Source organism: Rutilus rutilus (genome assembly GCF_951802725.1).
Source record: "Rutilus rutilus genome assembly, chromosome: 11".
NCBI lineage: Eukaryota > Metazoa > Chordata > Actinopteri > Cypriniformes > Leuciscidae > Rutilus > Rutilus rutilus.
Window position 1 is genome coordinate 21,647,299 of NC_140216.1, and position 72,089 is coordinate 21,719,387.

Sequence of the window (72,089 nt, forward strand, 5' to 3'; positions counted from 1 at the left end):
TTAATGATTTTATATTGTAATCAATTCAGTTATTCTCCAAATTAGAAGCAAATTAATCTCAGTGGCATAATTTCAAAGACAGGGCTTAACCTAAACCAGGATTAGGCCTTAGTTCAATTATGAACTATATTTAAGTAGGTTTTATAAACATGCCCTAGAAAAAACATTACTAGTGTGCATCTTGAGACAAAACAATGATATTAAATAATATACATTTTGAGAATACAATATATATTTTAAGATATGTCTAAAATCACTCAAACATGTATTTTACCCTTGGACTAGCTTAAGCCTTGGATGTGAAACCAATGGAGTAAATTTTAAATATTTATTTAATTGAGGATAGGAGCAGAATGCAACTCAGTGCATATATTTATAATATTTAAGAGTGCTGGCCTACATAATTAGAATACGTAAAGTAGCACAGAGGCAACACTATGCATATACACTTTTATTTGCACAGACGTGTTTCTACGCATGCCATCACGCAGACCGTCGAACTTCATTAAAGATTATTTCTCGTAAGGTTCGAGTGGTGTCGTGTGTGTGTGTGAGAGGAATTAGAAACAAGCAGAATATGGTTGTTTGTAAAGCACAAGCATCATCATGCATCTGTTTAAACTAAGCTCAGACATAAATCTGAAATGATCTTAATCAATACAGAATCGCTGGAGGTAATCTATAACACAATATCACATAAATTAAACAAACTGTTATTTCCTATATGCGTAGCTTGCCAAGTTGATGCTTCATCTGCAATACAAACTGGTTTACTCTCGCACATCACGGGACCATACTGTAATCGCAGCTTTGCACTTAAAAAAAAAATTGCATTTCATCATATCACAAATGCAATTAATTGTTCAGCACTAAGCTAACACATATGTATATGTTACACTATATAGTGTCTGTATAGAATTAATAGTAGAATAAAGTAGAGAAATAATTACAAATAATATTCTGTAAACCAGCTGTTTCGTTGCAGTAATGAAACAAAACACATCAATATAAATGTCAGGATCCCAATGAACACTTAAATTAAAAAATAACAAACCAGTATATAATACATACATGCACGTAAGAGTGGCCAATGTGGCAAAAATATCATATAACGATTATTAAAAAAAAAAAAAAAAAATCACAATTAACGATTTTATCACAGTTCTTTTTTTGTTGGTTTTACCATTTTGCAAGTGACTGAGCATTACAGCCAAACTAATCTCCCTATTTTTAAACAAAACATTACAAGTAGGGTTGGGCAACGATTAATCGTGATTAAACGCATCCATAATACAAGTTTGTGTTTACATAATATGTGTGTGTACTGTGTATAATTATTTAGTCTATATAAATACACACATACTGTATGTATGTGTATATTTAAGAAAAAATTGGTATTTATTTATAAAATATTCATATATAATATAAATTATGTATAAATATACAGTATATACATGCAAATTTTTCTTAAATATACACATACATATGTGTGTATTTATATATACAAAATAATTATACGCAGTACACACACATATATTATGTAAACACAAACTTTTATTTCGGATGCGATTAATCGCAATTAATCGTTGCCCAACCCTAATTACAAGGTAACAAAAAAAAATAATTGCAAGCATTTAGACCAAAGTGGCAAACATAAAAATCTTTGTCAATATTTTCTTTGTTATTAAAAATTACAAACAAAGATACACATTACATATACACACCAAAATATTCAAATAAACAATGCTTTATATATATTATTACTTTTCACCTACAGTAGGTCTTAAACAGTAACATTAAAATATATATATAAATAAAATACCAAATTGATTTTACTGTATTTATAGATTGATTCGTATTAAAGCTACTATTAAAGTTCTCAGTCAACAGCAAATAGTTATTTTCTCCTCGTCGCCATTGACTTCCTTAGTAGTTAGTTTTTCCTACTATGCAATTCAATGGAGGTCAGCAACTTTATGGATAGACACATTATTCAAAATATCTTATTTTGTGTTCAGCAAAAGAGAGAAATTAATACAGGTTTGGAGCAAATTTAGAATGAGTAAAAAATGACAGAATTATCATTTTTGGATGAACTTTTCTTTTAATGATAAGCCGAAACATATTATAAGGCTACTCTGTCACTTTAAGACCTGCACGCGACGCGTCTAATATACACGCATGACTCGCACCCAGTTTTCTCTCAAATGTTTGCTTGCATAAACCAAATGTGTTTACGTAAATCTTTTATTGACAAGTATTGTCTTAATAAGACACAAAGACAACTTAGTCCATTAACCAAAGGCGCTGTTTAACAGGCTTTAAGTGTCTAACATACACTTCGGGTTTAATGCGCTCAGAAACACGCATGAACAGCGCATCAGCACACGAATGAAATATTTAACTGTGCAAATACAAATAATGCCCTTTACTGAATTGCAGTGTCCCGTGAGTGTAACTCCACCTCTGCATTAACATGTGATGTCAATGCACGTCGCGTTGTACAGTAGGCTATGTTTAGGCGGAAACGCCAGAAGTAAACTGATAAAACGTGTGCTGTTGCATGATAATATATTTCTTCAAAAGTAGATCGTGAACGTATTTTAATCATCTACGAACAAAACTCGTACAATCTGAATTCATTCCGATGAATGAATCTGAATATATTGTTAAAATGGACGCTAAACGTGATCGAAGAGCATTAGCACTACAAATGACGACCGGAATATTTACCTCACAGAAGAATACGCACTTTAGTCTGTCGCATTTCGTGTTATTTTTTATGAATCATGATATCTGGACATATCATGACCACAGGATTCGAGAATAACATTTTCAAACGAATCATATACCTTCAAAACACCTCATCTATACAACACACGACATATAGGATTATTTTAAAATACCTTTACATGCTATTTTGTTAAGATTAACGTTAGCTTTACAACACCACGATGAGCAAGCCTCATTAAATTAAAACACCACCTAACGCTTATTTCTCACAAATAAACATATACACGTCAACTAATATACACATACTTCAAATTATGTTAGATATATTATGAATAAGCAGTAATAACATACTGATTAATAAGATTATATAGACGACACATGAGAGCAAGATCTTACCGTTAGAGAAATGGGAACACAATAACTTCCTATCAACCGGAAATGTTCTCTCTGACAACAGTCGCAGCTCCCCCAGTGGCTGGGATCTGGGAATGAATAAACATTTACCCTCCTTGCATACATAGCATAACTTTTACTTTATTAGATTAACATAACTGACCATTTATTCACCAGGGGCCTGATGTATAAACGTTGCGTACGCACAAAATGGGCATAGAAATATGCGTACGCATTTTTCCACGCACATATCGGGATTTATAAAAAATAAACTAGGCGTAGATAAGTGCGCACCGTAAGGATGCTCTTGACCGTGCGTACGCACTCTTTTAGAAGAGTATGTGTTTTGGCGACACCAACTAGCCCAAATAGCAATAACTATTTAAAATGAAAAACTTCTAAATTATCCTATTACATCACCCAATAAATCAAATTGCATCAACCCGAATTATCATTATGATATGATTATGATGGAGTTTGATGGATTCATTGATTTTAATAAAATTTGGACTCTATTTCATTATAGCTCTGCACTGGTGTCTTGCAGAAGATCACTTTTAGACAGAAAATCTAAAGAAATACAATATAATACAAATATAATTTCGCTCACCAACCTGTCACTTGAAGCAAATATCCATCCCTTCTTAAATGTCCGCGCCAGCGAGCGCGTTGGGCCGTTTAGTGAAACTGATGCAAATAACAGTTTAAATAAATAAAATACTTCTGATATAAACTATGTTTTACTTATGATATAAACATTTAGATTAAATATGCCATTCAAATTAATAGAGAACACTTAAACATGAAATCATTACTGAGAAGTTACAACATTTTTTATATTCAAATTCAATCAATAGAAATATTTGTTGTGGATGCGATGTTTTTGAACACGTTTCCTGTAGCGTGCTGTGTTTAAATGTTTTAACCACAGAGATAATTGCTTATCATGATAATACCAGATTGTCTGAGAAAATAGTTTCGTGCAAATAATGCCCAAGGCCTATCTGTTTCCATTAAAAATATAAATCAATTAAAAATACTATTCGGCCAGTGGAAAAGATTAAATGTATTTTACACTATTTGTTTTATGTATTCAAAAACAAGACAAGGATAGGCAAATACATGATTTTTATTAATGTAATGTGTCTTGTACCGTTAAACGTTATCACGTGGATGAATAATCATATGCAAATGATATGCAGATGAGGATATGCATAGTAAAACTAGGCGTTGTAAGCTCCATATATGGTTATTTCAGGGTGGAGACGCATGTGCGCACAATCTTCCGCTGACTGGGATTTATAAAGTGAATTCTGCGCAGGTTCTGGCGTACGGACGGTTTTATAAATCTGAAAACTTTTGTGCGTACGCAAATTCTGCCTTATGTGCGTACACACACTTTAAGGATGAAATCTACGCAAAGTTTTATACATGAGGCCCCAGGGGTCTCATTTATAAAGCGTGCGTACGCACAAAACGGGGCTGGAAACGTACGTACGCCAGTTCCCACGCAAAGGTTGTGATCTATAAAAAACAAACTTGACGGGAGAATGTGCGCACCTTTAAGCAAACATTGAGCCGAGCGTACGCACATTCTGGAGACAAAGGGAATTGGCGACACCGATGGTGAGCTGAAGTTAAGTGTCTTTTTGGTCACTTTTAGACAGAAAATCAAAAGAAAATTTAACATATACAGAAAGATAATACAAATATAATTTCACTCACTAAGCTTGTCACTTGAAGCAAATATCCATCCCTTCTTAAATGTCCGCGCCAGCGAGCGCGTTGGGCCGTTTAGTGAAACTGACGCAAATATTTAAATAAAAAAATAATGACTTAAACTATGTTTTACTTCTGATATAAACATTTAGATTAAATATGCCATTCATATAAATGGAGTTGCACTTAAACATGAAATCATTACTGAGAAGTTACAACATTTTTATATTCAAATTCAGTCAATAAAAATATTTGTTGTGGATGCGGTGTTTTTGAACACCTTTCCTCTGGCATGCTGTTTTAATGTTTTAACCACAGAGATAACTGCTTAACATGATAATACCAGATTGTCTGAGAAAATAGTTTCGTGGAAATAATGCCCAAGGCCTATCTGTTTCCATTAAAAATATCAATTAAAAATACAATTCGGCCAGTGGAAAAGATTGAGAAAAGTGTATTTTACACTATTTGATTTATGTATTCAAAAACAAGGCAAGGATAGGCAACTACTTGATTTTTATTAATGTAATGTGTCTTGTATTGTTAAACGTTATCACGTGGATGAATAATCATATGCAAATGATATGCAGATAAGGATCTGCATAGTAAAATAGGCGTTGTAAGCTCCATATATGGGTCATTCCACGAAATTGGTGCCTTTTGTGTCCCTGAGAAATAATCAGACGTAGAATTACTATAACAACAAATAAATTTGTGATTTAAAAACATAATAGTACTATGTATTATTTCCTCAATATTACATTAAATTAAAGTCATTTATATATTATTTTAAATAATTAAAATTGCATTTATGCTGATAAGGGTAAGGTTTTTGGCCTGTCCCTCCCTGTGATTGTTCTTTTTCATCAGGACTTTTAATTTGCAAATTGAAGGCAAAATTATACAAAAATCACATTTTCATATTGTTCTAAGTATAGTGTCACTGTTAAGAAATGTTTTGGCATAAATATACATTATTTTTAATAAAATATAAATAATTTTATCGGTGTCCCCTGATTTCATGTCATGCCTGTACCCTCACCAAACACCCCTTGTAAAATAATGGTACATTCCTGTGACATCACTTCCAGGAAGTTACATCATCTCTCAATCATTATTCCAACAGTTAAAACACAAGTAAGTTTCTCTCTCTCTTCTATAATACTCTATTTTGATGAGTTATTAGGTATAACTGAGGTGGGGACATCATGCAATGTCAAAACTGTTACTGATTTTTAAAGTATAAATTTAAACAATTATTTATTTAAATTAATGTAATCAATATCTACAAGTAATATCCTTTCAAAGTGTACAACATGTGCTTTTGTGGCCTTGCCCTAATAGCTAGCAATTAGCAAATTCGCTTGAATTTGTCAAACCTGTTACTGTCAGGCCTGTTACTTTTGTATAGTAACAGGTTTTGACATGTGGGGTAACAGGGATGACATAGATTAGGTGTCACCTTAGCCACACTGTTTTTGTTTCTCGGTGTAAATTGCTAACATTTGTAAAGGTCATCCTGGGTGTTTTATTGAGCTAATGCCTATATCATTTAGAGTTGGTATTGCTGGTGCATCTGTATCATCTCAGGGAACCGAGGTTATGCTAGCATGCAGGGATGCCAGATCGAGCCCTTGGCCTGAGAGAGGAGGTCCCTCCTCACTGGGATCAGCCATGGAGCAGTGCTCGTCAGCTGCATCACAACTGGGAACCAGGCTTGGTTCATCCAGAGCGGAACCACAAGTAGCACTGCGCATCCGTTTTCCCTGATTCGCTCTAATACCTGCGGTAAGAGCGTGACGTGGGGAAAAACATACAGCGGGCAGCGGGGCCAAATGTGGGCCAGTGCATCCCTGCTCTTGGAGAAAAACTCCAGACAGTGAGCATTTTCCTGAGACGCAAATGGCTCTACCTTCGCTCTGCCGAATGTCTTCCACAGCAGTTGGACTGTCTGCGGATGTAAAGACCATTCCCCTGCCGGAAAATTGTTCCTGGACAGTCTGCCTGGTCCTACATTCAGGTGACCTGGCACATGCGCTGCTCTCAACGAGCGCAGATTGTGCTGAGCCCAGATCAGGAGGCGTTCCGTCAGCCTGTAAAAGGTTCGGGCTCTTATACCTCCTTGGGAATTTATATAGGCCACCACCGACATGTTGTCCGATAGGACCAAGATGTGGTGTCCTTTTATTTTGGGACAGAAAACGCCTCAACCTCAGCGCGTTGTCGACTGCCATCATTTCCAGGCAGTTTATGTGTTTTCCCGTTCTGACCACTGGCCAAAGAACGGTCTGCCCTCGAGCAGCACTCCCCATCCCGAGGTTGAGGCGTCCGTGGACACTACCTTCACACTCGAGGAAGTCCCCAGGCTTACACCTGACCTGTACCAGTCGGTCGCTTTCCAAGGTTTCAGAGCTGAGATGCATTTCTGATCGACCTTGAGGCATAAGAGACCGGAGGTCCACGCTCGACGCGGTACTCGCGCTTTAGCCAGAACTGTAGCGGGCGCATGCGAAGCAGACTCAGCTGAAGCACTGGAGATGCTGAAGCCATGAGACACACGCATTTTCTGAAACTTTTTGTCATGCGCTGAATACTCAGTCTGCGCTGTGGCGACAGCTGTGCTGTCATAGACAGCGAGTCCTGTTCTGTGCCCAGAAAATATATTTTCTGACTGGGAGGCAGCGAACTCTTCGCCCAATTGACTTTGAGACCTAGGTTCTCGAGATGATTGAGTAATATAGTCCTGTGTTCTATGAGCTCTGAGTGTGATCGAACTAGAATCACCCAATCGTCCAAGTAATTCAGAACTCGCATGCCCCGAAGTTTCAGGGGTGCGAGCACTGCGTCCATGCACATCGTGAATGTACGGGGTGCCAGGGACAGGCCAAACGGCAGGACTTTGTTTTTGACACCAAACTTTACATGTCTCATTGTCACTTCACTCTGACCACATCATATCAGTTTTGTGACTGCGCCACCTATTGGTCAAAAGTGATAATCCATTAAATCATATTCTTAATTACTGTTTCTATGATTTTTCAGCCATTTCGCCTATAATCCTCTTTAAATGTCTTTAATTGCTCATTGTTGCAGTTGGTCTGACACTTTCAGCAAAGTTGGCATGTCTTGTCGTCTTACTCTGCTTGGCCCCGGTAATTGCTGCTTGCAGCTATATTTAGGGGCCAAGCACCGAAGGTGCAGAGGCACCTATTGTTTTTGTTCGCGTTCTTATTATTATTATTATTATTATTATTATTCTTCTTCCGCCATGGGAGTCTATGGCAGCCCATAGAACCGATTGCGGGAAAGTTATGAAATTTGGCACAATGATAGAGGACAGTCCGAAAAGTCACCATACCAAATTTGGTGTCTTAAAACCAATCCCTCTAGCGCCACCACCTGTCCAAAATTTCACTTTTATTTTGCTAATAACTTTTGAACCGTTTGGCCAATCAACAAAATTCTTTTTTCCTCTGATTCCCGAGCTCATGCCGATTCGATTGCACCCTATGACGTCATTTTCCGGCTTATAAATATGGCCGCCAATTTTAATGGGCTGAAAAAGCTACTTTTTCGAACTCGTCCTAGACGGCTTGTCCGATTTGCACGAAAATTGAACCAGATCATCTTCAGGCAGTGCTGACAAAAAGTTATGGAATTCAAATTGATTCGTCAAACCGTTTTCGAATAACGCTCGAACACATTTTACGTAGCGCTTGCGAAAACAGTCGTAGGGCTGTATCTCCGCAACGCTTTATCGGATTCAGACCAAAATTGGTACATGTCATCACAAGCATGACCTGAGGCTACATGCTGCGTTTCGGCGCAGCGCCACCTACTGGTCCGGAGATATGAAAAATGGCTATTTTTGCTTATAACTTCTGAACATTTTGTCCAAAAATCATAAAATTGGTCTCGTTAGATTCAGGGCAACATGCCGAGTCGACTGATATAACATTTTACCATATCGGCCATTTTGACTTTCGGCCATTTTGAATTTTGTGCTAAAATGCTGTATTTTAAGAACGCATGAACGGATTGTTACGAAACTCGGTATGGGTCATCAGCACGATGTTCTGAAGGAGCGTGAGAAGTTTCGAAACAGCGCCACCTAGTGGTGAATTTTATTTTTCAAATGCTTATAACTTTGGGTGTGGTCGACGTATTTTCACCAAACTCATCTCATTAGACTCCTGAATCCTTGCCGAGTCCAACGATACCAAATATGCTAGGTTTCGCCTTACGGTTTGTGTAGCGTTGTGATTTAGCGCTTAAAAAACATTTGGCTATATCTTTGAAACCGCTAGTCCGATCGAGACGAAACCACCGTCAGAAGTTTGGAAACATAGGTCGATAGCTATACGCCAATGCCCAAATGCGAAAATATTGATAGTAAGGGGTAGTAAAATTCAAACAAAGTCATGTGTCAGTCATTTTTTACGTGTTTTTTTATATAAATGTCTATAACTCTAAAGCGAATTGAGATATTTTCACCAAAACTGACACACATATGTATGGGCTCACTCTGAGGACACGTAAAAAAAATTGTGGGACTGAGCCTCTTGGTGGCGCTATAACAGAACAAAACATGAAATTCCCATTGACTTCAATACAGTTTTGTGAAATAAAATGCTATTTTCATTCACAACCTACTTTTTCAAACTCCTCCCACACCGTTTGTCCGATTTTCACCAAAATCGAATCATATCATCTCCAGACTGTGCCGACTAAAACTTATGGATTTCGTGTCGATTGACGAAACCGTTTTCGAATAGCGCAGCAGCAAAGTTGAGGCATGATGCTAAAGGCATTATTCAGGCTTTATCTCTGCAATGCCTTGACATATTGACACCAAACTTTGTATGTGTCATTGTCACTTCACTCTGACCACATCACATCAGTTTTGTAACTGCGCCACCTATTGGTCAAAAGTGATAATCCATAAAATCATATTTTTATTTACTGTTTCTATGATTTTTCAGGCATTTTGCCTAAAATCCTCTTTAATGTCTTTAATTGCTCATTGTCGCAGTTGGTCTGACACTTTAAGCAATGTTGGCATGTCTTGTCGTCTGATTGTGCTTGGCCCCGGTAATTGCTGCTTGCAGCTATATTTATTATTATTATTATTCTTCTTCCGACTGGGCGTCTATGGCAGCCCATAGAACCGATTGCGGGAAAGTTGTTTTGGTTTGACATTCTGATAGAGGACAGTCCCAACATTAAATACACCAATTTTTGTGTTTCTAAGTCATTCCCTCTAGCGCCACCACCTGTCCAAAGTTTCACTTTTATTTTGCTAATAACTTTTGAACCGTAAGGCCAATCAACAAAATTCTTTTTTCCTCTTATTTCTGAGCTCATGCCGATTCGATTGCACCCTATGACGTCATTTTACGTCATATAAATATGGCCGCCATTTTTAATTTTCTGAAAAAGCTACTTTTTCGAACTCGTCCTAGACGGTTTGTCCGATTTGCACGAAAATTGAACCAGATCATCTTCAGGCAGTGTTGACCAAAAGTTATGGAATTCAAATTGATTCGTCAAACCGTTTTCGATAAACGCACGAATACATTTTACGTAGCGCTAGCAAAAACAGTCGTAAGGCTGTATCTCCGCAAAGGTTTATCGTATTCAGACCAAACTTGGTACATGTACTCACAAGCATGACCTGAGGCTACATGCTGCGTTTCGGCGCAGCGCCACCTACTGGTCCGGAGATATGAAAAATGGCTATTTTTGCTTATAACTTCTGAACAGTTTGTCCAAAAATCATAAAATTGGTCTCGTTAGATTCAGGGCAACATGCCGAGTCGACTGATATCAAATTTTACCATATCGGCCATTTTGACTGTCGGCCATTTTGAATTTTGTGCTAAAATACTGTATTTTAAGAACGCATGAACGGATTGTTACGAAACTTGGTATGGGTCATCAGCACGATGTTCTGAAGGAGCGTGAGAAGTTTCGAAACAGCGCCACCTAGTGGTGATTTTTTTTTTTAAATGCTTATAACTTTGGGTGTGGTCGACTTATTTTCACCAAACTCATCTCATTAGACTCCTGAATCGTTGCCGAGTCCAACGATACCAAACATGCTAGGTTTCGCCTTATGGTTTGTGTAGCGTTGTGATTTAGCGCTTAAAAAACATTTGGCTATATCTTCGAAACCGTTTGTCCGATCGAGACGAAACCACCGTCAGAAGTTTGGAAACATAGGTCGATAGCTATACGCCAATGCCCAAATGCGAAAATATTGATGTTTAGGGGTAGTAAATTCCAATCAAAGTCATGTGTCAGTCATTTTTTACGTGTTTTTTCATATAAATGTCTATAACTCTGAAGCAAATTGAGATATTTTCACCAAAATCGACACACATATGTATGGGCTCACTCTGAGGACACATAAAAAAAATGGTGGGACTGAGCCTCTTGGTGGCGCTATAATAGAACAAAACATGAAATTCCCATTGACTTCAATACAGTTTTGTGAAATAAAATGCTATACTAAACAAATGCATTGGTGTAATATTACAAAACTCAGAATGTGCCATCAGCACCATCCCATAAAGGTATTCAAAATATTTCGAAACAGCGCCACCTAGTGGTCAAAACTTATAATACATTTCCAAAAAGGCTAATAACTTTTGAATACATCTGGCTACTGAAATGCCACTGGTCTTAATAGATTCCTTGGGTCAAGCCGAGAACATAGATACCAAGTTTACCTTATTTGGCCAAACTTCCTGTCCGCCATCTTGATTTTCATTCAAAACCTACTTTTTCGAACTCCTCCTAGACCGTTTGTCCGATTTTCACCAAAATCGAATCGTATCATCTCAGGACCGTGCCGACTAAAAGTTATGGATTTCGTGTGGATAGACCAAACCGTTTTCGTATAGCGCAGCAGCAAAGTTGAGGCATGATGCTAATAGCACTATTCAGGCTTTATCTCTGCAATGCCTTGACATATTGACACCAAACTTTGTATGTGTCATTGTCACTTCACTCTGACCACATCACATCAGTTTTGTAACTGCGCCACCTATTGGTCGAAAGTGATAATGCATTAAATCATATTTTTATTGACTGTTTCTATGATTTTTCAGCCATTTCGTCTAAAATCCTCTTTAAATGTCTTTAATTGCTCATTGTTGCAGTTGGTCTGACACTTTCAGACATGTTGGCATGTCTTGTCGTCTGATTGCGCTTGGCCCCGATAATTGCTGCTTGCAGCTATATTTAGGGGCCAAGCACCGAAGGTGCGGAGGCACCTATTGTTTTTGTTCCGGTTCTTATTATTATTATTATTATTATTATTATTCTTCTTCTTCTTCTTCCGCCATGGGAGTCTATGGCAGCCCATAGAACCGCTTGCGGGAAAGTTATGAAATTTGGCACAATGATAGAGGACAGTCCAAAAAGTCACCATACCAAATTTGGTGTCTTAAAACCAATCCCTCTAGCGCCACCACCTGTCCAAAGTTTCACTTTTATTTTGCTAATAACTTTTGAAGCGTAAGGCCAATCAACAAAATTCTTTTTTCCTCTGATTCCTGAGCTCATGCTGATTCGATTGCACCCTATGACGTCATTTTCCGGCTTATAAATATGGCCGCCATTTTGAATGTGCTGAAAAAGCTACTTTTTCGAACTCGTCCTAGACGGTTTGTCCGATTTGCACGAAAATTGAACCAGATCATCTTCAGGCAGTGCTGACAAAAAGTTATGGAATTCAAATTGATTCGTCAAACCGTTTTCGATAAATGCTCGAACAAATTTTACGTAGCACCTGCAAAAACAGTCGTAAGGCTGTATCTCTGCAACGGTTTATCGTATTCAGACCAAACTTGGTACATGTCATCACAAGCATGACCTGAGGCTACATGCTGCGTTTCGGCGCAGCGCCAACTACTGGTCCGGAGATATGAAAAATGGCTATTTTTGCTTATAACTTCTGAACAATTTGTCCAAAAATCATAAAATTGGTCTCGTTAGATTCAGGGCAACATGCCGAGTCGACTGATATCAAATTTTACCATATCGGCCATTTTGACTGTCGGCCATTTTGAATTTTGTGCTAAAATGCTGTATTTTAAGAACGCATGAACGGATTGTTACGAAACTTGGTATGGGTCATCAGCACGATGTTCTGAAGGAGCGTGAGAAGTTTCGAAACAGCGCCACCTAGTGGTCAAAAGTTATAACGACATTTCCAAAAAGGCTAATAACTTTTGAATAAATCTGGCTACTGAAATGCCACTGGTCTTATTAGATTCCTTGGGTCAAGCCGAGAACATAGATACCAAGTTTACCTTATTTGGCCAAACTTCCTGTCCGCCATCTTGATTTTCATTCAAAACCTACTTTTTCAAACTCCTCCTAGACCGTTTGTCCGATTTTCACCAAAATCGAATCGTATCATCTCCAGACCGTGCCGACTAAAAGTTATGGATTTCGTGTGGATAGACCAAACCGTTTTCGTATAGCGCAGCAGCAAAGTTGAGGCATGATGCTAATAGCACTATTCAGGCTTTATCTCTGCAATCCCTTGAAATATTGACACCAAACTTTGTATGTGTCATTGTCACTTCACTCTGACCACATCACATCAGTTTTGTAACTGCGCCACCTATTGGTCGAAAGTGATAATGCATTAAATCATATTTTTATTGACTGTTTCTATGATTTTTCAGCCATTTCGTCTAAAATCCTCTTTAAATGTCTTTAATTGCTCATTGTTGCAGTTGGTCTGACACCTTCAGCCATGTTGGCATATCCTGTCATCTACTTGCGCTTGGCCCCGGTAATGGCTGCTTGCAGCTATATTTATTATTATTATTATTATTATTCTTCTTCCGCCATGGGAGTCTATGGCAGCCCATAGAACCGATTGCGGGAAAGTTATGAAATTTGGCACAATGATAGAGGACAGTCCAAAAAGTCACCATACCAAATTTGGTGTCTTAAAACCAATCCCTCTAGCGCCACCACCTGTCCAAAGTTTCACTTTTATTTTGCTAATAACTTTTGAACCGTAAGGCCAATCAACAAAATTCTTTTTTCCTCTGATTCCTGAGCTCATGCCGATTCGATTGCACCGTATGACGTCATTTTCCGGCTTAAAAATATGGCCGCCATTTTGAATGTGCTGAAAAAGCTACTTTTTCGAACTCGTCCTAGACGGTTTGTCCGATTTGCACGAAAATTGAACCAGATCATCTTCAGGCAGTGCTGACAAAAAGTTATGGAATTCAAATTGATTCGTCAAACCGTTTTCAATAAGCGCACGAACAAATTTTAAGAAGCGCTTGCGAAAACAGTCGTAGGGCTGTATCTCCGCAACGCTTTCTCGGATTCAGACCAAACTTGGTACATGTCATCACAAGCATGACCTGAGGCAACATGCTGCGTTTCGGCGCAGCGCCACCTACTGGTCCGGAGATATGAAAAATGGCTATTTTTGCTTATAACTTCTGAACAGTTTGTCCAAAAATCATCAAATTGGTCTCGTTAGATTCAGGGCAACATGCCGAGTCGACTGATATCAAATTTTACCATATCGGCCATTTTGACTGTCGGCCATTTTGAATTTTGTGCTAAAATACTGTATTTTAAGAACGCATGAACGGATTGTTACGAAACTTGGTATGGGTCATCAGCACGATGTTCTGAAGGAGCGTGAGAAGTTTCGAAACAGCGCCACCTAGTGGTGATTTTTTTTTTTCAAATGCTTATAACTTTGGGTGTGGTCGACTTATTTTCACCAAACTCATCTCATTAGACTCCTGAATCCTTGCCGAGTCCAACGATACCAAACATGCTAGGTTTTGCCTTATGGTTTGTGTAGCGTTGTGATTTAGCGCTTAAAAAACATCTGGCTATATCTTCGAAACCGTTTGTCCGATCGAGACGAAACCACCGTCAGAAGTTTGGAAACATAGGTCGATAGCTATACGCCAATGCCCAAATGCGAAAATATTGATGTTTAGGGGTAGTAAATTCCAATCAAAGTCATGTGTCAGTCATTTTTTACGTGTTTTTTCATATAAATGTCTATAACTCTGAAGCGAATTGAGATATTTTCACCAAAATCGACACACATATGTATGGGCTCACTCTGAGGACACATAAAAAAAATGGTGGGACTGAGCCTCTTGGTGGCGCTATAATAGAACAAAACATGAAATTCCCATTGACTTCAATACAGTTTTGTGAAATAAAATGCTATTTTCATTCAAAACCTACTTTTTCGAACTCCTCCTACACCGATTGTCCGATTTTCACCAAAATCGAATCATATCATCTCCAGACTGTGCCGACTGAAAGTTATGGATTTCGTGTCGATTGACGAAACCGTTTTCGTATAGCGCAGCAGCAAATTTGAGGCATGATGCTAAAAGCATTATTCAGGCTTTATCTCTGCAATGCCTTGACATATTGACACCAAACTTTGTATGTGTCATTGTCACTTCACTCTGACCACATCACATCAGTTTTGTAACTGCGCCACCTATTGGTCGAAAGTGATAATCCATTAAATCATATTTTTAATTACTGTTTATATGATTTTTCAGGCATTTCGCCTAAAATCTTCTTTAAATGTCTTTAATTGCTGATTGTTGCAGTTGATCTGACACTTTCAGCAATGTTGGCATGTCTTGTCGTCTTATTCTGCTTGGCCCCGGTAATTGCTGCTTGCAGCTATATTTATTATTATTATTATTCTTCCTTCTTCCGACTGGGAGTCTATGGCAGCCCATAGAACCGATCGCGGGAAAGTTGTAATGGTTTGACATTCTGATAGAGGACAGTCCCAACATTAATTACACCAATTTTGGTGTGTCTAAGTCTTTCCCTCTAGCGCCACCAACTGTCCAAAGTTGCACTCATGTTTATGCTAATAACTTTTGAACCACTAGGGCTAGAAACAAAATTCTTTTTCCCTCTGATTCCTGAGCTCATGACGATTCGATTGCACAATATGACGTCATTTTTCGTCATTATAATTTTTCCGCCATTTTGAATTTTCCGAAAAACCTACTTTTTCGAACTCCTCCTAGGCCGTTGCTCCAATTTCCACGAAAATTGAATCAGATCATCTTCAGACCATGCCGACAAAAAGTTATGCAATTCGTGTTGATTCGTCAAACCGTTCTCGAATACCGCGCAAACAAATTTTATGTAGCGCTTGCGAAAACAGACACAAGCCTGTATCTCCGCAACGCTTTATCGTATTCAGACCAAACTAAGCACATATCATCACAAGCATGACCTGAGCCTACATGCTGCGTTTCGGCGCAGTGCCACCTACTGGTCCGGAGATATGAAAAATGGCTGTTTTTGCTTATAACTTCTGAATGGTTTGTCCAAAAATCATAAAAGTGGTCTTGTTAGATTCAGGGCATCATGCTGAGTCGACTGATATCCAATTTTCCCAGATCAGCCATTTTGGCTGTCGGCCATTTTGAATTATGTGCTAAAATGCTGTATTTTAGGAATGCATGAACCTATCGTTACGAAACTCGGTATGGGTCATCAGCACGATGTCCTGAAGGAGCCTGAGAAGTTTCGAAACAGTGCCATCTAGTGGTGAATTTTTTTTCCCAAATGCTTCCAAATGCTTATAACTTTGGGTGTGGTCAACTTATTTTCACAGGACTCATCTCTTTAGACTCCTGAATCGTTCCCGAGTCCAACGATACTGAACATGTTAGGTTTCGCCTTATGGTTTGTGTAGCGTTGTGATTTAGCGCTTAAAAAACATTTGGCTATATCTTTGAAACCGCTTGTCCGATCGAGACGAAACCACCTTCAGAAGTTTGGAAACATAGGTCGATAGCTATACGCCAATGCCCAAATGCGAAAATATTGATGTTTAGGGGTAGTAAAATCCAATCAAAGTCATGTGTCAGTCATTTTTTACGTGTTTTTTCATATAAATGTCTATAACTCCGAAGTGAATTGAGATATTTTCACCAAAATTGACACAAATATGCATGGGCTCACTCTGAGGACACATAAAAAAAATGGTGGGACTGAGCCTCTTGGTGGCACTATAATAGAACAAAACATGAAATTCCCATTGACTTCAATACAGTTTTGTGAAATAAAATGCCAAAGTAAACAAATGCATTGGTGTAATATTACGAAACTCAGAATGTGCCATCAGCACCATCCCCTGAAGGTACCCAAAATATTTCGAGAGAGCGCCACCTAGTGATCAAATATTATGACAAAATTTACAAAAAGGCTAATAAAATTTGAATAAACCTGGCTTTTGAAATGCCACTGGTCTTAATACATTCCTTCAGTCAAGCCGAGAACATAGATACCAAGTTTTCCTTATTTGGCCAAACTTCCTGTCCGCCATCTTGATTTTCAGTCAAAACCTACTTTTTCGAACTCCTCCTAGACCGTTTGTCCAATTTTCACCAAAATCGAATCGTATCATCTCCAGACTATGCTGAATAAAAGTTATGGATTTCGTGTGGATAGATGAAACCGTTTTCGTATAGCGTAGCAGCAAATTTGAGGCATGATGCTAAAAGCACTATTCAGGCTTTATCTCTGCAATGCCTTGACATATTGACACCAAACTTTGTATGTGTCATTGTCACTTCACTCTGACCACATCACATCACTTTTGTAACTGCGCCACCTATTGGTCGAAAGTGATAATCCATTAAATCATATTTTAAATGACTTTTTATATGATTTTTCAGCCATTTCACCTGAAATCCTCTTTAAATGTATTTAATTGCTCATTGTTGCAGTTGGTCTGACACCTTCAGCCATGTTGGCATATCCTGTCATCTGCTTGCGCTTGGCCCCGATAATTGCTGCTTGCAGCTATATTTAGGGGCCAAGCACCGAAGGTGCAGAGGCACCTATTGTTTTTGTTCGCGTTCTTATTATTATTATTAGGGGCCAAGCACCGAAGGTGCGGAGGCACCTATTGTTTTTGTTCGCGTTCTTATTATTATTATTAGGGGCCAAGCACCGAAGGTGCGGAGGCACCTATTGTTTTTGTTCCGGTTCTTATTATTATTATTATTATTATTATTATTCTTCTTCTTCTTCTTCCGCCATGGGAGTCTATGGCAGCCCATAGAACCGCTTGCGGGAAAGTTATGAAATTTGGCACAATGATAGAGGACAGTCCAAAAAGTCACCATACCAAATTTGGTGTCTTAAAACCAATCCCTCTAGCGCCACCACCTGTCCAAAGTTTAACTTTTATTTTGCTAATAACTTTTGAAGCGTAAGGCCAATCAACAAAATTCTTTTTTCCTCTGATTCCTGAGCTCATGCTGATTCGATTGCACCCTATGACGTCATTTTCCGGCTTATAAATATGGCCGCCATTTTGAATGTGCTGAAAAAGCTACTTTTTCGAACTCGTCCTAGACGGTTTGTCCGATTTGCACGAAAATTGAACCAGATCATCTTCAGGCAGTGCTGACAAAAAGTTATGGAATTCAAATTGATTCGTCAAACCGTTTTCGATAAATGCTCGAACAAATTTTACGTAGCACCTGCAAAAACAGTCGTAAGGCTGTATCTCTGCAACGGTTTATCGTATTCAGACCAAACTTGGTACATGTCATCACAAGCATGACCTGAGGCTACATACTGCGTTTCGGCGCAGCGCCACCTACTGGTCCGGAGATATGAAAAATGGCTATTTTTGCTTATAACTTCTGAACAATTTGTCCAAAAATCATAAAATTGGTCTCGTTAGATTCAGGGCAACATGCCGAGTCGACTGATATCAAATTTTACCATATCGGCCATTTTGACTGTCGGCCATTTTGAATTTTGTGATAAAATGCTGTATTTTAAGAACGCATGAACGGATTGTTACGAAACTTGGTATGGGTCATCAGCACGATGTTCTGAAGGAGCGTGAGAAGTTTCGAAACAGCGCCACCTAGTGGTCAAAAGTTATAACGACATTTCCAAAAAGGCTAATAACTTTTGAATAAATCTGGCTACTGAAATGCCACTGGTCTTATTAGATTCCTTGGGTCAAGCCGAGAACATAGATACCAAGTTTACCTTATTTGGCCAAACTTCCTGTCCGCCATCTTGATTTTCATTCAAAACCTACTTTTTCAAACTCCTCCTAGACCGTTTGTCCGATTTTCACCAAAATCGAATCGTATCATCTCCAGACCGTGCCGACTAAAAGTTATGGATTTCGTGTGGATAGACCAAACCGTTTTCGTATAGCGCAGCAGCAAAGTTGAGGCATGATGCTAATAGCACTATTCAGGCTTTATCTCTGCAATCCCTTGAAATATTGACACCAAACTTTGTATGTGTCATTGTCACTTCACTCTGACCACATCACATCAGTTTTGTAACTGCGCCACCTATTGGTCGAAAGTGATAATGCATTAAATCATATTTTTATTGACTGTTTCTATGATTTTTCAGCCATTTCGTCTAAAATCCTCTTTAAATGTCTTTAATTGCTCATTGTTGCAGTTGGTCTGACACCTTCAGCCATGTTGGCATATCCTGTCATCTACTTGCGCTTGGCCCCGGTAATGGCTGCTTGCAGCTATATTTATTATTATTCTTCTTCCGCCATGGGAGTCTATGGCAGCCCATAGAACCGATTGCGGGAAAGTTATGAAATTTGGCACAATGATAGAGGACAGTCCAAAAAGTCACCATACCAAATTTGGTGTCTTAAAACCAATCCCTCTAGCGCCACCACCTGTCCAAAATTTCACTTTTATTTTGCTAATAACTTTTGAACCGTTTGGCCAATCAACAAAATTCTTTTTTCCTCTGATTCCCGAGCTCATGCCGATTCGATTGCACCCTATGACGTCATTTTCCGGCTTATAAATATGGCCGCCATTTTTAATGGGCTGAAAAAGCTACTTTTTCGAACTCGTCCTAGACGGTTTGTCCGATTTGCACGAAAATTGAACCAGATCATCTTCAGGCAGTGCTGACAAAAAGTTATGGAATTCAAATTGATTCGTCAAACCGTTTTCGAATAACGCTCGAACACATTTTACGTAGCGCTTGCGAAAACAGTCGTAGGGCTGTATCTCCGCAACGCTTTATCGGATTCAGACCAAACTTGGTACATGTCATCACAAGCATGACCTGAGGCAACATGCTGCGTTTCGGCGCAGCGCCACCTACTGGTCCGGAGATATGAAAAATGGCTATTTTTGCTTATAACTTCTGAACAGTTTGTCCAAAAATCATAAAATTGGTCTCGTTAGATTCAGGGCAACATGCCGAGTCGACTGATATAAAATTTTTCCATATCGGCCATTTTGACTGTCGGCCATTTTGAATTTTGTGCTAAAATACTGTATTTTAAGAACGCATGAACGGATTGTTACGAAACTTGGTATGGGTCATCAGCACGATGTTCTGAAGGAGCGTGAGAAGTTTCGAAACAGCGCCACCTAGTGGTGATTTTTTTTTTTCAAATGCTTATAACTTTGGGTGTGGTCGACTTATTTTCACCAAACTCGTCTCATTAGACTCCTGAATCCTTGCCGAGTCCAACGATACCAAACATGCTAGGTTTCGCCTTATGGTTTGTGTAGCGTTGTGATTTAGCGCTTAAAAAACATTTGGCTATATCTTCGAAACCGTTTGTCCGATCGAGACGAAACCACCGTCAGAAGTTTGGAAACATAGGTCGATAGCTACACGCCAATGCCCAAATGCGAAAATATTGATGTTTAGGGGTAGTAATTTCCAATCAAAGTCATGTGTCAGTCATTTTTTACGTGTTTTTTCATATAAATGTCTATAACTCCGAAGCGAATTGAGATATTTTCACCAAAATCGACACACATATGTATGGGCTCACTCTGAGGACACGTAAAAAAAATGGTGGGACTCAGCCTCTTGGTGGCGCTATAATAGAACAAAACATGAAATTCCCATTGACTTCAATACAGTTTTGTGAAATAAAATGCTATACTAAACAAATGCATTGGTGTAATATTACGAAACTCAGAATGTGCCATCAGCACCATCCCCTGAAAGTACTCAAAATATTTCAAGACAGCGCCACCTATTGGTCAAAAGTTATAACAAAATTTAGAAAACTGATAATAACTTTTGAATAAATTGGCTTATTGTAATACAACTGGTCTTAATAGATTCCTTGGGTTAAACCGAGAACATAGATACCAAATTTACCTTATTTGGCCGAACTTCCTGTCCGCCATCTTGATTTTCATTCAAAACCTACTTTTTCGAACTGCTCCTAGACCGTTTGTCCGATTTTCACCAAAATCGAATCGTATCATCTCCAGACCGTGCCGACTAAAAGTTATGGATTTCGTGTCGATAGACGAAACCGTTTTCGTATAGCGCAGCAGCAAAGTTGAGGCATGATGCTAATAGCACTATTCAGGCTTTATCTCTGCAATGCCTTGACATATTGACACCAAACTTTGTATGTGTCATTGTCACTTCACTCTGACCACATCACATCAGTTTTGTAACTGCGCCACCTATTGGTCGAAAGTGATAATCCATAAAATCATATTTTTAATTATTGTTTCTATGATTTTTCAGGCATTTTGCATAAAATCCTCTTTAAAGTCTATAATTGCTCATTGTTGCAGTTGGTCTGACACTTTCAGACATGTTGGCATGTCTTGTCGTCTTATTCTGCTTGGCCCCGGTAATTGCTGCTTGCAGCTATATTTATTATTATTATTCTTCCGCCATGGGAGTCTATGGCAGCCCATAGAACCGATTGCGGGAAAGTTATGAAATTTGGCACAATGATAGAGGACAGTCCGAAAAGTCACCATACCAAATTTGGTGTCTTAAAACCAATCCCTCTAGCGCCACCACCTGTCCAAAATTTCACTTTTATTTTGCTAATAACTTTTGAACCGTTTGGCCAATCAACAAAATTCTTTTTTCCTCTGATTCCCGAGCTCATGCCGATTCGATTGCACCCTATGACGTCATTTTCCGGCTTATAAATATGGCCGCCAATTTTAATGGGCTGAAAAAGCTACTTTTTCGAACTCGTCCTAGACGGTTTGTCCAATTTGCACGAAAATTGAACCAGATCATCTTCAGGCAGTGCTGACAAAAAGTTATGGAATTCAAATTGATTCGTCAAACCGTTTTCGAATAACGCTCGAACACATTTTACGTAGCGCTTGCGAAAACAGTCGTAGGGCTGTATCTCCGCAACGCTTTATCGGATTCAGACCAAAATTGGTACATGTCATCACAAGCATGACCTGAGGCTACATGCTGCGTTTCGGCGCAGCGCCACCTACTGGTCCGGAGATATGAAAAATGGCTATTTTTGCTTATAACTTCTGAACATTTTGTCCAAAAATCATAAAATTGGTCTCGTTAGATTCAGGGCAACATGCCGAGTCGACTGATATAAAATTTTACCATATCGGCCATTTTGACTTTCGGCCATTTTGAATTTTGTGCTAAAATGCTGTATTTTAAGAACGCATGAACGGATTGTTACGAAACTCGGTATGGGTCATCAGCACGATGTTCTGAAGGAGCGTGAGAAGTTTCGAAACAGCGCCACCTAGTGGTGAATTTTATTTTTCAAATGCTTATAACTTTGGGTGTGGTCGACTTATTTTCACCAAACTCATCTCATTAGACTCCTGAATCCTTGCCGAGTCCAACGATACCAAATATGCTAGGTTTCGCCTTACGGTTTGTGTAGCGTTGTGATTTAGCACTTAAAAAACATTAGGCGATATCTTCGAAACCGTTTGTCCGATCGAGACGAAACCACCGTCAGAAGTTTGGAATCATAGCTTTTTAACTAAACGTCAAAGCCCAAATGCGAAAATATTGATGTCTAGAGGTTGCAAATTCCAATTAAAGTCATGTGTCAGTCATTTTTTACGTGTTTTTTCATATAAATGTCTATAACTCCGAAGATAATTGAGATATTTTCACCAAAATCGACACACATATGTATGGGCTCACTCTGAGGACACATACAAAAAATGGTGGGACTGAGCCTCTTGGTGGCGCTATAATAGAACAAAACATGAAATTCCCATTGACTTCCATACAATTTTGTGAAATAAAATGCTATACTAAACAAATGCATTGGTTTAATATTACGAAACTCAGATTGTGTCATCAGCACCATCCCCTGAAGGTACCCAAAATATTTCGAGACAGCGCCACCTAGTGGTCAAAAGTTGTAACAAAATTTCCAAAAAGGCTAATAACTTTTGAATAAATCTGGCTATTGAAATGCTTAATAGATTCCTTGGGTCAAGCCGAGAACATAGATACCAAGTTTTCCTTATTTGGCCAAACTTCCTGTCCGCCATCTTGATTTTCAGTCAAAACCTACTTTTTCAAACTCCTCCTAGACCGTTTGTCCGATTTTCACCAAAATCTAATCGTATCATCTCCAGACCGTGCCGACTAAAAGTTATGGATTTCTTGTCGATAGACGAAACCATTTTCGTATAGCGCAGCAGCAAAGTTGAGGCATGATGCCAATAGCACTATTCAGGCTTTATCTCTGCAATGCCTTGACATATTGACAACAAACTATTATTATTCTTCCGACTGGGCGTCTATGGCAGCCCATAGAACCGATTGCGGGAAAGTTGTTTTGGTTTGACATTCTGATAGAGGACTCTCCCAACATTAAATACACCAATTTTGGTGTTTCTAAGTCATTCCCTCTAGCGCCACCACCTGTCCAAAGTTTCACTTTTATTTTGCTAATAACTTTTGAAGCGTAAGGCCAATCAACAAAATTCTTTTTTCCTCTGATTCCTGAGCTCATGCCGATTCGATTGCACCCTATGACGTCATTTTCCGGCTTATAAATATGGCCGACATTTTGAATGTGCTGAAAAAGCTACTTTTTCGAACTCGTCCTAGACGGTTTGTCCGATTTGCACGAAAATTGAACCAGATCATCTTCAGGCAGTGCTGACAAAAAGTTATGGAATTCAAATTGATTCGTCAAACCGTTTTCAATAAGCGCACGAACAAATTTTACGTAGCGCTTGCGAAAACAGTCGTAGGGCTGTATCTCCGCAACGCTTTATCGGATTCAGACCAAACTTGGTACATGTCATCACAAGCATGACCTGATTCAACATGCTGCGTTTCGGCGCAGCGCCACCTACTGGTCCGGAGATATGAAAAATGGCTATTTTTGCTTATAACTTCTGAACAGTTTGTCCAAAAATCATAAAATTGGTCTCGTTAGATTCAGGGCAACATGCCGAGTCGACTGATATCAAATTTTACCATATCGGCCATTTTGACTGTCGGCCATTTTGAATTTTGTGCTAAAATACTGTATTTTAAGAACGCATGAACGGATTGTTACGAAACTTGGTATGGGTCATCAGCACGATGTTCTGAAGGAGCGTGAGAAGTTTCGAAACAGCGCCACCTAGTGGTGATTTTTTTTTTTCAAATGCTTATAACTTTGGGTGTGGTCGACTTATTTTCACCAAACTCATCTCATTAGACTCCTGAATCGTTGCCGAGTCCAACGATACCAAACATGCTAGGTTTCGCCTTATGGTTTGTGTAGCGTTGTGATTTAGCGCTTAAAAAATATTTGGCTATATCTTCGAAACCGTTTGTCCGATCGAGACGAAACCACCGTCAGAAGTTTGGAAACATAGGTCGATAGCTATACGCCAATGCCCAAATGCGAAAATATTGATGTTTAGGGGTAGTAATTTCCAATCAAAGTCATGTGTCAGTCATTTTTTACGTGTTTTTTCATATAAATGTCTATAACTCTGAAGCGAATTGAGATATTTTCACCAAAATCGACACACATATGTATGGGCTCACTCTGAGGACACATAAAAAAAATGGTGGGACTGAGCCTCTTGGTGGCGCTATAATAGAACAAAACATGACATTCCCATTGACTTCAATACAGTTTTGTGAAATAAAATGCTATACTAAACAAATGCATTGGTGTAATATTACAAAACTCAGAATGTGCCATCAGCACCATCCCCTAAAGGTATTCAAAATATTTCGAAACAGCGCCACCTAGTGGTCAAAACTTATAATACATTTCCAAAAAGGCTAATAACTTTTGAATACATCTGGCTACTGAAATGCCACTGGTCTTAATAGATTCCTTGGGTCAAGCCGAGAACATAGATACCAAGTTTACCTTATTTGGCCAAACTTCCTGTCCGCCATCTTGATTTTCATTCAAAACCTACTTTTTCGAACTCCTCCTAGACCGTTTGTCCGATTTTCACCAAAAATCGAATCGTATCATCTCCAGACCGTGCCGACTAAAAGTTATGGATTTCGTGTGGATAGACCAAACCGTTTTCGTATAGCGCAGCAGCAAAGTTGAGGCATGATGCTAATAGCACTATTCAGGCTTTATCTCTGCAATGCCTTGACATATTGACACCAAACTTTGTATGTGTCATTGTCACTTCACTCTGACCGCATCACATCAGGTTTGTAACTGCGCCACCTATTGGTTGAAAGTGATAATCCATTAAATCATATTTAGGGGTTCAAGCACGAAGTGCTGAAACCCTATTGTAATTGCCCTGATTTTTATTAGGGGTTCAAGCACGAAGTGCTGAAACCCTATTGTAATTGTGCTGATTTTTATTATTAGGGGTTCAAGCATGAAATGCTGAAACCCTATTGTAATTGTAAGGATTTTTATTATTATTATTTTTCTTCTCCGCTAAAACGCATCGTGCAGCCCAAACCGTAAGTGCTAGAGACTTGAAACTTGGCCAGAAGGTAGTACAAAAATCGAGGAGAGGTTCAGAGAATATGACCCAGATTGGCCAATAGGTGGCGCTACAGCGCAAAAAACAAAAAAATTGCACATTTTTGCTTAAATCTCATTAACCGTTTGTCACAGACTCAAGTGTCTTATATCATTGGAATCCTTGGGAGAAGCCAAACAAAATTGGCCTCAAGGATTTCATTTCCGGTATGCAAATTTTTCCGCCATTTTGGATTTTGTCCAAAACCTACTTTTGCGAACTAGTCCTAGGTTTTTCGCCCGATCGGAACCAAACCAGTGCAGAAATGTTGTCTGGAGTCTGAATATCAATAATTATTGAAAAAAAGTTGAAATTTCGATTCACGGTCACTAAGGGGCGCCAAAACGTTCGAAGAAGGCGGAGCCTATTTTACTAAAATGGCTATAACTCCAGAAGTAAATCAGGTATCTTCACCAAACTCGGTACACATGTGTAAGAGGTCAATCTGAGGTCACAGTAAAAAAATCGCGGCGATTGGCCACATGGTGGCGCTATAACATGACAAAAACATAAAACAGGCTATAACCACCTGACCGTTAGTCCGATTGACTTGAAAATTGGTATGCAGTGTCTTGGTCCAAGGTGCCATGTATGTGTATGAGGACATTGGCGTATCTTGAAAAACATGGCCGCCATCGGCCAATGAAGTTTGAGCACCTATTAGACAAGGTTAACGGAGGCCAATCGGAACGAAACTCGATGGGCATATTCGACTCATGGCCCTAGAGGTCTGTAAGAATTTTGAAAGAAATCGGCCACTAGTTGGCGCTAACGAGTTTTATGGCTCTGTAATCACGTGGTGTTACACTTATTGTCACAAAATGCATATCATTTGATAGACCTCCTCATCTTGAACAACTTTGCCTCAAGAACTATTGCTGTCAATCAAACAGTTCATTAAATATTCATGAATATGTTAAAAACCTACTTTTGCGAACTAGTCCTAGGTTTTTCGCCCGATCAGAACCAAACCAGTCTAGGACAATTCTCTGGACTCTCTAGATCAATAATTATCAAAAAAAAGTTGAACTTTTACATTTGGGTGGCTGTAACAGGGTCATTTAGAAAATGGGCGTGGCAAAATACACTAAAAAGCCTATAAATCCTAAATGAAAACTCAGAACTTCACAAAAATTGGTGAGCATATGTACAATAACATCATTAACAAGCATGAACAATGTTATGGACATCGGATGATAGGTGGCGCTATAACTGTTAAAAAGCTTTAAAACCATGTATTTCCTATGGTAAAATGCCTGTATTGGCTGTAAATTGACTTTTCCATCTATTATTTCAGTGGTTAAAAGATTTCTAAATAAATTTTAATGTCTTAAATGCTTATGTGCTTAAAGGCCTTAAATGCTTGAACCCCGATAAATGCTGCTTGCAGCTTTAATTATTATTATTATTATTATTATTATTATTCCGCCGTAAAACGCATCGTGCAGCCCAAACCGTAAGAGCTGGAACTTTGAAACTTTGACAGATGGTAGTACAAAAATCGAGGAAAGGTTCAGAGATTATGACCCCGATTGGCCCATAGGTGGCGCTATAGCAACCAAAAGCGCGAAACTGTTCATAACTCCTAGACCGTATGTCGTAGACTCAAGTGTCTTATATCATTGGAAAGCTGGATGCCTAACGAACAAAACGTATATCTCCGATTTCATTTCCGCCATGATAGATTTTCCGCCATTTTGAATTTTGTCAAAAACCTACTTTTGCGAACTAGTCCCTGGTTTTTTGCCCGATTGGAACCAAACCAGTGCAGAAATGTTCTCTGGAGTCTGAATATCAATAATTATCGAAAAAAAGTGGAAATTTCGATTCACGGTCGCTAAGGGGCGCCAAAACGTACGTTGTGGGAGGGGCCTATTTTACTAAAATGGCTATAACTCCCGATGTAAATGAGGTATCTTCACCAAACTTGGTACACATGTGTATGAGTTCAATCTGGGGTCACAGTAAAAAAATCGCGACGATTGGCCTCATGGTGGCGCTATAAAATGAAAAAAACATAAAACAGGCTATAACCACCTGACCGTTAGTCCGATTGACTTGAAAATTGGTATGCAGTGTCTTGGTCCAAGGTGCCATGTATGTGTATGAGGACATTGGCGTATCTCAAAAAACATGGCCGCCATCGGCCAATGAAGTTTGAGCACCTATTAGACAAGGTTAACGGAGGCCGATCGGAACGAAACTCGATGGGCATGTTCATCTCATGGCCCTAGAGGTCTGTAAGAATTTTGAAAGAAATCGGCCACTAGTTGGCGCTAACGAGTTTTATGGCTCTGTAATCACGTGGTGTTACACTCATCCACACAATATGCATATCATTTGATAGATCTGCTCATGCTGAACAACTTTGCCTCAAGAACCATTGCTGTCAATCAAACCGTTCATTAAATATTCGCGAACATGTTAAAAACCTACTTTTGCGAACTAGTCCTAGGTTTTTCGCCCGATCGGAACCAGACCAGTCTAGGACAATTCTCTGGACTCTCTAGATCAATAATTATCGAAAAAAAGTTGAACTTTTGCATTTGGATGGCTGTAATAGGGTCATTTATAAAATGGGCGTGGCAAAATACATTAAAAATCCTATAAATCCTAAATGAAAACTCAGAACTTCACAAAAATTGGTGAGCATATGTAACATAACATCATTAACAAGCATGCCAAATTTTATGGAGATCGGACCATAGGTGGCGCTATAACTGTTAAAAAGCTTTAAAACCATATATTTCCTATGGTACATTGCCTGTATTGGCTGTAAATGGTCTTTTCCATCTATTATGTCAGTGGTTACATGCTTGCTAAATAAAACCTGATAACTTTTGATGCTTTTGTGCTTAAAAACCCTTAAAGGCCTTAATAGCTTGAACCCCGATAAATGCTGCTTGCAGCTTTAATTAGGGGTTCAAGCATGAAATGCTGAAACCCTATTGTAATTGTGCTGATTTTTATTAGGGGTTCAAGCATGAAATGCTGAAACCCTATTGTAATTGTGCTGATTTTTATTAGGGGTTCAAGCACGAAGTGCTGAAACCCTATTGTAATTGTACTGATTTTTATTATTATTTTTCTTCTCCGCTAAAACGCATCGTGCAGCCCAAACCGTAAGACCTGGAACCTTGAAACTTTGCCAGATGGTAGTCCTCAATTTGGGGAGAACCTATCAAAGTATGGCCCAGATTGGCCCATAGGTGGAGCTATAATGACCACATTTACTAAATTGCTCATAACTCCTAGACAGTTTGTCCTAGAATCTCAATTTTAGCATCACTGTGATCCCTGGCTCCAGACGGACAAAATGGCTATCTCCAAATTCCCCTACGAGCAAAAAAAAAAATTGTTATGGGCAAATTTGTCCAAAACCTACTTTGGCCAACTAGTCCCTGGTTTTTGACCCAATCGGAACCAGACCAGTCTAGGACAATTCTCTGGACTCTCTAGATCAATAATTATTGAAAAAAAGTTGAACTTTTGCATTGGCCTGGCTGTAACAGGGTCATTTAGGAAAGGGGTGGGACATAAAAACACTCAAAAGCCTATACAACCTAAGGGAAAACCCCAAACTTCACAAAAATCGATGAGCATATGTGTCAGAACATGGTGAAGAAGCATGCCAAGTTTCGTGAAGATCGGACAATAGGTGGCGCTATAACTGTCCAAAACGTCTCTTCTTATTAGGGGTTCAAGCACGAAGTGCTGAAACCCTATTGTAATTGTACTGATTTTTAGGGGTTCAAGCACGAAGTGCTGAAACCCTATTGTAATTGTGCTGATTTTTATTAGGGGTTCAAGCACGAAGTGCTGAAACCCTATTGTAATTGTGCTGATTTTTAGGGGTTCAAGCACGAAGTGCTGAAACCCTATTGTAATTGTACTGATTTTTATTATTATTATTATTATTATTATTATTATTTTTCTTCTGCCGTAAAACTCATTGTGCAGCCCAAACCGTAAGAGCTGGAGCTTTGAAACTTTGCCAGATGGTAGTACAAAAATCGAGGAGAGGTTCAGAGAATATGACCCCAATTGGCCCATAGGTGGCGCTATAGCAACCAAAAGCGCGAAACTGCTCATAACTCCTAGACCGTATGACGTAGACTCAAGTGTCTTATATCACTGGAAAGCTGGAAACCTGAAGGTCAAAACGTATATCTCCGATTTCATTTCCTGTATGCAAATTGTCCGCCATTTTGAATTTAGTTAAAAACCTACTTTTGCAAACTAGTCCTAGGTTTTTTGTCCAATTGGATCCAAAACAGTGCAGAAATGTTCTCTGGAGTCTGACTATCAATAATTATCGAAAAAAAGTCGAAATTTCGATTCCTGATCGCCAGGGGGTGATAAATTAATGTTGTGGGAGGAGCCTATTTTACTAAAATGGCTATAACTCGAGAATGAAATTAGATATCTTCACCAAACTTGGTGCACATGTGTATGAGTTCAATCTGGGGTCACAGTAAAAAAATCGCGACGATTGATCACTAGGTGGCGCTATAACATGAAAAAAACATGAAAACGGCTATGACCACGTGACCGTTAGTCCGATTGACTTGAAAATTGGTATGCAGTGTCTTGGTCCAAGGTACCATGTATGTCTATGAGGACATTGGCGTATCTCGAAAAACATGGCCGCCATCGACCAATGAAATTTGAGCACCTATTAGACAAGGTTAGAGGAGGCCGATCGGAACGAAACTCGATGGGCATGTTCGACTCATGGCCCTAGAGGTCTCTAAGAGTTTTGAAAGAAATCGGCCACTAGTTGGCGCTAACGAGTTTTATGGCTCTGTAATCACGTGGTGTTACACTTATCGTCACAAAATGCATATCATCTGATAGATCTGCTCATGCTGAACAACTTTGCCTCAAGAACTAATGCTGTCAATTAAACCGTTTATTAAATATTCGTAATTATGTTAAAAACCTACTTTTGCAAACTAGTCCTAGGTTTTTCGCCCGATCGAAACCAGACCAGTCTAGGACAATTCTCTGGACACTCTAGATCAATAATTATCAAAAAAAAGTTGAACTTTTGCATGTAGATGGCTGTAATAGGGTCATTTAGAAAAGGGGCGTGGCAAAAAAACACTAAAAAGCCTATAAATCCTAAATGAAAACTCAGAACTTCACAAAAATTGGTGAGCATATGTGACATAACATCATTAACAAGCATGCCAATTTTTATGGAGATCGGACCATAGGTGGCGCTATAACTGCTAAAAAGCTTTAAAACCATATATTTCCTATGGTATTTCCTGTAAATGGTCTTTTCCATCTATTATGTCAGTAGTTACATGCTTGCTAAATAAAACTTAATCACTTTTGATGCTTTTGTGCTTAAAGGCCTTAACTGCTTGAACCCCGATAAATGCTGCTTGCAGCTTTAATTATTATTATTATTATTCTGCCGTAAAACGCATCGTGCAGCCTAAACCGTAAGTGCTAGAGACTTGAAACTTGGCCAGAAGGTAGTACAAAAATCGAGGAGAGGTTCAGAGAATATGAGCTAGATTGGCCAATAGGTGGCGCTACAGTGCAAAAAACAAAAAAATGGCATATTTTTGCTTAAATCTCATCAACCCTTTGTCACAGACTCAAGTGTCTTATATCTTTGGAATCCTTGGGTCAAGCCGAACAAAAAAGGCCTCAAGGATTTCATTTCCGGTATGCAAATTTTCCCGCCATTTTGGATTATGTCCAAAACCTACTTTTGCGAACTAGTCCCTGGTTTTTCGCCCGATCGGAACCAAACCAGTGCAGAAATATTCACAGGAGTCTGAAGATCAATAATTATCGAAAAAAATGTAAAATTTCGATCCACGGTTGCTAAGGGGTATCAAAACGTTCGCAGGAGGCGGAGCTAATTATACGAAAATGGCTATAACTCGTGAAGGAAATGAGATATTTTCACCAAACTCGGTACACATATGTAAGAGCTCAAGTTAAGGTCACAGTAAAAAAATCGCGGTGATTGGCCTCATGGTGGCGCTATAATATGAAAAAAACATAAAACAGGCTATAACCACCTGACCGTTAGTCCGATTGACTTGAAAATTGGTATGCAGTGTCTTGGTCCAAGGTGCCATGTATGTGTATGAGGACATTGGCGTATCTCAAAAAACATGGCCGCCATCGGCCAATGAAGTTTGAGCACCTATTAGACAAGGTTAACGGAGGCCGATCGGAACGAAACTCAATGGGCATGTTCGGCTCATGGCCCTAGAGGTCTGTAAGAATTTTGAAAGAAATCGGCCACTAGTTGGCGCTAACGAGTTTTACGGCTCTGTAATCACGTGGTGTTACAAATATCCACACAATATGCATATCATTTGATAGATCTCCTCATCCTGAACAACTTTGCCTCAAGAACCATTGCTGTCAATCAAACTGTTCATTAATTATTCATTAATATGTTAAAAACCTACTTTTGCGAACTAGTCCTAGGTTTTTTGCCCGATCGGAACCAGACCAGTCTAGGACAATTCTCTGGACTCTCTAGATCAATAATTATCAAAAAAAAGTTGAACTTTTGCATTTGGATGGCTGTAATAGGGTAATTTATAAAATGGGCGTGTCAAAATACATTAAAAAGCCTATAAATCCTAAATAAAAACTCAGAACTTCACAAAAATTGGTCAGCATATGTGACATAACATCATTAACAAGCATGAAAAATTCTATGGAGATCGGACGATAGGTGGCGCTATAACTGTTAAAAAGCTTTAAAATCATATATTTCCTATGGTAAACTGCCTGTATTGGCTGTAAATGGTCTTTTCCATCTCTGATCATATAATTTTCATATCATAATGTTCAAAACTAGTGCAATACAATTCTCTGGACTCACTAGATCAATAATTGTCAGAAAAAGTTGAACTACTTCATTTGGATAGCTATAATAGGTTCACTTCAAAATCTGGCCTTTACCAAGTGTCCCCGAAAGCCTATATCTCTTTAATCAATGCTCAGACCTTCTTAAAAACAAGTCAGAACGTGTGAAATATCACCCTGAACAAGCATGAAAATTTTCAGACGGATCGGACAAAATTTGCCTCTATAACAGTTAAAAAGGTGAAAATGATATGAATTAATGGCATGTTAAGCCAATAAGTGGTATTTTACTGCCCCCTGCTGTTTAAAATAGTCATTTTCTCATATTGGTATTGGTATCAGCCATGGTAAATCATGATAAATGATGGTGTGTGTGTGTGTGTGTGTGTGTGTGTGTGTGTGTGTGTGTGTGTGTGTGTGTGTGTGTGTGTGTGTGTGTGTGTGTGTGTGTGTGTGTGTGTGTGTGGTACAAATATAACAAAGGTTTTATTTTCCAACATGAAAACAAACATAACAGAGTGCTAGTGCACAAACAATAACCGACAATGATAATGGATGAGAGGGGAACTTAAATACACAGATCAAGACAAGGACAACAGGTGACGGTTATGATGATGAGGAGCAGGTGTTGATGAGGAGGGTGATGAGGAGCAGGTGCAGGTGATGACGACAGATGGTGAATGTGATGAAGACAGAAGGTGAATGTGATGAAGGTGAATGTGACACCAATATCACTGAAACATTTGTGTGTGTGTGTGTGTGTGTGTGTGTGTGTGTGTGTGTGTGTGTGTGTGTGTGTGTGTGTGTGTAGCATTATTGTGTGTAGCATATGTAGCAAGTATGCATTATTGAGTTAACATGGAAACACTGGTTTGCTTTAGTGCAGAAAACTGGTCAAAATCATGAGGTTTAAAGTGAAAGTGAGCCAATAAGTGGTCTTCTACTGTCCTCTGCTGGCCATTCTACTTATTAATTAAATTTTTCCACATGTGCTTGCATTTATACTTGAATACACACTAAAAATCACTTATATAGCAATAACTATTATAACACAATCATATTTTGTCAGTGTTAATCACTTTATTTGCACTGACACTTCAAATAATTGCTAGTAATGTGGTAAATCATGGTAAATCATGGTTAACTATGCTGTGTGTGTGTGTGTGTGTGTGTAAGCATGCATTGAGTTAACATGGATAAACTGGTTTGCTTTAGTGCAGAAAACTGGTTTAAAGTGAAAGTGAGCCAATAAGTGGTCTTCTACTGCCCTCTGCTGGCCATTCTACTTATTAATGAAATATTTCAACATGTGCTTGCATTCATACTTGAATACACACTAAAAAAATCACTTATATAGCAATAACTATTATAACACAATCATATTTTGTCAGTGTTAATCACTTTATTTGCACTGACACTTCAAATAATTGCTAGTAATGTGATAAATCAGGCTAGAAACATGGTAAATCAAAGTAAATAATACTAGATTGTCGTTTATCTCCTGATAAATAATACTAGAACGTGGTATATCATGGTAAATCATGGTTAACTATGCTGTGTGTGTGTGTGTGTGTGTGTGTGTGTGTGTGTGTGTGTGTGTGTGTGTGTGTGTGTGTGTGTGTGTGTGTGTGTGTGTAAGCATGCATTGAGTTAACATGGAAAAACTGGTTTAAAGTGAAAGTGAGCCAATAAGTGGTCTTCTAGTGCCCTCTGCTGGCCATTCTACTTAATAATGAAATATTTTACATGTGCTTTTGCATTCATACTTGGACACACACTAAAAATCACGTATATAACTAACTATTATAACACAATAATATTTTGTCAGTGTTCATCACCTCATTTGCACTGACACTTCACATAATTGCTAGTAATGTGGTTAATCATGCTAGAAACATTGTAAATCATAGTAAATAATACTGAAATGAGGTGTATCAAGGTAAATCATGCTAGAATCCTAATAAATCATTCTGGAACATGGTATATGATAGTAAATCATGCTAGAATCATATTAAATAATTCTAGAATGTGGCAAATCGTTGTGGGAGGAGCCTATTTTACTCAAATGGCTATAACTCAAGAAGTAAATGAGATATCTTCACCAAACTCAGTACACATGTGTATGGGTTCAATTTGAGGTCACAGTAAACAATTTTATGGAGATCGGACCATAGGTGGCGCTATAACTGTTAAAAAGCTTTAAAACCATATATATCCCATGGCAAATTGCCTGTATTGGCTGTAAATGGTCTTTTCCATCTATTATGTCAGTGGTTACATGCTTGCTAAATAAATCTTAATAACTTTTGATGCTTTTGTGCTTAAATGCCTTAAAGGCCTTAACTGCTTGAACCCCGATAAATGCTGCTTGCAGCTTTAATTATTATTATTATTATTCTGCCGTAAAACGCATCGTGCAGCCTAAACCGTAAGTGCTAGAGACTTGAAACTTGGCCAGAAGGTAGTACAAAAATCGAGGAGAGGTTCAGAGAATATGAGCTAGATTGGCCAATAGGTGGCGCTACAGTGCAAAAAACAAAAAAATTGCATATTTTTGCTTAAATCTCATCAACCCTTTGTCACAGACTCAAGTGTCTTATATCTTTGGAATCCTTGGGTCAAGCCGAACAAAAAAGGCCTCAAGGATTTCATTTCCGGTATGCAAATTTTCCCGCCATTTTGGATTTTGTCCAAAACCTACTTTTGCGAACTAGTCCCTGGTTTTTCGCCCGATCGGAACCAAACCAGTGCAGAAATATTCACAGGAGTCTGAATATCAATAATTATCGAAAAAAATGTAAAATTTCGATCCACGGTTGCTAAAGGGTATCAAAACGTTCGCAGGAGGCGGAGCTAATTATACAAAAATGGCTATAACTCGTGAACGAAATGAGATATTTTCACCAAACTCGGTACACATATGTAAGAGCTCAAGTTGAGGTCACAGTAAAAAAATCGCGGTGATTGGCCTCATGGTGGCGCTATAATATGAAAAAAACATAAAACAGGCTGTAACCACCTGACCGTTAGTCCGATTGACTTGAAAATTGGTATGCAGTGTCTTGGTCCAAGGTGCCATGTATGTCTATGAGGACATTGGTGTATCTCAAAAAACATGGCCGCTATCGGCCAATGAAGTTTGAGCACCTATTAGACAAGGTTAACGGAGGCCGATCAGAACGAAACTCAGTGGGCCTGTTCGGCTCAAGCCCCTAGAGGTCTGTAAGAACTTTGAAAGAAATCGGCCACTAGTTGGTGCTAACGAGTTTTATGGCTCTGTAATCACGTGGTGTTACACTTATCGTCACAAAATGCATATCATATGATAGATCTGCTCATGCTGAACGACTTTGCCTCTAGAACCATTGCTGTCAATCAAACAGTTCATTAAATATTCATGAATATGTTAAAAACCTACTTTTGCGAACTAGTCCCTGGTTTTTCGCCCGATCGGAACCAGACCAGTCTAGGACAATTCTCTGGACTCTCTAGATAAATAATTATCGAAAAAAAGTTGAACTTTTGCATTTGCCTGGCTGTAACAGGGTAATTTACAAAAGGGGCTTGGCAAAATACACTAAAATGCCTATAAATCATAAATGAAAACTCAGAACTTCACAAAAATTGGTGAGCATATGTGACATAACATCATTAACAAGCATGCCAAATTTTATGGAGATCGGACCAAAGGTGGCGCTATAACTGTTAAAAAGCTTTAAAACCATATATTTCCCATGGTAAACTGCCTGTATTGGCTGTAAATGGTCTTTTCCGTCTATTATGTCAATTGTTAAATGCCTGCTAAATAAAACTTAATGTCTTTTGATGCTTGTGTGCTTAAAGGCCTTAACTGCTTGAACCCCGATAAATGCTGCTTGCAGCTTTAATTATTATTATTATTCTTCCCTAAAACGCATCGTGCAGCCAAAACCGTAAGGCCTAGAGACGTGATACTTGGTCAAATGGTAGTAGTATTGCTCGCTACTCAGATACACGGACTTAGCCAAATCGGCCCATAGGTGGCGCTACAGCAACCAAAAGCGCGAAACTGCTCAGAACTCCTAGACCGTATGTCGTAGACTCAAGTGTCTTATATCATTGGGAAGCTGGATGCCTGACGAACAAAACGTATATCTCCGATTTCATTTCCGCCATGATAGATTTTCCGCCATTTTGAATTTTGCCAAAAACCTACTTTTGCGAACTAGTCCTAGGTTTTTCGCCCGATCGGAACCAAACCAGTACAGAAATGTTCTCTGGAGTCTGAATATCAATAATTATCGAAAAAAAGTTGAAATTTCGATTCACGGACGCTAAGGGGCGCCAAAACGTACGTTGTGGGAGGGGCCTATTTTACTAAAATGGCTATAACTCCAGAAGTAAATGAGGTATCTTCACCAAACTCGGTACACATGTGTAAGAGGTCAATCTGAGGTCACAGTAAAAAAATCGCGGCGATTGGCCACATGGTGGCGCTATAACTTGAAAAAAACATAAAACAGGCTTTAACCACCTGACCGTTAGTCCTATTGACTTGAAAATTGGTATGCAGTGTCTTGGCCCAAGGTGTCATGTATGTCTATGAGGACATTGGTGTATCTCAAAAAACATGGCCGCCATCGGCCAATGAAGTTTGAGCACCTATTAGACAAGGTTAACGGAGGCCGATCGGAACGAAACTCGATGGGCATGTTCAACTCATAGCCCTAGAGGTCTGTAAGAATTTTGAAAGAAATCGGCCACTAGTTGGCGCTAACGAGTTTTACGGCTCTGTAATCACGTGGTGTTACACTTATTGTCACAAAATGCATATCATTTGATAGATCTGCTCATGCTGAACAACATTGCCTCAAGAACCATAGCTGTCAATCAAATCGTTCATTAATTATTCGCGAATATGTTAAAAACCTACTTTTGCGAACTAGTCCCTGGTTTTTCGCCCGATCGGAACCAGACCAGTCTAGGACAATTCTCTGGACTCTCTAGATCAATAATTATCGAAAAAAAGTTGAACTTTTGAATTTTTCGTATGGCTATAATTGGGTCATAAAGAAAATGGGCGTGGCAAAATGCACTCAAAAGCTTATAAATCCTAAACGAAAACTCAGAACTTCACGAAAATTGGTGAGCATATGTGCCATAATATTCTAAACAAGCATGCCAAATTTCATGTTGATCGGACCATAGGTGGCGCTATAACTGTTAAAAAGGTTTGAAAACCATATATTTCCTATGGTAAATTGCCTGTATTGGCTGTAAATGGACTTTTCCATCTATTATTTCAGTGGTTAAAAGCTTTCTAAATAAAACTTAATGTCTTAAATGCTTATGTGCTTAAAGGCCTTAAATGCTTGAACCCCGATAAATGCTGCTTGCAGCTTTAATTTTATTTACTGTTTCTATGATTTTTCAGGCATTTGGCCTAAAATACTCTTTAATGTCTTTAATTGCTCATTGTTGCAGTTGGTCTGACACTTTCAGCAATGTTGGCATGTCTTGTCATCTGATTGTGCTTGGCCCCGGTAATGGCTGCTTGCAGCTATATTTATTATTATTATTCTTCTTCCGCCATGGGAGTCTATGGCAGCCCATAGAACCGATTGCGGGAAAGTTATGAAATTTGGCACAATGATAGAGGACAGTCCGAAAAGTCACCATACCAAATTTGGTGTCTTAAAACCAATCCCTCTAGCGCCACCACCTGTCCAAAATTTCACTTTTATTTTGCTAATAACTTTTGAACCGTTTGGCCAATCAACAAAATTCTTTTTTCCTCTGATTCCCGAGCTCATGCCGATTCGATTGCACCCTATGACGTCATTTTCCGGCTTATAAATATGGCCGCCAATTTTAATGGGCTGAAAAAGCTACTTTTTCGAACTCGTCCTAGACGGCTTGTCCGATTTGCACGAAAATTGAACCAGATCATCTTCAGGCAGTGCTGACAAAAAGTTATGGAATTCAAATTGATTCGTCAAACCGTTTTCGAATAACGCTCGAACACATTTTACGTAGCGCTTGCGAAAACAGTCGTAGGGCTGTATCTCCGCAACGCTTTATCGGATTCAGACCAAAATTGGTACATGTCATCACAAGCATGACCTGAGGCTACATGCTGCGTTTCGGCGCAGCGCCACCTACTGGTCCGGAGATATGAAAAATGGCTATTTTTGCTTATAACTTCTGAACATTTTGTCCAAAAATCATAAAATTGGTCTCGTTAGATTCAGGGCAACATGCCGAGTCGACTGATATAACATTTTACCATATCGGCCATTTTGACTTTCGGCCATTTTGAATTTTGTGCTAAAATGCTGTATTTTAAGAACGCATGAACGGATTGTTACGAAACTCGGTATGGGTCATCAGCACGATGTTCTGAAGGAGCGTGAGAAGTTTCGAAACAGCGCCACCTAGTGGTGAATTTTATTTTTCAAATGCTTATAACTTTGGGTGTGGTCGACGTATTTTCACCAAACTCATCTCATTAGACTCCTGAATCCTTGCCGAGTCCAACGATACCAAATATGCTAGGTTTCGCCTTACGGTTTGTGTAGCGTTGTGATTTAGCACTTAAAAAACATTAGGCGATATCTTCGAAACCGTTTGTCCGATCGAGACGAAACCACCGTCAGAAGTTTGGAATCATAGCTTGTTAACTAAACGTTAAAACCCAAATGCGAAAATATTGATGTCTAGAGGTAGTAAATTCCAATTAAAGTCATGTGTCAGTCATTTTTTACGTGTTTTTTCATATAAATGTCTATAACTCCGAAGATAATTGAGATATTTTCACCAAAATCGACACACATATGTATGGGCTCACTCTGAGGACACATACAAAAAATGGTGGGACTGAGCCTCTTGGTGGCGCTATAATAGAACAAAACATGAAATTCCCATTGACTTCCATACAATTTTGTGAAATAAAATGCTATACTAAACAAATGCATTGGTTTAATATTACGAAACTCAGATTGTGTCATCAGCACCATCCCCTGAAGGTACCCAAAATATTTCGAGACTGCGCCACCTAGTGGTCAAAAGTTGTAACAAAATTTCCAAAAAGGCTAATCAATTTTGAATAAATCTGGCTATTGAAATGCTTAATAGATTCCTTGGGTCAAGCCGAGAACATAGATACCAAGTTTTCCTTATTTGGCCAAACTTCCTGTCCGCCATCTTGATTTTCAGTCAAAACCTACTTTTTCAAACTCCTCCTAGACCGTTTGTCCGATTTTCACCAAAATCTAATCGTATCATCTCCAGACCGTGCCGACTAAAAGTTATGGATTTCTTGTCGATAGACGAAACCATTTACGTATAGCGCAGCAGCAAAGTTGAGGCATGATGCCAATAGCACTATTCAGGCTTTATCTCTGCAATGCCTTGACATATTGACAACAAACTTTGTATGTGACATTGTCACTTCACTCTGACCACATCAGTTTTGTAATTGCGCCACCTACTTGTCGAAAGTGATAATCAATTAAATTATATTTTTAATTACTGTTTCTATGATTTTTCAGCCATTTCGTCTAAAATCCTCTTTAAATGTCTGTAATTGCTCATTGTTGCAGTTGATCTGACACCTTCAGCCATGTCTTGTCGTCTTATTCTGCTTGGCCCCGGTAATGGCTGCTTGCAGCTATATTTAGGGGCCAAGCACCGAAGGTGCGGAGGCACCTATTGTTTTTGTTCCGGTTCTTATTATTATTATTATTATTATTATTATTCTTCTTCTTCTTCTTCCGCCATGGGAGTCTATGGCAGCCCATAGAACCGCTTGCGGGAAAGTTATGAAATTTGGCACAATGATAGAGGACAGTCCAAAAAGTCACCATACCAAATTTGGTGTCTTAAAACCAATCCCTCTAGCGCCACCACCTGTCCAAAGTTTCACTTTTATTTTGCTAATAACTTTTGAAGCGTAAGGCCAATCAACAAAATTCTTTTTTCCTCTGATTCCTGAGCTCATGCTGATTCGATTGCACCCTATGACGTCATTTTCCGGCTTATAAATATGGCCGCCATTTTGAATGTGCTGAAAAAGCTACTTTTTCGAACTCGTCCTAGACGGTTTGTCCGATTTGCACGAAAATTGAACCAGATCATCTTCAGGCAGTGCTGACAAAAAGTTATGGAATTCAAATTGATTCGTCAAACCGTTTTCGATAAATGCTCGAACAAATTTTACGTAGCACCTGCAAAAACAGTCGTAAGGCTGTATCTCTGCAACGGTTTATCGTATTCAGACCAAACTTGGTACATGTCATCACAAGCATGACCTGAGGCTACATACTGCGTTTCGGCGCAGCGCCACCTACTGGTCCGGAGATATGAAAAATGGCTATTTTTGCTTATAACTTCTGAACAATTTGTCCAAAAATCATAAAATTGGTCTCGTTAGATTCAGGGCAACATGCCGAGTCGACTGATATCAAATTTTACCATATCGGCCATTTTGACTGTCGGCCATTTTGAATTTTGTGATAAAATGCTGTATTTTAAGAACGCATGAACGGATTGTTACGAAACTTGGTATGGGTCATCAGCACGATGTTCTGAAGGAGCGTGAGAAGTTTCGAAACAGCGCCACCTAGTGGTCAAAAGTTATAACGACATTTCCAAAAAGGCTAATAACTTTTGAATAAATCTGGCTACTGAAATGCCACTGGTCTTATTAGATTCCTTGGGTCAAGCCGAGAACATAGATACCAAGTTTACCTTATTTGGCCAAACTTCCTGTCCGCCATCTTGATTTTCATTCAAAACCTACTTTTTCAAACTCCTCCTAGACCGTTTGTCCGATTTTCACCAAAATCGAATCGTATCATCTCCAGACCGTGCCGACTAAAAGTTATGGATTTCGTGTGGATAGACCAAACCGTTTTCGTATAGCGCAGCAGCAAAGTTGAGGCATGATGCTAATAGCACTATTCAGGCTTTATCTCTGCAATCCCTTGAAATATTGACACCAAACTTTGTATGTGTCATTGTCACTTCACTCTGACCACATCACATCAGTTTTGTAACTGCGCCACCTATTGGTCGAAAGTGATAATGCATTAAATCATATTTTTATTGACTGTTTCTATGATTTTTCAGCCATTTCGTCTAAAATCCTCTTTAAATGTCTTTAATTGCTCATTGTTGCAGTTGGTCTGACACCTTCAGCCATGTTGGCATATCCTGTCATCTACTTGCGCTTGGCCCCGGTAATGGCTGCTTGCAGCTATATTTAGGGGCCAAGCACCGAAGGTGCGGAGGCACCTATTGTGTTTGTTCCGGTTCTTATTATTATTATTCTTCTTCCGACTGGGCGTCTATGGCAGCCCATAGAACCGATTGCGGGAAAGTTGTTTTGGTTTGACATTCTGATAGAGGACAGTCCCAACATTAAATACACCAATTTTTGTGTTTCTAAGTCATTCCCTCTAGCGCCACCACCTGTCCAAAGTTTCACTTTTATTTTGCTAATAACTTTTGAACCGTAAGGCCAATCAACAAAATTCTTTTTTCCTCTTATTTCTGAGCTCATGCCGATTCGATTGCACCCTATGACGTCATTTTCCGTCATATAAATATGGCCGCCATTTTAAATTTTCTGAAAAAGCTACTTTTTCGAACTCGTCCTAGACGGTTTGTCCGATTTGCACGAAAATTGAACCAGATCATCTTCAGGCAGTGTTGACCAAAAGTTATGGAATTCAAATTGATTCGTCAAACCGTTTTCGATAAACGCACGAATACATTTTACGTAGCGCTAGCAAAAACAGTCGTAAGGCTGTATCTCCGCAAAGGTTTATCGTATTCAGACCAAACTTGGTACATGTACTCACAAGCATGACCTGAGGCTACATGCTGCGTTTCGGCGCAGCGCCACCTACTGGTCCGGAGATATGAAAAATGGCTATTTTTGCTTATAACTTCTGAACAGTTTGTCCAAAAATCATAAAATTGGTCTCGTTAGATTCAGGGCAACATGCCGAGTCGACTGATGTCCAATTTGACCATATCGGTCATTTTGGCTGTCGGCCATTTTGAATTTTGTGCTAAAATTCTGTATTTTATGACCGCATGAACGGATTGTTACGAAACGTGGTATGGGTCATCAGCACAATGCCCTGAATGAGCCTGAGAAGTTTCGAAACAGCGCCACCTAGTGGTGAATTTTTTTTTTCAAATGCTTATAACTTTGGGTGTGGTCAACTTATTTTCACGAAACTCATCTTTTTAGACTCCTGAATCGTTGCCGAGTCCTACGATACCAAACATGCTAGGTTTCGCCTTACGGTTTGTGTAGCGTTGTGATTTAGCGCTTAAAAAACATTTGGCTATATCTTTGAAACCGCTAGTCCGATCGAGACGAAACCACCGTCAGAAGTTTGGAAACATAGGTCGATAGCTATACGCCAATGCCCAAATGCGAAAATATTGATGTTTAGGGGTACTAATTTCCAATCAAAGTCATGTGTCAGTCATTTTTTTCGTGTTTTTTCATATAAATGTCTATAACTCCGAAGTGAATTGAGATATTTTCACCAAAATTGACACACATATGTATGGGCTCACTCTGAGGACACGTAAAAAAAATTGTGGGACTGAGCCTCTTGGTGGCGCTATAATTGAACAAAATATGAAATTCCCATTGACTTCAATACAGTTTTGTGAAATAAAATGCTATACTAAACAAATGCATTGGTGTAATATTACGAAACTCAGATTGTGTCATCAGCACCATCCCCTGAAGGCAACCAAAATATTTCAAGACAGCGCCACCTAGTGGTCAAAAGTTATAACAAAATTTCCAAAAAGGCTAATAACTTTTGAATAAATCTGGCTATTGAAATGCCACAGGTCTTAATAGATTCCTTGGGTCAAGCCGAGAACATAGATACCAAGTTTTCCTTATTTGGCCAAACTTCCTGTCCGCCATCTTGATTTTCAGTCAAAACCTACTTTTTCGAACTCCTCCTAGACCGTTTGTCCGATTTTCACCAAAATCGAATCGTATCATCTCCAGACCGTGCCGACTAAAAGTTATGGATTTCGTGTCGATAGACGAAACCGTTTTCGTATAGCGCAGCAGCAAAGTTGAGGCATGATGCTAATAGCAATAATTAAGGCTTTATCTCTGCAATGCCTTGATATATTGACACCAATCTTTGTATGTGTCATTGTCACTTCACTCTGACCACATCACATCAGTTTTGTAACTGCGCCACCTATTGGTCGAAAGTGATAATCCATCAAATCATATTTTTAATTATTGTTTCTATGATTTTTCAGGCATTTTGCCTAAAATCCTCTTTAAATGTCTTTAATTGCTCATTGTTGCAGTTGGTCTGACACTTTCAGACATGTTGGCATGTCTTGTCGTCTTATTCTGCTTGGCCCCGGTAATGGCTGCTTGCAGCTATATTTATTATTATTATTCTTCCGCCATGGGAGTCTATGGCAGCCCATAGAACCGATTGCGGGAAAGTTGTTTTGGTTTGACATTCTGATAGAGGACCGTCTCAACATTAAATACACCAATTTTGGTGTTTCTAAGTCATTCCCTCTAGCGCCACCACCTGTCCAAAGTTTCACTTTTATTTTGCTAATAACTTTTGAACCGTAAGGCCAATCAGCGAAATTCTTTTTTCCTCTGATTCCTGAGCTCATGGCGATTCGATTGCACCCTATGACGTCATTTGACGTCATAAAAATATGGCCGCCATCTTGAATTTTCAAAAAAAGCTACTTTTTCGAACTCGTCCTAGACGGTTTGTCCGATTTGCACGAAAATTGAACCAGATCATCTTCAGGTAGTGCTGACAAAAAGTTATGGAAATCAAATGGATTCGTCAAACCGTTTTCAATAAACGCACAAATACATTTTACGTAGCGCTAGCAAAAACAGTCGTAAGGCCGTATCTCCGCAACGGTTTATCGTATTCAGACCAAACTTGGTACTTGTACTCACAAGCATGACCTGAGGCTACATGCTGTGTTTCGGCGCAGCGCCACCTACTGGTCCGGAGTTATGAAAAATGGCTATTTTTGCTTATAACTTCTGAACAGTTTGTCCAAAAATCATACAATTGGTCTCGTTAGATTCAGGGCAACATGCCGAGTCGACTGATATCCAATTTGACCATATCGGTCATTTTGGCTGTCGGCCATTTTGAATTTTGTGCTAAAATTCTGTATTTTATGAACGCATGAACAGATTGTTACGAAACGTGGTATGGGTCATCAGCACAATGCCCTGAATGAGCCTGAGAAGTTTCGAAACAGCGCCACCTAGTGGTGAATTTTTTTTTTCAAACGCTTATAACTTTGGGTGTGGTCGACTTATTTTCACGAGACTCATCTAATTAGTATCCTGAAACCTTGCCGAGTCCTACGATACCAAACATGCTAGGTTTCGCCTTACGGTTTGTGTAGCGTTGTGATTTAGCGCTTAAAAAACATTTGGCTATATCTTCGAAACCGATTGTCCGATCGAGACGAAACCTCCGTCAGAAGTTTGGAAACATAGGTCGATAGCTATACGCCAATGCCCAAATGCGAAAATATTGATGTTTAGGGGTAGTAAAATTCAAACAAAGTCTTGTGTCAGTCATTTTTTACGTGTTTTTTCATATAAATGTCTATAACTCTAAAGCAAATTGAGATATTTTCACCAAAACTGACACACATATGTATGGGCTCACTCTGAGGACACGTAAAAAAAATTGTGGGACTGAGCCTCTTGGTGGCGCTATAATAGAACAAAACATGAAATTCCCATTGACTTCAATACAGTTTTGTGATATAAAATGCTATTTTCATTCAAAATCTACTTTTTCGAACTCCTCCCACACCGTTTGTCCGATTTTCACCAAAATCGAATTGTATCATCTCCAGACTGTGCCGACTAAAAGTTATGGATTTCGTGTCAATTGACGAAACCGTTTTCGTATAGCGCAGCAGCAAATTTGAGGCATGATGCTAAAAGCATTATTCAGGCTTTATGTCTGCAATGCCTTGACATATTGACACCAAACTTTGCATGTGTCATTGTCACTTCACTCTGACCACATCACATCAGTTTTGAAACTGCACCACCTATTGGTTGAAAGTGATAATCCATTACAAATTATTTTTAATTATTGTTTCTATGATTTTTCAGCCATTTTGCCTAAAATCCTCTTTAAATGTCTTTAATTGCTCATTGTTGCAGTTGGTCTGACACTTTCAAACATGTCGAAATGTCTTGTCGTCTTATTCTGCTTGGCCCCGGTAATTGCTGCTTGCAGCTATATTTATTAGGGGCCAAGCACCGAAGGTGCGGAGGCACCTATTGTTTTTGTTCCCGTTCTTATTAGGGGCCAAGCACCGAAGGTGCGTAGGCACCTATTGTATCTGTTCCCGTTCTTATTATTATTATTCTTCCTTCTTCCAACTGGGAGTCTATGGCAGCCCATAGAACCGAATGCGGGAAAGTTGTTTTGGTTTGACATTCTGATAGAGGACAGTCCCAACATTAAATACACCAATTTTGGTGTGTCTAAGTCATTCCCTCTAGCGCCACCACCTGTCCAAAGTTTCACTTTTATTTTGCTAATAACTTTTGAACCGTAAGGCCAATCAACAAAATTATTTTTCTCTCTCATTCCTGAGCTCATGCCAATTCGATTGCACCCTATGACATCATTTCTGTCATAACAATATGGCCGCCATTTTGAATTTATCTAAAAAGCTACTTTTTCGAACTCGTCCTAGACGGTTTGTCCGATTTGCACGAAAATTGAACCAGATCATCTACAGACCATGCTGACAAAAAGTTATGGAATTCAAGTTGATTCGCTTAACAGTTTTCGATAAACCCACGAATACATTTTACGTAGCGCTTGCGAAAACAGATGTAAGGCCGTATCTCCGCAACGCTTTATCGGATTCAGACCAAACTTGGTACATGTCATCACAAGCATGACCTGAGGCTACATGCTGTGTTTCGGCGCAGCGCCACCTACTGGTCCGGAGATATGAAAAATGGCTATTTTTGCTTATAACTTCTGAACAGTTTGTCCAAAAATCATAAAATTGGTCTCGTTAGATTCAGGGTAACATGCCGAGTCGACTGATATCCAATATTACCATATCGGCCATTTTGACTGTCGGCCATTTTGAATTTTGTGCTAAAATGCTGTATTTTAAGAACGCATGAACAGATTGTTACGAAACATGGTATGGGTCATCAGCACAATGCCCTGAATGAGCCTGAGAAGTTTCGAAACAGCGCCACCTAGTGGTGAATTTTTTTTTTCAAATGCTTATAACTTTGGGTGTGGTCGACTTATTTTCACGAAACTCATCTTTTTAGACTCCTGAATCGTTGCCGAGTCCTATGATACCAAACATGCTAGGTTTCGCCTTACGGTTTGTGTAGCGTTGTGATTTAGCGCTTAAAAAACATTTGGCTATATCTTTGAAACCGCTAGTCCGATCGAGATGAAACCACCGTCAGAAGTTTGGAAACATAGGTCGATAGCTATACGCCAATGCCCAAATGCGAAAATATTGATGTTTAGGGGTAGTAAATTCCAAACAAAGTCATGTGTCAGTCATTTTTTACATGTTTTTTCATATAAATGTCTATAACTCCGAAGCGAATTGAGATATTTTCACCAAAATCGACACACATATGTATGAGCTCACTCTGAGGACATGTAAAAAAGATGGTGGGACTCAGCCTCTTGGTGGCGCTATAATAGAACAAAACATGAAATTCCCATTGACTTCAATGCAGTTTTGTGAAATAAAATGCTATACTAAACAAATGCATTGGTGTAATATTACGAAACTCAAAATGTGCCATCAGCACCATCCCCTGAAGGTACCCAAAATATTTCGAGACAGTGCCACCTAGTGGTCAAAAGTTATAACAAAATTTACAAAACTGCTAATAACTTTTGAATAAGTTGGCCTATTGTAATGCAACTGGTCTTAATAGATTCCTTGGGTCAAGACGAGAACATAGATACCAAGGTTTCCTTATTTGGCCTAGCTTCCTGTCCGCCATCTTGATTTTCAGTCAAAACCTACTTTTTCGAACTCCTCCTAGACCGTTTGTCCGATTTTCACCAAAATCGAATCGTATCATCTCCAGACTGTGCCGACTAAAAGTTATGGATTTCATGTCGATAGACGAAACCGTTTTCGTATAGCGCAGCAGCAAAGTTGAGGCATGATGCCAAAAGCACTATTCAGGCTTTATCTCTGCAATCCCTTGAAATATTGACACCAAACTTTGTATGTGTCATTGTCACTTTACTCTGACCACATCACATCAGTTTTGTAACTGCTCCACCTATTGGTCGAAAGTGATAATCCATTAAATCATATTCTGAATTACTTTTTATATGATTTTTCAGCCATTTCGCCTAAAATCCTCTCTAAATGTCTTTAATTGCTCATTGTTGCAGTTGGTCTGACACCTTCAGCCATGTTGGCATATCCTGTCATCTGCTTGCGCTTGGCCCCGATAATTGCTGCTTGCAGCTATATTTATTAGGGGCCAAGCACCGAAGGTGCGGAGGCACCTATTGTTTTCGTTCCCGTTCTTATTATTATTATTATTATTATTCTTCCTTCTTCCGACTGGGAGTCTATGGCAGCCCATAGAACCGATCGCGGGAAAGTTGTAATGGTTTGACATTCTGATAGAGGACAGTCCCAACATTAAATACACCAATTTTGGTGTGTCTAAGTCATTCCCTCTAGCGCCACCAACTGTCCAAAGTTTCACTCATGTTTCTGCTAATAACTTTTGAACCACAAGGGCTAGAAACAAAATTCTTTTTTCCTCTGATTTCTGAGCTCAGGGCGATTCGATTGCACCCTATGACGTCATTTTTCGTCATAATAATTTTTCCGCCATTTTGAATTTTCCCAAAAACCTACTTTTTCAAACTCCTCCTAGGCCGTTGCTCCAATTTCCACGAAAATTGAATCAGATCATCTTCAGACCATGCCGACAAAAAGTTATGGAATTCGTGTTGATTCATCAAACCGTTCTCGAATACCGCGCAAACAAATTTTACGTAGCGCTTGCGAAAACAGACACAAGCCAGTATCTCCTCAACACTTTATCATATTAAGACCAAACTTGGTACATCTCATCACAAGCATGACCTGAGGCAACATGCTGCGTTTCGGCACAGTGCCACCTACTGGTCCGGAGATATGAAAAATGGCTATTTTTGCTTATAACTTCTGAATGGTTTGTCCAAAAATCATAAAAGTGGTCTCGTTAGATTCAGGGCATCATGCTGAGTCGACTGATATCCAATTTTCCCCGATCAGCCATTTTGGCTGTCGGCCATTTTGAATTATGTGCTAAAATGCTGTATTTTATGAACACGTGAACGTATCGTTACAAAACTCGGAATGGATCATCAGCACGATGCCCTGAAGGAGCCTGAGAAGTTTCGAAACAGTGCCACCTAGTGGTGAATTTTTTTTCCCAAATGCTTCCAAATGCTTATAACTTTGGGTGTGGTCGACTTATTTTCACGAGACTCATCTCATTAGAGTCCTGAATCGTTGCTGAGTCCCACGATACCAAACATGCTAGGTTTTGCCTTACGGTTTGTGTAGCGTTGTGATTTAGCGCTTAAAAAACATTTGGCTATATCTTCGAAACCGCTAGTCCGATCGAGACGAAACCACCTTCAGAAGTTTGGAAACATAGGTCGATAGCTATACGCCAATGCCCAAATGCGAAAATATTGATGTTTAGGGGTAGTAAATTCCAATCAAAGTCATGTGTCAGTCATTTTTTACGTGTTTTTTCATATAAATGTCTATAACTCCGAAGCGAATTGAGATATTTTCACCAAAATCGACACACATATGTACGAGCTCACTCTGAGGACATGTAAAAAAAATGGTGGGACTCAGCCTCTTGGTAGCGCTATAATAGAACAAAACATGAAATTCCCATTGACTTCAATACAGTTTTGTGAAATAAAATGCTATACTAAACAAATGCATTGGTGTAATATTACGAAACTCAAAATGTGCCATCAGCACCATTCCCTGAAGGTACCCAAAATATTTCAAGACAGTGCCACCTAGTGGTCAAAAGTTATAACAACATTTCCAGAAAGGCTAATAACTTTTGAATAAATTGGCCTATTGTAATGCAACTGGTCTTAATAGATTCCTTGGGTCAAGCCGAGAACATAGATACCAAGTTTTCCTTATTTGGCCTAGGTTCCTGTCCGCCATCTTGATTTTCAGTCAAAACCTACTTTTTCAAACTCCTCCTAGACCGTTTGTCCGATTTTCACCAAAATCGAATCGTATCATCTCCAGAGTGTGCTGACTAAAAGTTATGGATTTCGTGTCTATAGACGAAACCGTTTTCGTATAGCGTAGCAGCAAAGTTGAAGCATGATGCTAAAAGCACTATTCAGGCTTTATCTCTGCAATGGCTTGACATATTGACACCAAACTTTGTATGTGTCATTGTCACTTCACTCTGACCACATCACATCAGTTTGTGACTGCGCCACCTATTGGTCGAAAGTGATAATCCATTAAATCATATTTTGAATGACTTTTTATATGATTTTTCAGCCATTTCGCCTAAAATCCTCTTTAAATGTATTTAATTGCTCATTGTTGCAGTTGGTCTGACACCTTCAGCCATGTTGGCATATCCTGTCATCTGCTTGCGCTTGGCCCCGATAATTGCTGCTTGCAGCTATATTTATTAGGGGCCAAGCACCGAAGGTGCGGAGGCACCTATTGTGTTTGTTCCGGTTCTTATTATTATTATTCTTCTTCCGACTGGGCGTCTATGGCAGCCCATAGAACCGATTGCGGGAAAGTTGTTTTGGTTTGACATTCTGATAGAGGACAGTCCCAACATTAAATACACCAATTTTTGTGTTTCTAAGTCATTCCCTCTAGCGCCACCACCTGTCCAAAGTTTCACTTTTATTTTGCTAATAACTTTTGAACCGTAAGGCCAATCAACAAAATTCTTTTTTCCTCTTATTTCTGAGCTCATGCCGATTCGATTGCACCCTATGACGTCATTTTCCGTCATATAAATATGGCCGCCATTTTTAATTTTCTGAAAAAGCTACTTTTTCGAACTCGTCCTAGACGGTTTGTCCGATTTGCACGAAAATTGAACCAGATCATCTTCAGGCAGTGTTGACCAAAAGTTATGGAATTCAAATTGATTCGTCAAACCGTTTTCGATAAACGCACGAATACATTTTATGTAGCGCTAGCAAAAACAGTCGTAAGGCTGTATCTCCGCAAAGGTTTATCGTATTCAGACCAAACTTGGTACATGTACTCACAAGCATGACCTGAGGCTACATGCTGCGTTTCGGCGCAGCGCCACCTACTGGTCCGGAGATATGAAAAATGGCTATTTTTGCTTATAACTTCTGAACAGTTTGTCCAAAAATCGTAAAATTGGTCTCGTTAGATTCAGGGCAACATGCCGAGTCGACTGATGTCCAATTTGACCATATCGGTCATTTTGGCTGTCGGCCATTTTGAATTTTGTGCTAAAATTCTGTATTTTATGACCGCATGAACGGATTGTTACGAAACGTGGTATGGGTCATCAGCACAATGCCCTGAATGAGCCTGAGAAGTTTCGAAACAGCGCCACCTAGTGGTGAATTTTTTTTTTCAAATGCTTATAACTTTGGGTGTGGTCAACTTATTTTCACGAAACTCATCTTTTTAGACTCCTGAATCGTTGCCGAGTCCTACGATACCAAACATGCTAGGTTTCGCCTTACGGTTTGTGTAGCGTTGTGATTTAGCGCTTAAAAAACATTTGGCTATATCTTTGAAACCGCTAGTCCGATCGAGACGAAACCACCGTCAGAAGTTTGGAAACATAGGTCGATAGCTATACGCCAATGCCCAAATGCGAAAATATTGATGTTTAGGGGTACTAATTTCCAATCAAAGTCATGTGTCAGTCATTTTTTTCGTGTTTTTTCATATAAATGTCTATAACTCCGAAGTGAATTGAGATATTTTCACCAAAATTGACACACATATGTATGGGCTCACTCTGAGGACACGTAAAAAAAATTGTGGGACTGAGCCTCTTGGTGGCGCTATAATTGAACAAAATATGAAATTCCCATTGACTTCAATACAGTTTTGTGAAATAAAATGCTATACTAAACAAATGCATTGGTGTAATATTACGAAACTCAGATTGTGTCATCAGCACCATCCCCTGAAGGCAACCAAAATATTTCAAGACAGCGCCACCTAGTGGTCAAAAGTTATAACAAAATTTCCAAAAAGGCTAATAACTTTTGAATAAATCTGGCTATTGAAATGCCACGGGTCTTATTAGATTCCTTGGGTCAAGCCGAGAACATAGATACCAAGTTTTCCTTATTTGGCCAAACTTCCTGTCCGCCATCTTGATTTTCAGTCAAAACCTACTTTTTCGAACTCCTCCTAGACCGTTTGTCCGATTTTCACCAAAATCGAATCGTATCATCTCCAGACCGTGCCGACTAAAAGTTATGGATTTCGTGTCGATAGACGAAACCGTTTTCGTATAGCGCAGCAGCAAAGTTGAGGCATGATGCTAATAGCAATAATTAAGGCTTTATCTCTGCAATGCCTTGATATATTGACACCAATCTTTGTATGTGTCATTGTCACTTCACTCTGACCACATCACATCAGTTTTGTAACTGCGCCACCTATTGGTCGAAAGTGATAATCCATCAAATCATATTTTTAATTATTGTTTCTATGATTTTTCAGGCATTTTGCCTAAAATCCTCTTTAAATGTCTTTAATTGCTCATTGTTGCAGTTGGTCTGACACTTTCAGACATGTTGGCATGTCTTGTCGTCTTATTCTGCTTGGCCCCGGTAATGGCTGCTTGCAGCTATATTTATTATTATTATTCTTCCTTCTTCCGACTGGGAGTCTATGGCAGCCCATAGAACCGATCGCGGGAAAGTTGTAATGATTTGACATTCTAATAGAGGACAGTCCCAACATTAAATACACCAATTTTGGTGTGTCTAAGTCTTTCCCTCTAGCGCCACCAACTGTCCAAAGTTGCACTCATGTTTATGCTAATAACTTTTGAACCACAAGGGCTAGAAACAAAATTCTTTTTTCCTCTGATTCCTGAGCTCATGACGATTCGAACGCACCCTATGACGTCATTTTTCGTCATAAAAATTTTTCCGCCATTTCGAATTTTCCGAAAAACCTACTTTTTCGAACTCCTCCTAGGCCGTTGGTCCAATTTCCACGAAAATTGAATCAGATCATCTTCAGACCATGCCGAAAAAAAGTTATGGAATTCGTGTTGATTCATCAAACCGTTCTCGAATACCGCGCAAACAAATTTTACGTAGCGCTTGTGAAAACAGTCGTAGGGCTGTATCTCCGCAACGGTTTATCGTATTCAGACCAAACTTGGTACATCTCATCACAAGCATGACCTGAGGCAACATGCTGCGTTTCGGCGCAGTGCCACCTACTGGTCCGGAGATATGAAAAATGGCTATTTTTGCTTATAACTTCTGAATGGTTTGTCCAAAAATCATAAAAGTGGTCTCGTAAGATTCAGGGCGTCATGCTGAGTCGACTGATATCCAATTTTCCCCGATCAGCCATTTTGGCTGTCGGCCATTTTGAATTATGTGCTAAAATGCTGTATTTTATGAGCGCGTGAACGTATCGTTACAAAACTTGGAATGGATCATCAGCACGATGCCCTGAAGGAGCCTGAGAAGTTTCGAAACAGTGCCACCTAGTGGTGAATTTTTTTCACCAAATGCTTTCAAATGCTTATAACTTTGGGTGTGGTCGACTTATTTTCACGAGACTCATCTCATTAGAGTCCTGAATCGTTGCCGAGTCCCACGATACCAAACATGCTAGGTTTCGCCTTACGGTTTGTGTAGCGTTGTGATTTAGCGCTTAAAAAACATTTTGCTATATCTTCGAAACCGCTAGTCCGATCGAGACGAAACCACCGCCAGAAGTTTGGAAACATAGGTCGATAGCTATACGCCAATGCCCAAATGCGAAAATATTGATGTTTAGGGGTAGTAAATTCCAATCAAAGTCATGTGTCAGTCATTTTTTACGTGTTTTTTCATATAAATGTCTATAACTCCGAAGCGAATTGAGATATTTTCACCAAAATCGACAAACATATGTATGAGCTCACTCTGAGGACATGTAAAAAAAATGGTGGGACTCAGCCTCTTGGTGGCGCTATAATAGAACAAAACATGAAATTCCCATTGACTTCAATACAGTTTTGTGAAATAAAATGCTATACTAAACAAATGCATTGGTGTAATATTAGGAAACTCATAATGTGCCATCAGCACCATCCCCTGAAGGTACCCAAAATATTTCAAGACAGTGCCACCTAGTGGTCAAAAGTTATAACAACATTTCCAAAAAGGCTAATAACTTTTGAATAAATCTGGCTACTGAAATGCCACTGGTCTTAATAGATTCCTTGGGTCAAGCCGAGAACATAGATACCAAGTTTTCCTTATTTGGCCAAACTTCCTGTCCGCCATCTTGATTTTCATTCAAAACCTACTTTTTCGAACTCCTCCTAGACCGTTTGTCCGATTTTCACCAAAATCGAATCGTATCATCTCCAGACTGTGCTGACTAAAAGTTATGGATTTCGTGTCTATAGACGAAACCGTTTTCGTATAGCGTAGCAGCAAACTTGAGGCATGATGCTAAAAGCACTATTCAGGCTTTATCTCTGCAATGCCTTGACATATTGACACCAAACTTTGTATGTGTCATTGTCACTTCACTCTGACCACATCACATCACATTTGTAACTGCGCCACCTATTGGTCGAAAGTGATAATCCATTAAATCATATTTTGAATGACTTTTTATATGATTTTTCAGCCATTTCGCCTAAAATCCTCTTTAAATGTATTTAATTGCTCATTGTTGCAGATGGTCTGACACCTTCAGCCATGTTGGCATATCCTGTCATCTGCTTGCGCTTGGCCCCGATAATTGCTGCTTGCAGCTATATTTATTATTATTATTCTTCCGCCATGGGAGTCTATGGCAGCCCATAGAACCGATTGCGGGAAAGTTGTTTTGGTTTGACATTCTGATAGAGGACCGTCTCAACATTAAATACACCAATTTTGGTGTTTCTAAGTCATTCCCTCTAGCGCCACCACCTGTCCAAAGTTTCACTTTTATTTTGCTAATAACTTTTGAACCGTAAGGCCAATCAGCGAAATTCTTTTTTCCTCTGATTCCTGAGCTCATGGCGATTCGATTGCACCCTATGACGTCATTTGACGTCATAAAAATATGGCCGCCATCTTGAATTTTCAAAAAAAGCTACTTTTTCGAACTCGTCCTAGACGGTTTGTCCGATTTGCACGAAAATTGAACCAGATCATCTTCAGGTAGTGCTGACAAAAAGTTATGGAATTCAAATGGATTCGTCAAACCGTTTTCAATAAACGCACAAATACATTTTACGTAGCGCTAGCAAAAACAGTCGTAAGGCCGTATCTCCGCAACGGTTTATCGTATTCAGACCAAACTTGGTACTTGTACTCACAAGCATGACCTGAGGCTACATGCTGTGTTTCGGCGCAGCGCCACCTACTGGTCCGGAGTTATGAAAAATGGCTATTTTTGCTTATAACTTCTGAACAGTTTGTCCAAAAATCATACAATTGGTCTCGTTAGATTCAGGGCAACATGCCGAGTCGACTGATATCCAATTTGACCATATCGGTCATTTTGGCTGTCGGCCATTTTGAATTTTGTGCTAAAATTCTGTATTTTATGAACGCATGAACAGATTGTTACGAAACGTGGTATGGGTCATCAGCACAATGCCCTGAATGAGCCTGAGAAGTTTCGAAACAGCGCCACCTAGTGGTGAATTTTTTTTTTCAAACGCTTATAACTTTGGGTGTGGTCGACTTATTTTCACGAGACTCATCTAATTAGTATCCTGAAACCTTGCCGAGTCCTACGATACCAAACATGCTAGGTTTCGCCTTACGGTTTGTGTAGCGTTGTGATTTAGCGCTTAAAAAACATTTGGCTATATCTTCGAAACCGATTGTCCGATCGAGACGAAACCTCCGTCAGAAGTTTGGAAACATAGGTCGATAGCTATACGCCAATGCCCAAATGCGAAAATATTGATGTTTAGGGGTAGTAAAATTCAAACAAAGTCTTGTGTCAGTCATTTTTTACGTGTTTTTTCATATAAATGTCTATAACTCTAAAGCAAATTGAGATATTTTCACCAAAACTGACACACATATGTATGGGCTCACTCTGAGGACACGTAAAAAAAATTGTGGGACTGAGCCTCTTGGTGGCGCTATAATAGAACAAAACATGAAATTCCCATTGACTTCAATACAGTTTTGTGATATAAAATGCTATTTTCATTCAAAATCTACTTTTTCGAACTCCTCCCACACCGTTTGTCCGATTTTCACCAAAATCGAATTGTATCATCTCCAGACTGTGCCGACTAAAAGTTATGGATTTCGTGTCAATTGACGAAACCGTTTTCGTATAGCGCAGCAGCAAATTTGAGGCATGATGCTAAAAGCATTATTCAGGCTTTATGTCTGCAATGCCTTGACATATTGACACCAAACTTTGCATGTGTCATTGTCACTTCACTCTGACCACATCACATCAGTTTTGAAACTGCACCACCTATTGGTTGAAAGTGATAATCCATTACAAATTATTTTTAATTATTGTTTCTATGATTTTTCAGCCATTTTGCCTAAAATCCTCTTTAAATGTCTTTAATTGCTCATTGTTGCAGTTGGTCTGACACTTTCAAACATGTCGAAATGTCTTGTCGTCTTATTCTGCTTGGCCCCGGTAATTGCTGCTTGCAGCTATATTTATTATTAGGGGCCAAGCACCGAAGGTGCGTAGGCACCTATTGTATCTGTTCCCGTTCTTATTATTATTATTCTTCATTTTTCCGACTGGGGGTCTATGGCAGCCCATAGAACCGCTTGCGGGAAAGTTATGAAATTTGGCACAATGATAGAGGAGGGTCTGACCTATCAGCATAGCAAATTTGGAGTCTCCAAGTCATTACCTCTAGCGCCACCAACTGTCCAAAGTTGCACTCATGTTTATGCTAATAACTTTTGAACCACATGGGCTAGAAACAAAATTATTTTTTTCTCTGATTCCCTAGCTCAAGCCGATTCGCACCCTATGACGTCATTTTCCGTCATGAAAATTTTTCCGCCATTTTGAATTTTCCGAAAAACCTACTTTTTCGAACTCCTCCTAGGCCGTTACTCCGATTTTCACGAAATTTGAACCAGATCATCTCCAGACCATGCCGACAAAAAGTTATGGAATTCAAGTTGATTCTCTTAACCGTTTTCGATAAACCCACGAAGAAATTTTACGTAGAGCTTGCGAAAACAGACATAAGGCTGTATCTCCGCAACGCTTTATCAGATTCAGACCAATCTTGGTACATGTCATCACAAGCATGACCTGAGGCTACATGCTGCGTTTCGGCGCAGCGCCACCTACTGGTCCGGAGATATGACAAATGGATGTTTTTGCTTATAACTTCTGAATGGTTTGTCCAAAAATCATAAAATCAGTCTCGTTAGATTCAGGGCAACATGCCGAGTCGACTGATATCCAATTTTCCCAGATCAGCCATTTTGGCTGTCGGCCATTTTGAATTATGTGCTAAAATGCTGTATTTTATGAACGCGTGAACGTATCGTTACAAAACTCGGAATGGATCATCAGCACGATGCCCTGAAGGAGCCTGAGAAGTTTCGAAACAGTGCCACCTAGTGGTGAATTTTTTTCCCCAAATGCTTCCAAATGTTTATAACTTTGGGTGTGGTCGACTTATTTTCACGAGACTCATCTCATTAGAGTCCTGAATCGTTGCCAAGTTCCACGATACCAAACATGCTAGGTTTCGCCTTACGGTTTGTGTAGCGTTGTGATTTAGCGCTTAAAAAACATTTGGCTATATCTTCGAAACCGCTAGTCCGATCGAGACGAAACCACCGTCAGAAGTTTGGAAACATAGGTCGATAGCTATACGCCAATGCCCAAATGCAAAAATATTGATAGTAAAGGGTAGTAAAATCCAATCAAAGTCATGTGTCAGTCATTTTTTACGTGTTTTTTCATATAAATGTCTATAACTCTGAAGCGAATTGAGATATCTTCACCAAAATCGACACACATATGTATGGGCTCACTCTGAGGAAATGTAAAAAAAAATGGTGGAACTCAGCCTCTTGGTGGCGCTATAATAGAACAAAACATGAAATCCCCATTGACTTCAATACAGTTTTGTGAAATAAAATGCTATACTAAACGAATGCATTAGTTTAATATTTCGAAACTCAAAATGTGCCATCAGCACCATCCCCTGAAGGTACCCAAAATATTTTGAGACAGTGCCACCTAGTGGTCAAAAGTTGTAAGAAAATTTACAAAACTGCTAATAACTTTTGAATAAATTGGCCTATTGTAATGCAACAGGTCTTAATAGATTCCTTGGGTCAAGCCGAGAACATAGATACCAAGGTTTCCTTATTTGGCCTAGCTTCCTGTCCGCCATCTTGATTTTCAGTCAAAACCTACTTTTTCGAACTCCTCCTAGACCGTTTGTCCGATTTTCACCAAAATCGAATCGTATCATCTCCAGAGTGTGCTGACTAAAAGTTATGGATTTCGTGTCTATAGACGAAACCGTTTTCGTATAGCGTAGCAGCAAATTTGAAGCATGATGCTAAAAGCACTATTCAGGCTTTATCTCTGCAATGGCTTGACATATTGACACCAAACTTTGTATGTGTCATTGTCACTTCACTCTGACCACATCACATCAGTTTTGTGACTGCGCCACCTATTGGTCAAAAGTGATAATCCATTAAATCATATTTTGAATGACTTTTTATATGATTTTTCAGCCATTTCGCCTAAAATCCTCTTTAAATGTATTTAATTGCTCATTGTTGCAGTTGGTCTGACATCTTCAGCCATGTTGGCATATCCTGTCATCTGCTTGCGCTTGGCCCCGATAATTGCTGCTTGCAGCTATATTTATTATTATTCTTCTTCCGCCATGGGAGTCTATGGCAGCCCATAGAACCGATTGCGGGAAAGTTATGAAATTTGGCACAATGATAGAGGACAGTCCAAAAAGTCACCATACCAAATTTGGTGTCTTAAAACCAATCCCTCTAGCGCCACCACCTGTCCAAAATTTCACTTTTATTTTGCTAATAACTTTTGAACCGTTTGGCCAATCAACAAAATTCTTTTTTCCTCTGATTCCCGAGCTCATGCCGATTCGATTGCACCCTATGACGTCATTTTCCGGCTTATAAATATGGCCGCCATTTTGAATGGGCTGAAAAAGCTACTTTTTCGAACTCGTCCTAGACGGTTTGTCCGATTTGCACGAAAATTGAACCAGATCATCTTCAGGCAGTGCTGACAAAAAGTTATGGAATTCAAATTGATTCGTCAAACCGTTTTCGATTAACGCTCGAACACATTTTACGTAGCGCTTGCGAAAACAGTCGTAGGGCTGTATCTCCGCAACGCTTTATCGGATTCAGACCAAAATTGGTACATGTCATCACAAGCATGACCTGAGGCTACATGCTGCGTTTCGGCGCAGCGCCACCTACTGGTCCGGAGATATGAAAAATGGCTATTTTTGCTTATAACTTCTGAACATTTTGTCCAAAAATCATAAAATTGGTCTCGTTAGATTCAGGGCAACATGCCGAGTCGACTGATATAAAATTTTACCATATCGGCCATTTTGACTTTCGGCCATTTTGAATTTTGTGCTAAAATGCTGTATTTTAAGAACGCATGAACGGATTGTTACGAAACTCGGTATGGGTCATCAGCACGATGTTCTGAAGGAGCGTGAGAAGTTTCGAAACAGCGCCACCTAGTGGTGAATTTTATTTTTCAAATGCTTATAACTTTGGGTGTGGTAGACTTATTTTCACCAAACTCATCTCATTAGACTCCTGAATCCTTGCCGAGTCCAACGATACCAAATATGCTAGGTTTCGCCTTACGGTTTGTGTAGCGTTGTGATTTAGCACTTAAAAAACATTAGGCGATATCTTCGAAACCGTTTGTCCGATCGAGACGAAACCACCGTCAGAAGTTTGGAATCATAGCTTGTTAACTAAACATAAAAGCCCAAATGCGAAAATATTGATGTCTAGAGGTAGTAAATTCCAATTAAAGTCATGTGTCAGTCATTTTTTACGTGTTTTTTCATATAAATGTCTATAACTCCGAAGATAATTGAGATATTTTCACCAAAATCGACACACATATGTATGGGCTCACTCTGAGGACACATACAAAAAATGGTGGGACTGAGCCTCTTGGTGGCGCTATAATAGAACAAAACATGAAATTCCCATTGACTTCCATACAATTTTGTGAAATAAAATGCTATACTAAACAAATGCATTGGTTTAATATTACGAAACTCAGATTGTGTCATCAGCACCATCCCCTGAAGGTACCCAAAATATTTCGAGACAGCGCCACCTAGTGGTCAAAAGTTCTAACAATTTCCAAAAAGGCTAATAACTTTTGAATAAATCTGGCTATTGAAATGCTTAATAGATTCCTTGGGTCAAGCCGAGAACATAGATACCAAGTTTTCCTTATTTGGCCAAACTTCCTGTCCGCCATCTTGATTTTCAGTCAAAACCTACTTTTTCAAACTCCTCCTAGACCGTTTGTCCGATTTTCACCAAAATCTAATCGTATCATCTCCAGACCGTGCCGACTAAAAGTTATGGATTTCTTGTCGATAGACGAAACCATTTTCGTATAGCGCAGCAGCAAAGTTGAGGCATGATGCCAATAGCACTATTCAGGCTTTATCTCTGCAATGCCTTGACATATTGACAACAAACTTTGTATGTGACATTGTCACTTCACTCTGACCACATCAGTTTTGTAACTGCGCCACCTACTTGTCGAAAGTGATAATCAATTAAATTATATTTTTAATTACTGTTTCTATGATTTTTCAGCCATTTCGTCTAAAATCCTCTTTAAATGTCTGTAATTGCTCATTGTTGCAGTTGATCTGACACCTTCAGCCATGTCTTGTCGTCTTATTCTGCTTGGCCCCGGTAATGGCTGCTTGCAGCTATATTTAGGGGCCAAGCACCGAAGGTGCGGAGGCACCTATTGTATCTGTTCCGTTTCTTATTATTATTATTAGGGGCCAAGCACCGAAGGTGCGGAGGCACCTATTGTATCTGTTCCCGTTCTTATTAGGGGCCAAGCACCGAAGGTGCGGAGGCACCTATTGTATCTGTTCCCGTTCTTATTATTCTTCTTCTTCCGCCATGGGAGTCTATGGCAGCCCATAGAACCGATTGCGGGAAAGTTGTTTTGGTTTGACATTCTGATAGAGGACAGTCCCAACATTAAGTACACCAATTTTTGTGTTTCTAAGTCATTCCCTCTAGCGCCACCACCTGTCCAAAGTTTCACTTTTACTTTGCTAATAACTTTTGAACCGTAAGGCCAATCAGCAAAATCCTTTTTTCCTCTGATTCCTGAGCTCATGACGATTCGATTGCACCCTATATCGTCATTTTCCGTCATAAAAACATGGCCGCCATTTTGAATTTTCCTAAAAAGGTACTTTTTCGAACTCGTCCTAGACGGTTTGTCCGATTTGCACGAAAATTGAATCGGATCATCTTCAGGCAGGGGTGACAAAAAGTTATTAAAATCTTGTTGATTCGTCAAACCGTTTTCGATAAACGCTCGAACAAATTTTACGTAGCGCTTGCAAAAACAGTCGTAAGGCCGTATCTCCGCAACGGTTTATCGTATTCAGACCAAACTTGGTACATGTACTCACAAGCATGACCTGAGGCTACATGCTGCGTTTCGGCACAGCGCCACCTACAGGTCCGGAGATATGAAAAATGGCTATTTTTGCTTATAACTTCTGAACAGTTTGTCCAAAAATCATAAAATTGGTCTTGATAGATTCAGGGCGTCATGCCGAGTCGACTGATATCCAATTTTGCCATATCGGCCAATTTGACTGTCGGCCATTTTGAAATTTGTGCTAAAATGCTGTATTTTAACAACGCATGAACTGATTGTTACGAAACTTGGTATGGGTCATCAGCACGATGTCCTGAAGGAGTGTGAGAAGTTTCGAAACAGCGCCACCTAGTGGTGAATTTTTTTTTTCAAATGCTTATAACTTTGGGTGTGATCGACTTATTTTCACGAAACTCATCTTTTTAGACTCCTGAATCGTTGCCGAGTCCTACGATACCAAACATGCTAGGTTTCGCCTTACGGTTTGTGTAGCGTTGTGATTTAGCGCTTAAAAAACATTTGGCTATATCTTTGAAACCGCTAGTCCGATCGAGACGAAACCACCGTCAGAAGTTTGGAAACATAGGTCGATAGCTATACGCCAATGCCCAAATGCGAAAATATTGATGTTTAGGGGTACTAATTTCCAATCAAAGTCATGTGTCAGTCATTTTTTTCGTGTTTTTTCATATAAATGTCTATAACTCCGAAGTGAATTGAGATATTTTCACCAAAATTGAGACACATATGTATGGGCTCACTCTGAGGACACGTAAAAAAAATTGTGGGACTGAGCCTCTTGGTGGCGCTATAATTGAACAAAACATGAAATTCCCATTGACTTCAATACAGTTTTGTGAAATAAAATGCTATACTAAACAAATGCATTGGTGTAATATTACGAAACTCAGATTGTGTCATCAGCACCATCCCCTGAAGGCAACCAAAATATTTCAAGACAGCGCCACCTAGTGGTCAAAAGTTATAACAAAATTTCCAAAAAGGCTAATAACTTTTGAATAAATCTGGCTATTGAAATGCCACGGGTCTTAATAGATTCCTTGGGTCAAGCCGAGAACATAGATACCAAGTTTTCCTTATTTGGCCAAACTTCCTGTCCGCCATCTTGATTTTCAGTCAAAACCTACTTTTTCGAACTCCTCCTAGACCGTTAGTCCGATTTTCACCAAAATCGAATAGTACCATCTCCAGACCGTGCCGACTAAAAGTTATGGATTTCGTGTCGATAGACGAAACCGTTTTCGTATAGCGCAGCAGCAAAGTTGAGGCATGATGCTAATAGCAATAATTAAGGCTTTATATCTGCAATGCCTTGATATATTGACACCAATCTTTGTATGTGTCATTGTCACTTCACTCTGACCACATCACATCAGTTTTGTAACTGCGCCACCTATTGGTCGAAAGTGATAATCCATCAAATCATATTTTTAATTATTGTTTCTATGATTTTTCAGGCATTTTGCCTAAAATCCTCTTTAAATGTCTTTAATTGCTCATTGTTGCAGTTGGTCTGACACTTTCAGACATGTTGGCATGTCTTGTCGTCTTATTCTGCTTGGCCCCGGTAATGGCTGCTTGCAGCTATATTTAGGGGCCAAGCACCGAAGGTGCGGAGGCACCTATTGTATCTGTTCCCGTTCTTATTATTAGGGGCCAAGCACCGAAGGTGCGGAGGCACCTATTGTATCTGTTCCCGTTCTTATTATTATTATTCTTCCTTCTTCCAACTGGGAGTCTATGGCAGCCCATAGAACCGAATGCGGGAAAGTTGTTTTGGTTTGACATTCTGATAGAGGACAGTCCCAACATTAAATACACCAATTTTGGTGTGTCTAAGTCATTCCCTCTAGCGCCACCACCTGTCCAAAGTTTCACTTTTATTTTGCTAATAACTTTTGAACCGTAAGGCCAATCAACAAAATTCTTTTTCTCTCTGATTCCTGAGCTCATGCCAATTCGATTGCACCCTATGACGTCATTTCCGTCATAACAATATGGCCGCCATTATGAATTTATCTAAAAAGCTACTTTTTCGAACTCGTCCTAGACGGTTTGTCCGATTTGCACGAAAATTGAACCAGATCATCTACAGACCATGCTGACAAAAAGTTATGGAATTCAAGTTGATTCGCTTAACAGTTTTCGATAAACCCACGAATAAATTTTACGTAGCGCTTGCGAAAACAGATGTAAAGCCGTATCTCCGCAACGCTTTATCAGATTCAGACCAAAGTTGGTACATGTCATCACAAGCATGACCTGAGGCTACATGCTGTGTTTCGGCGCAGCGCCACCTACTGGTCCGGAGATATGAAAAATGGCTATTTTTGCTTATAACTTCTGAACAGTTTGTCCAAAAATCATAAAATTGGTCTCGTTAGATTCAGGGTAACATGCCGAGTCCACTGATATCCAATATTACCATATCGGCCATTTTGGCTGTCGGCCATTTTGAATTTTGTGCTAAAATGCTGTATTTTAAGAACGCATGAACGGATTGTTACGGAACTTGGTATGGGTCATCAGCCCGATGTCCTGAAGGAGCGTGAGAAGTTTCGAAACAGCGCCACCTAGTGGTGAATTTTTTTTTTCAAATGCTTATAACTTTGGGTGTGGTCAACTTATTTTCACGAAACTCATCTTTTTAGACTCCTGAATCATTGCCGAGTCCTATGATACCAAACATGCTAGGTTTTGCCTTACGGTTTGTGTAGCGTTGTGATTTAGCGCTTAAAAAACATTTGGCTATATCTTCGAAACCGCTAGTCCGATCGAGACGAAACCACCGTCAGAAGTTTGGAAACATAGGTCGATAGCTATACGCCAATGCCCAAATGCGAAAATATTGATGTTTAGGGGTAGTAAATTCCAAACAAAGTCATGTGTCAGTCATTTTTTACGTGTTTTTTCATATAAATGCCTATAACTCTGAAGCGAATTGAGATATTTTCACCAAAACTGACACACATATGTATGGGCTCACTCTGAGGACACGTAAAAAAAATTGTGGGACTGAGCCTCTTGGTGGCGCTATAATAGAACAAAACATGAAATTCCCATTGACTTCAATAGAGTTTTGTGAAATAAAATGCTATTTTCATTCAAAACCTACTTTTTCGAACTCCTCCTAGAGTGTTTGTCCGATTTTCACCAAAATCGAATCGTATCATCTCCAGAGTGTGCTGACTAAAAGTTATGGATTTCGTGTCAATAGACGAAACCGTTTTCGTATAGCGTAGCAGCAAAGTTGAGGCATGATGCTAAAAGCACTATTCAGGCTTTATCTCTGCAACGCCTTGACATATTGACACCAAACTTTGTATGTGTCATTGTCACTTCACTCTGACCACATCACATCAGTTTTGTAACTGCGCCACCTATTGGTCGAAAGTGATAATCCATTAAATCATATTTTAAATGATTTTTTATATGATTTTTCAGCCATTTCATCTAAAATCCTCTTTAAATGTATTTAATTGCTCATTGTTCCAGTTGGTCTGACACCTTCAGCCATGTTGGCATATCCTGTCATCTGCTTGCGCTTGGCCCCGATAATTGCTGCTTGCAGCTATATTTATTCTTCTTTTTCTTCCGACTGGGCGTCTATGGCAGCCCATAGAACCGATTGCGGGAAAGTTGTTTTGATTTGACATTCTGATAGAGGACAGTGCCAACATTAAATACACCAATTTTGGTGTTTCTAAGTCATTCCCTCTAGCGCCACCACCTGTCCAAAATTTCACTTTCACTTTGCTAATAACTTTTGAACCGTAAGGCCAATCAGTAAAATCCTTTTTTACTCTTATTCCTGAGCTCATGACGATTCGATTGCACCCTATGAAGTCATTTTCCGTCATAAAAATATGGCTGCCATTTTGAAGTTTTCGAAAAACCTACTTTTTCGAACTCGTCCTAGACGGTTTGTCCGATTTGCATGAAAATTGAACCAGATCATCTTCAGGCGGTGCTGACCAAAAGTTATGGAATTCAAGTTGATTCGCTTAACCATTTTCAATAAACGCACAAACAAATTTTACGTAGCGCTAGGAAAAACAGTTGTAAGGCTGTATCTCCGCAACGGTTTATCGTATTCAGACCAAACTTGGTACATGTACTCACAAGCATGACCTGAGGCAACATGCTGCGTTTCGGCGCAGCGCCACCTACTGGTCCGGAGATATGAAAAATGGCTATTTTTGCTTATAACTTCTGAATGGTTTGTCCAAAAATCATAAAATTGGTCTCGTTAGATTCAGGGCGACATGCCGAGTTGACTGATATCCAATTTTACCATATCGGCCATTTTGACTGTCGGCCATTTTGAATTTTGTGCTAAAATGCTGTATTTTAAGAACGCATGAACGGATTGTTATGAAACTTGGTATGGGTCATCAGCACAATGTCCTGAAGGAGCGTGAGAAGTTTCGAAACAGCGCCACCTAGTGGTGAATTTTTTTTTTCAAACGCTTATAACTTTGGGTGTGGTCGACTTATTTTCACGAGACTCATCTAGTTAGTCTCCTGAAACCTTGCCGAGTCCTACGATACCAAACATGCTAGGTTTCGCCTTACGGTTTGTGTAGCGTTGTGATTTAGCGCTTAAAAAACATTTGGCTATATCTTCGAAACCGATTGTCCGATCGAGACGAAACCTCCGTCAGAAGTTTGGAAACATAGGTCGATAGCTATACGCCAATGCCCAAATGCGAAAATATTGATAGTAAGGGGTAGTAAAATTCAAACAAAGTCATGTGTCAGTCATTTTTTACGTGTTTTTTTATATAAATGTCTATAACTCTAAAGCGAATTGAGATATTTTCACCAAAACTGACACACATATGTATGGGCTCACTCTGAGGACACGTAAAAAAAATTGTGGGACTGAGCCTCTTGGTGGCGCTATAACAGAACAAAACATGAAATTCCCATTGACTTCAATACAGTTTTGTGAAATAAAATGCTATTTTCATTCACAACCTACTTTTTCAAACTCCTCCCACACCGTTTGTCCGATTTTCACCAAAATCGAATCATATCATCTCCAGACTGTGCCGACTAAAAGTTATGGATTTCGTGTCGATTGACGAAACCGTTTTCGAATAGCGCAGCAGCAAAGTTGAGGCATGATGCTAAAGGCATTATTCAGGCTTTATCTCTGCAATGCCTTGACATATTGACACCAAACTTTGTATGTGTCATTGTCACTTCACTCTGACCACATCACATCAGTTTTGTAACTGCGCCACCTATTGGTCAAAAGTGATAATCCATAAAATCATATTTTTATTTACTGTTTCTATGATTTTTCAGGCATTTTGCCTAAAATCCTCTTTAATGTCTTTAATTGCTCATTGTCGCAGTTGGTCTGACACTTTAAGCAATGTTGGCATGTCTTGTCGTCTGATTGTGCTTGGCCCCGGTAATTGCTGCTTGCAGCTATATTTAGGGGCCAAGCACCGAAGGTGCGGAGGCACCTATTGTATCCGTTCGCGTTCTTATTATTAGGGGCCAAGCACCGAAGGTGCGGAGGCACCTATTGTTTTCGTTCCCGTTCTTATTATTATTAGGGGCCAAGCACCGAAGGTGCGGAGGCACCTATTGTTTTTGTTCGCGTTCTTATTATTAGGGGCCAAGCACCGAAGGTGCGGAGGCACCTATTGTTTTTGTTCGCGTTCTTATTATTATTAGGGGCCAAGCACCGAAGGTGCGGAGGCACCTATTGTATCTGTTCCCGTTCTTATTATTATTAGGGGCCAAGCACCGAAGGTGCGGAGGCACCTATTGTATCCGTTCCGTTTCTTATTATTATTATTAGGGGCCAAGCACAGAATGTGCGTAGGCACCTATTGTATCTGTTAGCGTACCAAAAATAATTCTTCTTTTTCTTCCGCTCTGGGAGTCTATGGCAGCCCATAGAACCGATCGCGGGAAAGTTGTAATGGTTTGACATTCTGATAGAGGACAGTCCCAACATTAAATACACCAATTTTGGTGTGTCTAAGTCATTCCCTCTAGCGCCACCAACTGTCCAAAGTTGCACTCATGTTTGTGCTAATAACTTTTGAACCACAAGGGCTAGAAACAAAATTCTTTTTTCCTCTGATTCCTGAGCTCATGACGATTCGATTGCACCATATGATGTCATTTTCCGTCATAATAATTTTTCCGCCATTTTGAATTTTCCGAAAAAGCTACTTTTTCGAACTCCTCCTAGGCCGTTGCTCCAATTTCCATGAAAATTGAATCAGATCATCTACAGACCATGCCGACAAAAAGTTATGGAATTCAAGTTGATTCGCTTAGCAATTTTCGAAAAAACCCACAAACAAATTTTACGTAGCGCTTGCGAAAACAGACGTAAGGCTGTATCTCCGCAACGCTTTATTGGATTCAGACCAAAGTTGGCACATGTCATCACAAGCATGACCTGAGGCTACATGCTGCGTTTCGGCGCAGCGCCACCTACTGGTCCGGAGATATGAAAAATGGCTATTTTTGCTTATAACTTCTGAACAGTTTGCCCAAAAATCATCAAATTGGTCTCGTTAGATTCAGGCCAACATGCTGAGTTGACTGATATCCAATTTTACCATATCGGCCATTTTGGCTGTCGGACATTTTTAATTTTGTGCTAAAATGCTGTATTTTAAGAACGCATGAATGGATTGTTACGAAACATGGTATGGGTCATCAGCACGATGCCCTGAAGGAGTGTGAGAAGTTTCGAAACAGCGCCACCTTGTGGTCAAAAGTTATAACAACATTTCCAAAAAGGCTAATAACCTTTGAATCAATCTGCCTATTGAAATGCCACTGGTCTTAATAGATTCCCTGGGTCACGCTGAGAACATAGATACCAAGTTTGCCATATTTGGCCGAACTTCCTGTCCGCCATCTTGATTTTTAGTCAAAACCTACTTTTTCGAACTCCTCCTAGACCATTTGTCCGATTTTCACCAAAATCGAATCGTATCATCTCCACACTGTACCGACAAAAAGTTATGGAATTCGTGTTGATTCGTCAAACCGTTCTCGAATACCTCGCAAACAAATTTTACGTTGTGCTACAGCTACAGATTTAGTGCAAAAGTACTAAATCGCCCATAACTCCTAGACTCCGTTTGTCCTAGACTCAAGTGTCTTACACCAATGTGATCCCTGGCTCAAGGCGGACAAAATGACCATCTCCAAGTTCGATTTAGGCCCGAAAAATGTTCTGCTATGTCGAATTTTGTCCGAAACCTACTTTTGCAAACTAGTCCTAGGTTTTTCGCCAGATCGGAACCAAACCAGTCTAGGACATTTCTCTGGACTCTCTTGTTCAGTAATTTTCGAAAAAAAGTTGAACTTTTGCATTTGGGTGGCTGTAACAGGGTCATTTAGAAAAGGGGCGTGGCAAAATACACTAAAAAAGCCTATAAATCCCAAATGAAAACTCAGAACTTCACCAAAATTGATGAGCATATGTGTCAGAACATGGTGAGGAAGCATGCAGAGTTTCATGGAGATCGGACCACAGGTAGCGCTATAACTGGCAAAAAGCCTTCATTCTTATTAGGGGTTCAAGCATGAAATGCTGAAACCCTATTGTAATTGTAAGGATTCGTAAAACGCATCGTGCAGGCCAAACCGTAAGGCCTAGAGATGTGAAACCTGGCCAGATGGTAGGCCTCAATTTGGGGACAACCTATCAGAGTATGACCCCGAATGGCCCATAGGTGGCGCTACAGCGACCAAAAGTACAAAGTCGCCCATAACTCTTAGACCGTTTGTCCCAGGATCAAGTGTCTTATATCGTTGGAATCCTTGGCTCAAGGCGGGCAAAATTGCTATCTCCGATTTTGATGCCGGCAGGGAAAATTTTCTGCTATGTCGAATTTTGTCCAAAACCTACTTTTGCGAACTAGTCCCTGGTTTTTCGCCCGATCGGAACCAAACCAGTCTAGGACATTTCTCTGGACTCTCTCGATCAATAGTTTTCGAAAAAAAAGTAGAATTTTTGCATTTGGTTGGCTATAACAGGGTCATTTGGAAAATGGGCGGGGCAAAATACAGTCGAAAGCCTATAAATCCTAAACAAAAACTCAGAACATCACGAAAATCGCTGAGCATATGTGTCATCACATGGTGAACAAGCGTGCCGAGTTTCATGCAGATCGGACCATAGGTGGCGCTATAAATGGCAAAAAGGTTCCCTTATTATTAGGGGCCAAGCACAGAATGTGCGTAGGCACCTATTGTATCTGTTAGCGTACCAAAAATAATTCTTCTTTTTCTTCCGCTCTGGGAGTCTATGGCAGCCCATAGAACCGATCGCGGGAAAGTTGTAATGGTTTGACATTCTGATAGAGGACAGTCCCAACATTAAATACACCAATTTTGGTGTGTCTAAGTCATTCCCTCTAGCGCCACCAACTGTCCAAAGTTGCACTCATGTTTGTGCTAATAACTTTTGAACCACAAGGGCTAGAAACAAAATTCTTTTTTCCTCTGATTCCTGAGCTCATGACGATTCGATTGCACCATATGATGTCATTTTCCGTCATAATAATTTTTCCGCCATTTTGAATTTTCCGAAAAAGCTACTTTTTCGAACTCCTCCTAGGCCGTTGCTCCAATTTCCATGAAAATTGAATCAGATCATCTACAGACCATGCCGACAAAAAGTTATGGAATTCAAGTTGATTCGCTTAGCAATTTTCGAAAAAACCCACAAACAAATTTTACGTAGCGCTTGCGAAAACAGACGTAAGGCTGTATCTCCGCAACGCTTTATTGGATTCAGACCAAAGTTGGCACATGTCATCACAAGCATGACCTGAGGCTACATGCTGCGTTTCGGCGCAGCGCCACCTACTGGTCCGGAGATATGAAAAATGGCTATTTTTGCTTATAACTTCTGAACAGTTTGCCCAAAAATCATCAAATTGGTCTCGTTAGATTCAGGCCAACATGCTGAGTTGACTGATATCCAATTTTACCATATCGGCCATTTTGGCTGTCGGACATTTTTAATTTTGTGCTAAAATGCTGTATTTTAAGAACGCATGAATGGATTGTTACGAAACATGGTATGGGTCATCAGCACGATGCCCTGAAGGAGTGTGAGAAGTTTCGAAACAGCGCCACCTTGTGGTCAAAAGTTATAACAACATTTCCAAAAAGGCTAATAACCTTTGAATCAATCTGCCTATTGAAATGCCACTGGTCTTAATAGATTCCCTGGGTCACGCTGAGAACATAGATACCAAGTTTGCCATATTTGGCCGAACTTCCTGTCCGCCATCTTGATTTTTAGTCAAAACCTACTTTTTCGAACTCCTCCTAGACCATTTGTCCGATTTTCACCAAAATCGAATCGTATCATCTCCACACTGTACCGACAAAAAGTTATGGAATTCGTGTTGATTCGTCAAACCGTTCTCGAATACCTCGCAAACAAATTTTACGTTGTGCTACAGCTACAGATTTAGTGCAAAAGTACTAAATCGCCCATAACTCCTAGACTCCGTTTGTCCTAGACTCAAGTGTCTTACACCAATGTGATCCCTGGCTCAAGGCGGACAAAATGACCATCTCCAAGTTCGATTTAGGCCCGAAAAATGTTCTGCTATGTCGAATTTTGTCCGAAACCTACTTTTGCAAACTAGTCCTAGGTTTTTCGCCAGATCGGAACCAAACCAGTCTAGGACATTTCTCTGGACTCTCTTGTTCAGTAATTTTCGAAAAAAAGTTGAACTTTTGCATTTGGGTGGCTGTAACAGGGTCATTTAGAAAAGGGGCGTGGCAAAATACACTAAAAAAGCCTATAAATCCCAAATGAAAACTCAGAACTTCACCAAAATTGATGAGCATATGTGTCAGAACATGGTGAGGAAGCATGCAGAGTTTCATGGAGATCGGACCACAGGTAGCGCTATAACTGGCAAAAAGCCTTCATTCTTATTAGGGGTTCAAGCATGAAATGCTGAAACCCTATTGTAATTGTAAGGATTCGTAAAACGCATCGTGCAGGCCAAACCGTAAGGCCTAGAGATGTGAAACCTGGCCAGATGGTAGGCCTCAATTTGGGGACAACCTATCAGAGTATGACCCCGAATGGCCCATAGGTGGCGCTACAGCGACCAAAAGTACAAAGTCGCCCATAACTCTTAGACCGTTTGTCCCAGGATCAAGTGTCTTATATCGTTGGAATCCTTGGCTCAAGGCGGGCAAAATTGCTATCTCCGATTTTGATGCCGGCAGGGAAAATTTTCTGCTATGTCGAATTTTGTCCAAAACCTACTTTTGCGAACTAGTCCCTGGTTTTTCGCCCGATCGGAACCAAACCAGTCTAGGACATTTCTCTGGACTCTCTCGATCAATAGTTTTCGAAAAAAAAGTAGAATTTTTGCATTTGGTTGGCTATAACAGGGTCATTTGGAAAATGGGCGGGGCAAAATACAGTCGAAAGCCTATAAATCCTAAACAAAAACTCAGAACATCACGAAAATCGCTGAGCATATGTGTCATCACATGGTGAACAAGCGTGCCGAGTTTCATGCAGATCGGACCATAGGTGGCGCTATAAATGGCAAAAAGGTTCCCTTATTATTAGGGGCCAAGCACAGAATGTGCGTAGGC